This window comes from Sarcophilus harrisii, chromosome 6 (genome assembly GCF_902635505.1).
Source record: "Sarcophilus harrisii chromosome 6, mSarHar1.11, whole genome shotgun sequence".
NCBI lineage: Eukaryota > Metazoa > Chordata > Mammalia > Dasyuromorphia > Dasyuridae > Sarcophilus > Sarcophilus harrisii.
This window is the reverse complement of record NC_045431.1, coordinates 144,970,439-145,042,527: the sequence shown is the minus strand read 5'-3', so window position 1 is coordinate 145,042,527 and position 72,089 is coordinate 144,970,439. Positions and strand designations below refer to the sequence as shown.

Here is a 72,089-nt window from a genome sequence, read left to right as displayed (position 1 = left end):
TCTCTGTCTTTGTGTCCCTGTTTTTTTCTTTCTCCTTCAAGGGAAGGATTTGTAATCCTTGCTTTTTGGATGGATTTCATGAGCCAAAAGAAAACATTGATCAAGAGTAGAAGGAATACAGGCATTCTGAAGGCCAGGGAGATGATAGTCATTCACTCAGTCTCTTCATAGTCAGTACTGACTCCCTTGTCCCCAGCGGTATTGGGGGAAGTGAAAACTTCTGCGGGTGTCATCTTTCAGAGCAACCACAAAAATCGGATCCTGACCACTTGTGGTGATTCAGGTTTCCATGTGGCTCTCCATCTGAGTAGGGGGTGCTAAACCTCAGGATCTGGCAACATTTCAACTCTGCCAATCACATCCTCCCTCCCTACAATTCCTTCGTGGTTTCAATTGGAGCTCATGTTACTGATTTCCTGTCTTCAACTGCTGTAGGTTTACACACAACTGACTTTATTCCTATTTTTCAAAGTGGGTAGGGGAAATTCTCAGATAAGGTGGTGAACACAGAAGTAAGAAATAATCATTCTTTCTGAGATGCAAAGGGAACAAGAGTGATTTGTTTTCACTCAACTATGTTTATTTGTTGCAAGGTTTTCGTTTTCTTTTCTAATTGGTAGGGTTAGGAGAAAAGGGAATAGAAATACTGATTTTAAAGAGAGGATTATTGAAATAGTTTGTAAAATTCAGAGATCAGAAGAAATGAAAGAAGGAAGCATAGATAAGCAGTATAATTTTGAAAAAAATGTACATATATCAAAAGCAAGGGGTGGAGATTCACATACAATTTCTTTTTGTGTTCTACTGTGTTTATAGAAATGTTCCTCTGGAGAATGTTTAAATTCAAAATAAAAAATAATAATAATAAATTTAAAAACAAAGAAAGGGATACTCAAAGGAAGATTATATGCTTTTTTTTTTTTTTTTTTGACCATTTAGAATCATCACTTGAAGGATGCAATCAACTATAAGGAACTAAAGTTTTGATGGGGACAAAGTGAACTTCAATCACCAGTTTCAGAAAGCAAAAAATTAGAAACAAGAAAAGTCTTCAGAAACCAATACCACAGATAGGTGTGGTCCTTCTCAGCAAAGATTCTTTCCTAGGAATTTCCTAGGAACTAGATCTAAAAGACATTTTTCCAAATACATTTAGTGGCTCTATTCTCTTTCTATTTTTTTTCTTTCTTTCTTTCTTTCTTTCTTTCTTTCTTTTTCTTTCTTTCTTTCTTTTTCTTTCTTTCTTTCTTTCTTTCTTTCTTTCTCTCTTTCTTTCTTTCTTTCTTTCTGTCTCTCTCTCTCTTTCTCTCTCTTTTCCTTCCTTCCTTCATCTCATTTATTTAAGTTGCCCTGATTCTGAGGGCCCCTCCAGAGAATTTTATCCGGAGAGCTAGATAGTGTCTGACTAGGTAACAGCTTAAAAAAATGTCAACTAACTAATAGGATAGTTGCATTTTTTTAAGTATATAAATTATAGTTAGGAATCCATGTGTCCAAGTGCTATAAAGAAGATAAGATACAAGTCAAAAGTAAAAAGTAAATTAAAAGTATTATATAAACGTGAATTATATATATATATATGTGAGCGTATATGTATATGTGTGTGTACTTACACATATGTACATACATGTATATATTTATATGTACACTCATAATACCCAGCAGGCAACTTGCAAATAACTCACAATGGTGTTTATTGCACTGCTCTATATATAGAAAAGCCAAGTCTGATAGAGGCTTTACTCTGAGAGCTGTTTGATCCTTCCTTTCATCACTATGTGGTGGAAAGCACTTTGGCTGGCCCTAAGCTCAGGGTAAGGGAGAAATAAGCACTGGACTTTCACTTCACAGACTTCAGCTCTTGTGCCCAAACATAGATACTTCTGCTACAGGAAGGTTTGCCTAAGAAGGGGATTGATTTTCATTTGGTCCTGCAAATAGACTCAATGAACTTAGCCAGTAGAAAGAAGGCTAGAAAGAGCAATAAAGGGAGAAAGAGGGAGAAGACTGAAGAAAGGAAGGAGAGGAAGATAGAAAGAAAGGGGGAGAAAGAAATGGCGGGGAGGGACAAAGGAAGAGAGAGAGAGAGAGAGAGAGAGAGAGAGAGAGAGAGAGAGAGAGAGAGAGAGAGTCCTAGTACAGATAGTACTTTCCAAAAGATAGCAATTCCATGTTTTAAGTTCACAACTTGAACTAATCTAACTTTTGACTTGGGTGTTGGAAATTTGCTTACTCTTTCATGATTAAACCAAGATATTGATTTTTAAAAATATACAATTCAGAACTCTTTAAACATATAGCCACACTGATTGACCACTATTTACAAATTCATTGAGCCTCACCATGGGAAAAAAGATATCCTTTTCTTATTTAAAAAAATGTGCAAGCACACATACATAAATACACACATATATGCATACACATCCAAATATATATGTGTGTATACACACACACACACACACACACACACACACATATGACACACACCTTCTCGGGACAAGATATCTGAGTTTCCATTTCTACATTTTTTTGATTAGAACAGTATCTAAAACCAAAAATGGCCCTCTTTCATTGGCCTGCATTAGCTTTAGAAGGCCATTGACTAATTCATCCTGGTGGTCCGTTCCTTCTTTGTAACACGGAGCTTACCCTAGGCTCTCAAAAGCTGCTTGACAAAAGTCTAAGTCTGGCCCAAATTTTGCTAGAGTGGAAAGGATTTGAATATGTGGTCTCAGTAAAATGCTATGTATGCTTTCTGAAAACTAGCTTACCAAATTGGCCTGATTGATTGGGCACTCAACGTCATATTCTTTGGATATAGTAATCAATGACAGAATGAAAGATGTAAAATGGGCCTCACTTCTTAGGATCCTTTTCTGCTTTTGCAAAGACAGCAGAAGAAAGGACAGGGAAGGGAACAAAGGGTGCTAAGAACCACACTGTTTTTAGGCTGTCCAAAAATATTAACTTAATCGTTAGCCCTCTTAAGTGTGAAATTCTTGTCTAATCACTACCAAGTGGATGTATTACTAGAGTAAGTAAACTGTAGCAATCTTGACATTCTCATTCTAAAGGAAACTAAAAAAAGAGAATGAAGATAACTTGAAAGTTCTCCTTCAGGAGGCAAATAGGGGAATTGGAAGAATTGGTTTTTACTGATCAAACTACTAATGAAACAAGCAATATTTTTTTATGAGACAACTTGTCATCACATATTGAAGTACTGATCATAAGTATTTGCAAAAAGATTAGTATGAAAATAATTACAACATATGTGCTGCTATCTCTCTGTTACTAGGGAAAAGAGCTAAGAAATTCTATGAAGACCTAAATAAAATTCTCCAAATTAAAGCAATGTACACTTTAATTAAAAATATGTTGAAAAATATGGCTCAGGTATAAGAAATGAAAGAAGATAATGATGTACTATAGCAACCTTTCCTTCAAGAAAAGAATCAAGAAGGTGTACATAAAGATAGGCGTACATAAAAAATCAATTATATTTTAATGGGCAGGATATCACTCACTGCTAATAGGGGAGTCAGTCAATCAGTTCTGTAAACATCAGACCACTGACTTATTAAGATTGAATATAAAACTAGAAGGAAAAACAACAAATAAGAAAAAAATGTAACTTTGTATTTAAAACTATTTCGACCTGACATATTTAAATGAGCTGTTAAACCAAAAAATGAGAAATAGATGGAAAAGAAATGATTATGACAATTTCAGACTGAAGTTTAATAGACAACAAACAATTGCCAAAATGAGATAAAAGGGTCTTACAATTGCCCCAGCCTGCAAATGCTTGATTTTCTTGTCAAACAGAGAGGTATAGTAGCCATGCACAACATTTTTAGAATATAAAATCGTTTATAAAATCTCATGGAGAAGGATAGTGGAAGACTGAGCAATATTGCTTCATAAAATACTAATAAACGGACAAGAGAAAAATGGGGTTAAAGAAAGTTCGGCAAAAGTCCCAACAAGATAAAGAAAAATGAAGACATTTAAGAATGAAATTGGAAGGAGGATAACAGATTAAAAAGGAATGAAATGCCCCCTATAATATTGTTTCATTTACTGTTATGTTTTTTATAGAAACAACAGCCTCAGGAAGAGTATGCTTGAACTGTATTAATTAAATAAATGAAAAGACAAAGAGGAAGCAAAATCATAATCATCACACAAACAACAAACATTTATTGCACATTTGTTAGGCTCTGAGCAATATGCTAGGCAGTTCAAATAGATACTAAGATGTCACCCAAAGAAGTTTATTCCATTGTAATGATGTATTCAAGAAAGGAGATGAGGACAAGTATCGGTATTATTATTTTTTGTCCTTATTGATAGATGATACACAAATAATTTAAATTTTTTCAGATTTCAAAATTTACAAAATGTCTTCTTCACCATAACTATATGAAGCAGGTAGTAAAAATATTTGTCCTAGTGTTATCAAAGAGAAACCGAAACCTCCAAAAGTTGTCAGTGAGTTGATAAGCAGTAAGAGATAGGACTCCAACCCAAATTCTTTATTATATTGTCTTTCCTCTCACTATATGAAATTTTACAAGATGACATAATAGTACCTATCTATGCCTAGTTAAGGTTCACAGTGACTGTGATATATGGATGTGTGAACCTCAACAAATCATTTTCTTTCACTGGGTCTCAGTTTCCTCATCTGTCTAATAAAAGGGATGGATTATATGAACTCAAAGATCTGTTTTAATTCTAAACCATATGTTTTCAAGTCATTGGCTATTTTCCCCATTGCTTTGTGGATTAATTCGTCACCTTTACAATTAAATCAAGAAAGGTTTCATGTAAAAGGCAATGTTTGAGCTTCATGTTAGGGGAAAAGTGGGTTTTCTGAAGAAGTGAGCAGGGAGTTTCTAGGCAAAGAAAATGGCATGGAGATTGCAGATGATGTGACCTGTGTTAGGAACAGGAGAAGGTCAGTCTGGCAGAATTCTAGAGGGTGAGAGAGAGAGGATATACAGTAAGAGTAGAAAAAATAGTTCAGAGTCAAGTTGTGAAGGATTTTAGGACTTAAAAAGAGAAGGGTCCATTTGATCCTAGACAATAAGGAGTTCTGGGACCTTACTAAAATAGAAAGGTGACATGGTTTTTGAACAGTTTGATGTGGATCAATGTACTGCACCATTGTGGTCTGTCACCCAAGAGGTTTTGTAATGCTGTCAAGCTACCACACACCCATGCATTGTGACTGTGCCCCTGACCTTTTCTGCTTTTGTCACATCCATTACAGCAGAAAGAATAAAAAGGAATCATGTGGAATTTCCAAATGTCAGGACTGGGAAAAGAAAGGGGCATGAAATCACCACCATGCTATGGACTCCACATTTAGTCACTGCCTTGAGGATTCAAACAAATAGGTAATATTCAGATATATCAGAAATAATTTGTAGATGACATTAAATCAACTCTGACTGTTTCTTCCTCTTTTCCAGGCGAGTTTCTGCCCTAGAGACCTCATCTTTGATTGGTGACTACCTCTCCTGGATCAGATTTTTGTTTCAGGAAAAGTTCAAACCATACTTCATTTAATTTTCAATTTTCTGGCCTTCTCTTCATTATATGCTGCTTTATCCTCATTAGCCCTTTAGTTATCACTCCCACCCTTAGTCTTTCATTAATAGCAAATTAACACTGCCACTGTTCCTTGGAGGGATTGTAACAACTTTCACCCACCATTTCTCTTCAAATTTCAGGACCAAGAAGTCTCTCTCTGGCTATCACTACCATTTATGTGTTATCTCTTTCACTAAAATATATTTCTAGAGTTCAGGCATTTCCTTTTTTGTATTTATATCTCCAGTACTTACATATAGTAAGCATGATGCTTTTCATCCTTTTATGATGGCTTTTCATCCATTTATTTATTCAGCTGGCAGGTTGGAGGCTCACTATCAGAAAGCCAGCCCAGGTTGTAATCCCAGCACCTGGCACAGAACCTAGAACATAGTGTTTTTCCTTTTTGTATTTATATCCCCAGCACTTAGCATAATGTTTGGCATACAGTAAGCATGTAATAAATGCTTTTCATTCATTCATTCATCCAAATGGAAGGCTGGAGGATCACTATCAAAAATCCCAGCTAGGGATTCCTAGTACAGAACCTAGCACATAGTAAAGTTTAATAAATATTTATCAGTTGATTAATGATTGTTTTATTAAGATGAATATTGCCTTGCTTTGGAGATGTTCCAATTAGTCCTAGTCCATGTTAATATGCTCATCAATGAGATGGATAATGAAAAAATAGTATGCTACTAAATTGAAAGTTTCAGGGCATTCATAATGACCTAGAAAAAATTGTAGAAGTAATTGAACCAAAGAGAATTTTTTTTTGGTTAAGGACAACTAATGGTGATTATCCTTGTAAACAAAATCAGAATAGATTTGTGCAAATACGGGATGGATAGGCTAGTCCTCACCATTGTGGGGCCATAGCTGAAAAAAATAAACCAAATTTAAAAGAACAAGGTAGCCCTCTTAATTTTTTTTTTTACTTTGGTCATGCTCTTCCTTTTACAAGACACTAACAAGCTCAGAACATCTTTGTCCTAAATCAGTTTCTACAAAAGCTTAAAGGATCAACTGGATCTTCTTTTATTTCTAAATTAATAAAATTTTATTGAAGACAAACTTTGTTCAGCATTTATATCTGCTCAACTTCACTTGAAATGGGAATTGGCTTCTCTGGATGAATTCAAGACTTTCTCAGTAATGTTATTCACCATCACTTCAGACCAGCTATACTAATTAATGATTCATAAGACAGTGCTAAAAAGCATTAAAGTATTATTTGTGCCCCTGCAACCATAAGCTAGTATATGCTTACTTGATAAACAAAAAGAACATGCTAATTTGCAGAAGGTATCTATTCCTAGAGAACACGGTAAATGGAGAGAGATCTGACCCCAATTGGGATGAGAGGCTGTAGGCTCAATTTCTGCCTTTGTATTTTTCTAATTATGTTTTCCTAAATTTCAGAAAATCTTTTTCCTTTTCTATAAAATGGGGGAGTTGGACTAGATGATTTCTGCTGTCCCCTCTAAAGCTATGTATATGATCTTGTAGCAAGAGTGTAACTGTATCCCCCAGCTAGAGTATGGCACAAAATTATCTCTAAATAGTGAGATTGGTTCAGGTACATTAGTCAGAGGTAGCTAGTAAGTGTCTGCAGTTAGATTTGAGCTTGAGTCTTCCTGACTGCAGTTCCAGTGCTCTATCCAGGGTGCCACATATATATGGGATAAATTTGAGGTGATCCACACAGAGAAGGCACTAGGTTTAAGGGAAACTGGGAAAGGTTTCTCAGAGAAGATGGATCTTAATTGGGATTTGGCAGAAGCCAGAAAAGATAGGAGATAGAGATGTAAAGGGAGAAAGTACCCTGAATGAGAAATAGCCGGTCAAAATTCCCAGAATTCGGAGATTGTTTGAAGATCAGTAACATGGCCAGTGTCATTGCATTACAGAGTAAATGGGGGGAATTGTGCAGAAGAAGACCAGAAAAGCAGGAAGGGAACAGATTATAAAAAGCTTTGAACACCAAACAGAGAATTTGATATTTGATTCTGGAAGTAACATAGAGTCATTGGAGTTTATTGAATGGGGTTATATGGTCTGACCTGGGATTTAGGAAGATCAATTTGACAGCTGAGTGGTAGGATAGATTGGAGAGGGTGAGGAAGGGAGACCAACCTCGAGGCATCATCATAAAGAAGAAAACTGCGTCCAACATGGAGACTCACTTTCCAAAATGAGACTAAAAAGCAAAAAAAGAGATCTCACCTCACGGAGAGGTGAGTAGGGAAGGAGAAAAATTTGGAACACAAGGTTTTGAAAGGGTGAATGTTGAAAACTATCTTTACATATATTTTGAAAAATAAGAACTATTATCATAAAAGAAAGAGACACACAGAGAGAAAAGAGAGATAGAGAGACAGAAAGAGACAGAGAGAGAAAAGAGAAAGACAGAGACAGACAGAGAGAGAGAGAGAGAGAGAGAAAAGAGAAAGACAGAGACAGACAGAGAGAGAGTGACAGAGAGAGAGAGAGAGAGAGAGAGAGAGAGAGAGAGAGAGAGAGAGAGAGATCTCAACTCATAAAGATATTACCTCTTAAAATACACAAATCTGGATGCCACATGGCAGAAGGATTTTCTACTCCACAAAGGAAGATCATTGAATGAAATGCCATCTTGCTTTGTGCAATAGTCACAGGACCACAAAGTTATGGATTTAGAACTGAAGGATACCTTAGAACTGAAGGAGTAGATGGAGAAGCCATCTACTCCAACCTCTACCTTTTATAAAGTACACAGAATCAGATACACTTGTCTGGGATCACGAAGCTAGTAAGTGTTTAAGGCAGGATTTCCACTTGAATCTCTATGACTCCAAGTCCAGTATGCTCTTCACTGACCCACCCAGCCACCTCTCAAGTTGTATTCTGACTAGAACTGAGACCTAAAGGTGAAATATTTCAGATTTCATCTCCTGGGACCAGAAAAGTTAATGTGAGCAATGGAGGCAATAGTACTAATAGAAGAAGCATCAATAGTAATGACAGTTGTGTTGTTCAGGTTCTGAGAGTGTTGAGACAGAATGTCATCAAAGACAAGGATGGGTTGGAAGGACTGAGCATGCTTTGCTTGGTGATGAGGAAGATTAAGGGGGTTTTAATATCTACTAGATTATTTTAAGGGATGTCAAACAGAAGAGGGATTTGATTTATTCTGGGATTTGATCTGAGCAAAATGAGAAATTATATGGGGCAAAGTTACAGAGACAGAGATAGACACAGAGAAAGACAAAGACTCAGAAATAGACACACAGAAACAGAGAAAGAGAAAGAGATAGAGTCTATCTAGATCTAAGAGAAAAAGTCCTAAAATTTAGGGTTGTCCAAAAATGAAATGAGCTCCCTTAGGAAGCAGTGAATGCTAAGTCACTAACTTTCTCCAAATGGAAGTCATCTGAATTGGAAACCTAATAGATTCTTCAATTTAGAACTGGGAGGGACCTTTTTATGGATAAGAAAGTTGACGCCTGAAGAGGATTTGTTTAAAAAGATGATTTGTTTTTATTTTGGCTTTAACACTAAATAGCATTATATTTCCATGTGTGTCTGTATGTGTGTCTGTGTGTGTGTTTCTATGTGTGTATGTGTATGAACAAATAAAATTCCACACCAAACTGTGAACTTCTATTATGTATAAATTGCTTTTCTTTTTATTACATTAATTCACATTTCTATATTTAATAATGATATTACATCTACATAGCACTTTTTAGGCTAATGAATCAGGATTCAAATTCAGATTTTCCTGATTGGACTAATGACAATAATTGGCATTTTATAGCACTTTGAGGTTTGAAAAGCGCTTTACAATTATTATCTCATTTGAACATCACAACTCTGGGAGGTGGATGCCATTATTATTCTCATGTAACAGATAAGAAAACTGAGACAGAAAGAGTTTAAGTGATTTGGACTGGGTCATATTGCTAGTAAATGCCTGAAGTTAGATTTTGACTTGCATCTTCATTATCCAGTCTACCTGTTCACTAGTCATAAAGCTACCTCTGATCTAATCATTCTTGCTACTTAGTTTCTATCCTTCTTAAAGAATGAAAATATTGTTAAAATATCCATGTAACAAAATTGCTTAATCTTTTAAAATTATTATTTGAATTTTTGTACCCTTTACATTTTAGTAGCCTCGGGCAAAAGTCCAGCCATTTTATCCTAGTGATGACTTGGATCTTCCAATGATTTTTATATTCACCCTGAGAGGATGAGGGAAAGGCACAGCAGGGAGTAATCTTCAAAGCTGGATGATCATATTTCTAAAGTGAGTGGCAAAGTGTTTTACGATTGTCCCCTCCTTACTGTGGAAAGTCTGTAGGCTATTCCCGTAAAAATGTGGATATAGTTAGATTACAAATGGCTTCCTTGTCCTAGACCTGCTTCCCTAGTTGTTAGGAATATAGAGACAGTCACTGAAGTGAGCCAGAAAATCCTCAGCACCTATTTCTATTCATAGATCAGTGTATGTGAAAATATGCAGATACTAACTCAAGCATTATGGAAAGAGTATATGCTTACAGGGACCAAAATAGTGTGGACATTAAAGTCAGGCAGCATTTGTCTCAGTGCAAACCTTTTCCCTCACTAGAGTTTATTAGTTTTAAATGTTTTAAACAAAATATTTCTCAACTAAAAAATTGTTAGAAAATAAGTGTCTACAGGCTACAATGTATCAAGAGAATATTTTTTCCTCCTTTTTCATTTTACTTAGATATGGAGTGAAAGTTGGTACAGTGCTACACTTACAATGAGAGGATCTGAATTCAAATTTTAAACAGCTATCTTTGCAACCTTGGACTTGTCATAGCAGATCCAGAGTGAACATGACTTGATTTCAAATTCTCAGACAGTTCCTGGCTGTGTGACCTTGGGCAATCACTTCCCAGCTATCTGCCTCTTTTCCTCAACTCTGAAAATAGGCATAATAATACCTACCTCTCAGGGTTGTTGTGAGGATCGAATGAGAGAATAAAGAATTAGCATAATACATGACACAATATAGGCACTTAATAAATACTTGTTTTTTCTTCCAGGCAGTATTTATTGTAAGCTTCATAAGGGCAAGGCTGTCTTTTACCTTTTTTTGTATCTCTAGCTCCTAATTTAGTGTCTGGAACATAGTAATAAATATTTATTAATTGACTTGAAGACACAAAGAAAGGAAAAAATCCAATCAATCCCTTTTCAGGGTTGCTCATCTACTTTTTTCACTACACTTTCACCTGTGGCTCTAAGAAGCATGTAGCATGTACAACTGCTACACCCAGTACACCACTGGGGCAGATGGGCTAAACCAAGTGGAGGGGAATGATGGGCTTCAAGTCTATTGGTGAGTTGGGCAGGAGGAGGAAGGAGGATCTACCCCAAGTATGGGAAGCTGATGAAAACAATTTGTCCTAAGGGCCATGAAGTAACTGAAGTAATCGCTATGGAGCACTTAGAGGTAGGTCAGGTTTTGAAGATAGAAAGTCAACTACTGCATCCTGGGTCATCAGCAGCGATCTTGACTTTTGTTTGCCACTGGACTTGATGACTCGGTCAGAGTGAGGCTGATGACTGTGTGACTCTACCTCACTTAAATCCCAGTTCATCCAGGAGTCAAGACATCAACCTGTGATATCATCATTCCTTTTCAAAACAAAAAAATAAAGGACAAACTACAATTGAATGAACAGAGTCTAAAAGTCCAACAGAGAGCAAGGACTTTTGGGGGGCAATGACTAAAATAACTTATATTTGCTTGTATTTATTTGATTATTACTAATCTCAGAGAAGGCAGGGATAGACATTTATTTAAACTTTATATCTTTCCCAGAGCTTGACAATAGAAATTTAATGTTTGCTGAATCTAATTTAGATTATTTAAATCACCAATGGCCTCCTGTTTATTTATTTATTTTAGGTTTTCAATGGTATTTTGTTTTCCAAATACATGTAAAGATGGTTTTTAACATTCATTTTTGTAAGACTTTGCATTCCAAATTGTTCTCCCTCCCTCCCTTGATCACCCCATCTCCAAGACAGCAAGTAATCTGATATTGGTTAAATATGTCCAATTATTTTAAACATATTTCCATATTTGTCATGTTGTGCAAGAAAAATCAGACCAAAAGAGAAAAACCTGTAAGAAAAAAACAAACAAAAAGTGAAACTATTATACGTTGTTCCATATTCAGTGTCCATAGTTCTTTCTCTGGAGACAGATAGCATTAAATCAACTTTTCTAGACTTCTGTCTCTAGTTAGATCAGAAGATGAGATGGAGCACAGTCAAACCTCATTCATTTGGGGTTTACCAATTCAAATATGTAATAATTTAGAAATTTTAAGTTTTTAAAAGATTTTGAAGATTTTGGAAGCAAATTAATAAGGTGTACAAGATTGGAAAGGAATATTTCACAACATAATGGAGCCCAGTATTTTTAAAGCATTCCTGCCTGTGCATCTTAAATGCAAAGCATAGGTGGTTAGTTTGAGGGGATTTTTTCTGGTATGAGTCATTAAAAATTTATGAGCAAGATATTCATATGATGATTCGCATGAATTATCTTCACAGGAAGATTAATATTGAAAGGGTGTGATGGATGTCAGAAGAAAAACCAAAGGCTGAAAATTGACAAGTAGTGTGTGGTAAGAGATATGGATAGCATTTAAAAATATATATTGTATAATTCAATCATTTTGATCAGCTTTGTCCCAAATTAGACGATACTGCTCTAATTTCACATAATATCCTCTCTAGGGCATATATCTAGGCTGATTATCTCCTCAGACATTCAAAACAATACAAGGAAGGCTGGGCTGTTGAGGAATCTGTAGCTGTTTGCCCTAATCTTGCAAAGGCAGATATTTGTAATGGCCTTGATGCATGACCTTAAAAGGAGGATGTTAGGTTCAAATCTGGCCTCTGACACAAATGGGTTATATGAGTTTAGGCAAATTACTTAATCTTACAATTTTTGAAGCAACTCTCCAAAAAGCAGTTCTTAAACTTTGTCAACCTTTTCACAGAGTTCGATGTAAGAAAGACAAACCAAAAAAGGTCACTTTATTCTCAAGAAAAATGGCATGCATTTGGATCTCCAGTTAGAACTGACTTATGGAAGGTTTGAGTGAGGAGGATTATAAAGCCATAAAGCAAGGAAGTACCCCTAACTTAGGATATCTGACCTATTATCAGCCAACATCAGACTTTGCATAAAGCAAGGAAGTGCCTTTGAGTCATGATGTCTGTGCAAGTTTAACAGACACAGCAAGAAGATTCACTCAAAGAGCAGAGGATTGTTGATATGTCAATCCAAAAAGGCTTGAATCATCTTCTCTGATTGGCCAGTTCAGATTTTCAGCCTTCTTTGGGTGATGAAGGGACTCAAGGGACTCTCACAACTTGTTTGGTTTAGAAAATTTTTACATTCTTAATGGTTGTTGCCCTTTATTCTCAAAGGGGACCGAAATGACCTTTCTACTTTAGAATCAGTTTACAATGACTGATGACAGTTACTGTGACTGATCAGACCAATATAAGCTCAGAATGCGCTACCATAGGTCAGGCACAAATAGTTGTGAACATCTGAGGTAGATTCTCTAAATTTGTACATTTTCCATTTCTTATGAGATGATGAAATTCTGCTTTTGCTGATAGAACACAGTATCTTCTCTGATGAGGGCATGAAATGCTGGGCAGTCCTGTGCCATTGTGTCACATTTCATGCAATCAATTCCAAATTCTTAAGGAAGACCTTGAAAGTGTCCTTGTACAGGATACAAAATAAGCCCACATAACTAATCAGCATTCTTATATACCACTAACAAAACCCAACAGTCAGAGTTACAAAGAGAAATTCCATTTAAAGTAACTACTGATTGTATAAAATATTTAGGACTCTATCTGCCAAGGGAAAATCAGAAACTTTATGAGCAAAACTACGAAACACTTTCCACACAAATTAAGTCTGATCTAACCAACTGGAAAAATATTAAATGCTCTTGGATTGGGCAAGCAAATATAATAAAGATGACAATACTACCTAAATTAATCTATTTATTTAGCGCTATACCAATCAGACTCCCAAAAAACTATTTTGATGACCTAGAAAAAATAACAACAAAGTTCATATGGGAAAACAAAAGATCAAGAATTACAAGGGAATTAATGAAAAAAAAAAATCAAATGAAGGTGGCCTAGCTGTACCAGATCTAAAATTATATTATAAGGCAGCGGTTACTAAAACTATCTGGTATTGGCTAAGAAATGGACTAGTTGATCAATGGAATAGGTTAGGTTCAAAAGACAAAACAGCCAATAACTTTAATTATCTAGTGTTTGACAAACCCAAAGACCCCAGCTTTTGGGATAAGAACTTACTGTTTGACAAAAATTGCTGGGAAAATTGGAAATTAGTATGGCAGAAATTAGGCATTGACCCACACTTAACACCGTACACCAAGATAAGGTCAAAATGCGTTCATGACCTAGTCATAAAGAATGAGATTATAAATAAATTGAAAGAGCATAGGATAGTTTACCTCTCAGACTAGTGGAAGAGGAAAGAATTTATGACCAAAGAAGAACTAGAGATCACTATTGACTACAAAATAGAAAATTTTGATTATATAAAATTGAAAAGTTTTTGTACAAACAAAACTAATGCAGGCAAGATTAGAAGGGAAACAATAAACTAGGAAAACATTTTTACAGTCAAAGGTTCTGATAAAGGCCTCATTTCCAAAATATATAGAGAATTGACTCTAAATTATAAGAAATCAAGCCATTCTCCAATTGATAAATGGTCAAAGGATATGAACAGACAATTCTCAAATGAAGAAATTAAAACTATTTCTAACCATATGAAAATATGCTCCAAATCATTATTAATCAGAGAAATGCAAATTAAGACAACTCTGAGATACCACTACACACCTGTCAGATTGGCTAGAATGACAGGGAAAGATAATGTGGAATGTTGGAGGGGATGTGGGAAAACAGGGACACATACATTGTTGGTGGAATTGTGAACACATCCAGCCATTCTGGAGAGCAATTTGGAACTATGCTCAAAAAGTTATCAAACTGTGCATACCCTTTGATACAGCAGCTTTTCTACTGGGGTTATATCCCAAAAAGATACTAAAGAAGGAAAAGGGACTTGTATGTGCCAAAATGTTTGTGGCAGCCCTGTTTGTAGTGGCTAGAAACTGGAAACTGAATGGATGCCCATCAATTAGAGAATGGTTGGGTAAATTGTGGTATATGAATGTTATGGAATATTATTGTTCTGTAAGAAATGACCAGCAGGATGAAGACAGAGAGGCTTGGAGAGACTTACATGAATTGATGCTAAGTGAAATGAGCAGAACCAGGAGATCATTATATACCTCAACAACGATACTGTATGAGGATGTATTCTGATAGAAGTGGATTTCTTCGACAAAGAGAAAATATAACTCAGTTTCAATTGATCAAGGATGTACAGAAGCAGCTACACCCAAAGAAAGAACACTGGGAAATGAATGTAAACTGTTTGCATTTTGATTTTTCTTCCCGGGGTATTTTTACCTTCTGAATCCAATTCTTCCTGTGCAACAAGAGAACTGTTTGGTTCTGCACACATATATTGTATCTAAGACATACTGTAACCTATTTAACATGTACAGGACTGCTTACCATCTGGGGGAGGGGGTGGAAGGAGGGAGGGGAAAAATCGGAACAGAAATGAGTGCAAGGGATAATGTTGTAAAAAAAAAAAAATTACCCTGGCATGTGTTCTGTCAATAAAAAGTTATTTTAAAAAAAAAGAAAGAAAGAAAGTGTCCTTATATCACTTTTTTCTGACCACCATGTAAACATTTGCCTTCTGTGAATTCTTTATAAAATAGGTTTTTTTTTTTCAAACAACACAGCCAAAGAATTCCCCAAAGGGCTCTTGTTTTATAGGTTGCATCTATCAAAATTTGCTATATTAGGTACTGGGACTTTTGAGGCATGCTCAATTCACAATGTTGGCATGGTGGGTGTCCTGAGTGGACATGCCTGGATCCTATTTTCCTCACAGCCTGGGCACCAGGAACTGAGCTAATAAAAGGGGAAGGCATTTCCTTCTCTGGCTCCCTCTTTCATCCTGGCTATAAGACATTAACTGAGGGTATTTGTCTTGTGATTTCTTTCGTCTTTAGTTTCAGGTGCCAGTGATGGTATTCACCAGTGAGTAGTGATGACCTAAGAGCCAGGTTTTAAGGTAGAATAGTGCAAGAAAGAATGAAGACCATTACTCTAAGGCAACTTGCTGAAAACCATTGATATAAAGAGTTTATTCCTCTGGGAGTTCCCCATGCTGATGAAATCACAAATCCAGACCCTACTACTATTTTTCTGAAACAAGAAATATCTTGATTTCTCTTTTCCCTCCTGTTATCTTTCAAGCCCTCAAATATTGTATGTTCTGTGAGGAAATGCTTTTCATTCCTACTGGATATTTCTGTGACCAGATCTTTTCCTTCTATCCGCATGGTCCATATTCAATGGAATCTCCTTTATCCTAACTCCATTCATGTTTTCATGTTGTGGTATGTAATTTGAGTTCTATGATCTTCTTATCATTTCTGAGGTCATAAAATCCCTTCTCATCTACAAAAATTGCTCCAAACTAATGACTGCCTTTATCATGCACATTTACTAATGAATCCCTATAACATGAAAAGTGCTAATTCTGAATATATATACACAATATTAAAACAAATAGTTAAGAAATACAAAATTCAACCTATGACTTCAAAAAACTGGCTGTACAATTTATTCCTTTACTTGATTTTTTTTTTTTGGTTGAAAGATTTGATCTGAAGCATCAGATGAATCTCCAGTTATATATTCCATTGTCTATATAGTCAACCTGACTCATTTTCTAGAAAGAAGACTGGCATTAATATATACTAAAATAAAAGACATTTCATTAAGTGGTGCATATGTGCATTGGAAGGTTTGGGCTGGTGAGGAAGATGATGTGTCTGTCTTCCTTTCACAGTCACAGTAGAAAATGACCCAGAATTTCTCATAGAAGGCAGGTAATGAAGCACAGCTTATCAAAACACTATTGATCTGCTGCTGGATTTCTTGAGAATTTTAGGTAAATTTCTCTCCCCTGCCAATAGCAATAAGTTGCTAATTATCAGCCGAAGCTTGTGTGTATGTGAGATGGAGCTCTCTTTTCAGAGAAAAAATATTTTAAACTCTGCACAGACATAAAAAAGTTATTTGATCATCCACCTCCAAAACTGCAAAAATTCTCTATTAAGATACTAGGCTGGGTGGTAGAGAGGAGTGGGCTTTTTCTGGAATGATTTCCTAGAAGAAATGAATTTTGAGTAATAATACCAGGAATCTCTGAGGGTCACATTTTAAGAGTGAGGAGAGACTTCTAATTCAATTTGGCCTCAAATAGTAACTTGCAGCTTCAGTTTCATCATTTATAAAATGGGAATAATAATAGTACCTATTATCCAAAGTCATTCTGAGGATAAAGTGAGATGGCACAGATAAAGCATTTATAACCTTTAAACTATATGCACTTTAGCTACTCACACTATTTTGGAAATAAGGAACCTAAGAGCCAGGGAGATGAAGTGAAAACAAAGGAGCTGAGATTAATTTGCATGCTTTTTTTTTCAGACTGATATTTTAAAAATTAATTTCAAAGCTAATAATTGAATAGTTCCATTAGACACATAGTGGCTATGAAACCATTAGCAAATCATTTAAACTCAGTACCTCCAGGTTACTCTTTATAATCATACATTACCAGCCTCTTGTGCATCCCTACAAGTGGGAAGAGTTTCCATACTGGGAGGGCCCCACAGAGATGATTTCATAGGTTTGACCTATGATCAAAAAAAAAGAGAGAGAGAGAGAGAAAATGTTTTTAAAATAACACTTTAAACAACAACAAAAACACTAAGTAGAAATTACTGATCTCAAAGGGGAAAAAAAAGGAGATAGCTAGCATTTAGAAAGTCAAATACACAATCCTTTGTGCAACGCTACAATTTGAGTGGCCTTCTAATTCAGTTATCTGAATTCTGTTCCAGTGAAGGCATTGGAGAGCAAATAATACTCAGTATTTCTTATGATGTGTTTGGCACAGCCTTTCCATTTTATGAAGATGGTACAACTTACTCACCCTCAGTGCTGTACATGCTGTGAACTGTTTTTCCAACTGTGGGGATAGTGATAGTTTTACAGTAATCTTTCCACCCTCACACTTGGAGACCCTTGTGACCAATGGCATATGTTTTGCAAGACAACTGGACTGCACAAAGGGGCCAGCATGTTTCTGTGTGGTACTGGTTGATGACCAGTCATTGCAAGAACTGAAGCCATGACTTAACACAGGGTATGACCAGTCACTCTTATATCAATCAGAGAGTGACAGGTCAGTGTCTGCTGGGGAGCAAGGACATGCAGAAGGAAAACTTTCACCTCTATTTTGCCTGTATTGGGAAAGTCTAATCCAGAGGCTTCTATATTTTAGGAAACAGGAAATCAGAGGTTGTGTCTTGCTCAAAGATCACACAGCTGAGGTCCGATTCAAATGAGATCTTTCTGACTCCAGAGTACATGGTACCCCAATCCTCAGTTTCCAGCCAGAACTTGGTTGGAAAAAGGAGTCACTTTGGCATGCAGAAGAATTGGGAAAGGATGAGCATTGGTGTTGTCCCTTTTCTAGGAATAGTTTTTTGCTTTCCAAGTTCCAGTTGATAGGGTATGTGACCTTGAGCATATTACTCTATTATTATCACTGTAGTTCTTAACTTCCCACTGGTGTAATTCCTATGAGTTGTCACCCTGTAGATCAATTAGCTCTATCAACCATTTTGAACTTTACTTTCCTTATCTATAAAAATGATGGGGTTGAACTCAGTGGTCTCTCAGGTGCTTCTCAGCTTTGCTACTAGATCCTATGATCCATGTTCCACCTGAAGTGCTTCACATGAGGTCTCACCCAGACAGAGTTATAGAGTTGAGCGTTCTACCATCTTCCTCCTTCTCCATCTTGTGTTTCTTTTTAAGGTAGCCCAAAAGAGAATCAGCTGTTTTGGCTGTTGGTGCACCACATACTTGACTCAATCTGAGCTTGCCCAATACTAATATTTCCATCACTTTTTCCATCACTGGAACTGCTACCTCATACTTGTGAAATCCATTTTTTTGAATCCATCCGTAAAAATTTTGATATGTCCCTATTATAAAAGTGAATCATAGAATCTCAGATTTGGAGTGTATCTCAAAAGCTTTCTATTCCAATTCATAAGTGAACAAGAATTTTCTTTACCATACAGTGATCAATCTCAAAGATCTTCAGTGAGAGGGTCCTATTCCATTTTGAGGTAGCTATCATTTTTAGGAAGCTTTTCCTCATTCAGTACCCTCTCTGAACTACTCATCCAACTGGCAGGTTGGGTTTTCAGAAGATAGTTACTACCTAGGATTTTAGGAATAACCCTGTGGGTGGCTACTCCTATTATTGTGCTTAGCTCCAGTTTGGAGTCAGAATGATCTAGTTTGAATCTGGCTTTAGCTATGTGATCTTTGGGCAAGACATTTAACCTCTGATTTTCTCAGTTTCCTCAAATATAAAATGGGAATAATAATAGCACCTACTTTCCAGGGTTATTGTGAGTATCAATTAAGGTAATAATTTTAAATCACTTTGCAAACTTTTAAGTGCACTATAAAAGCCAGCAACAATAGGGCCATCTGGAGTTTATTGAGTATGTGCCTAACATTAACACACCTGAGCTTTAGTAAAATCCCTTTGGCAGCAGTGTATGGGATGGATTGAAGGTTGTGTGGGAATATTGCTATCAGAAATGATCAAAGGATTCAAAGAATTAGCTCTATATCCAGGTCACGCTTTTTCTCCTGCTTAATTCTGGATAATCAATCAATAAAGTATGAAACAATCTCAACTCTTATCCACACAATTTATTATCCATCTGGAATATCTGTGATGGTGTCTTATTTCTTGATATGGTTTTGTGATGTGATAGCAATGGTCATGTACAAGTGTTTCTATTAATACTAAAGTCTGACTTTGATCAAACAAAAGTAGATTAAGCTGATTTCCCTCATTTAGCTAATTACTTCCTTTACTTAGTTCCATTAGATTATAAATTCCTTGAGCATAAGGACTATTCTTTGCTTTTTTTTGTATCCCCTTCCTTTGCCCAAGAAATCATCCTATAATTTCATTAAGAAACTCCTTCTACCAACACAAATTGGCATCTTTTGCATAATTTATAGTCTTGGAGAGTCTCTTAGAATTTTGAAAGCTTAAATGATTTTCCTAGGGTCCCACATGGCATATATGTACACAGCTGAGAAAGGACTTGAAACCCTAGATTTGGAGCTCTGCGGTTTTTAAAGAAAGAAAATCACTCTAAGAAACCATGAAAATGTTTAATTATTAAAGAGCAGGGTTCAGGGACTATTGGAGATATTGCAATGGTTGTTGGTATGGGAAAGCTAAGCATTTCAAGGATCATTCTAGCCTACAATGAAACAGGATCTCTTTTCCCCAAACTCTAAAAATAGTGCAGCAGATACTGAAAAATAAGATCAAGATCAAAATAAGTCAAACTCTCATGACAAAATGGCCAAATTGATGCTCAGAAAACAATTAGAGATCCTCAGAAGGATGTGTCATATGGAAGGTTGTTATTGGTTCTTTTACAATATAGCATAGTCATCTTAAAGTTGAAAAAACAAGATCAGTTTTTTAAAAATTAACTACTTAGCACTGCAATACAGGAAAAAAGTTTGTTGTGACAAAAACAATACTAAAGGCACTTAAGATTGGGGGAAAAAGGTTGTTTTTACTAACAAAATTCACTTTATCAATAAAGGCTATATTAAAACAATGTCAGAAGTCCAGGCAGGTATGTAAGATCTAGGGATCATTAGGTTATAAAACATTGACCCCAAAGATATGAGGTTTGAGGGGTTTTTTTGTTTTGTTTTGTTTTGTTTTTCTTAACCAAACCTGGAAGTCTTGTGCCCTTTGAGGAAATGACAGACTGATAAATATATTTCTATAATGAGAAGCAGAATGGTTCTAGAATGATAGAAATTCTCAAATGGAAATAAGACTATTGCAACACAAAGTATACCGTGCCACCTGCCATGAAAAGTTAAGAAAGTAGTCCAAGAAACAAGAGATACATACATACATACATATATATATATATATATATATATATATATTTATAAATATTTCAGTGACCTGGGAACTTGCTTGATTTAAACCCCACTGAAAACTTAGAAACTATAAATTAAGGACAGCCTTGGGAAAATGGACTGTTCATAAAAAAAAAAAATACTAATGTGATAAATATGGTTTCAGGTTGCTAAAACTGAAGATTATTTAAAATGAGAGTATGTAAATTTTTGTAAAGTTAATACCAAGTCATGTAAAATATGTGAATGCAACAAAGGGACATCTTACAAATTAAGTTTTTTAAAGCTATGAACAGCTGTAAGATTTATTGCATGCCAATAATAATTTGTATTTTCAATTAATGTGCATATGACTATATTCACACATATCTGTCATAATCCTTACAACTGGCATTTTTCATCGTCTTGGTTTTTAATATATGGATGGTTAAGTCTAAGTTTTTTGGGTAACTGTGGATATAGTATAGGTGATGCAACCAGCCCAATGTCACTTATGAATAGGAACATTTGGACAACCTTACCATATCCAGAGAATTTGCTTTTTACCTTGGACTCTGACTTGAATCTCTTCTATGATTGTAACGAACATCTTAGTGAGTATCTATCTCCCTCTTTTCTACCTCTCTTGATCTGGTAACTAGAGGATTGTAGAACAGAATTGTCTCTATTGTTAAGACTTTTTGTTGCTTCTTACTATAATGTCCACTGACTTGTACCATATATTTTCACTCAAGTAAAAGCTGTTCTCCATATTTCACCCAACCACCGTTCAACTGTTCCTTTCCTACTCTCTGGCATCCTTCATTGCCAAAATGATGGTTAAAACAGCTGCTCCTCATTTCAGCTGTTCTCTGAGGTAGCAAGAATGTCATATACATCATCTATGTTCTTTTCCCTCTTATGTTCCTGAAGCAGTTTGATCTGATACCATGAAAGGAGTGATTTTCCAAGAGTAAGAGGTTATCATCCAGGTCATATCTTACTGAGAAGTCAAAAAAAAAAAAGAAGAAAAAAGATAAGAAATAAAAAACAAGCAAACAAACAAACCCAAAACACTGGATTTGACCATTAGAGAGTTACTTAAGAGCATTTTTTTTCATAAATTCAAAGCCAGGTTGTGTAGGATTGAGAAGGAAAGCTCCTTAATTTTTCCACCTTGTGGGAAGCAGCTGCCAACAGCTTAATCTAATTATCTAAAAGTGAAATGGACTTCGTAGGATATAATTATCTAGAGGCCCCATAAAACAAAACCTACATGACCATTTTGTCAGGTTACCAAGGATTTTCTATTTAGATATTGCTTGAATTTGATGACCTTTGAAGCTGCCTTTTAAAAATCTGACATTGTGTATGATTTTATAATTTTATGAGGAGAAACTATGTAAAGAAAACTTTAAGTGTGACAATTTTATCTACAAGTTTGGCAGTGACTTGAGAGATAAGGATGGGAGAGAAGGCTTTTTTAGGTTACAGGAATCAACCTGTTAGTAAATCAATGAGAATGAATCTCTAGTGAGGTAGAGAAGTTCAGCAGTAGTACAAATGAATGAATGGAAAAGGATGCACCATATGCCAAGCAAGGTGCTTAGTTATTGAGATAAGAAATACAAAGCAAAATCAATCTCTACCCTTAAGGACTTCATATTCTAATTGGGGAAGAGGGGAAGGTCCCTGTAAGTGGGAAGAGTTTCCATACTTGGAGAAGCCACCCACAGATGATAGCATAGATCTGGCCTGGAAGAAGTATTGTAGTTCAAAAAATTACCAGGATGGTGAATGAAGACATCAGGGAGAAGATTATTAACACATCCCTTCCAGGATCAATGCCAATGGTGGTATTCAGAAGAAAGGTGTGTGTGTGTGTGTGTGTGTGTGTGTGTGTGTGTGTGAGAGAGAGAGAGAGAGAGAGAAAGAGAGACAGAGACAGAGACAGACAGACAGACAGAGAGAGACAGAGAGAGAGAGACAGAGAGAGAGACAGAGACAGAGAGACAGAGAGATACAAAGAGGGCCCAGAAGATGCCAAGGAATGGGGAGTGACTAGGAGCTGCTGGAAATAATGGGGCAGGAGAGGCAATTGTCATTTAGGATAATGAGGTCCAAGAGTGGAATCCCAGTTATGAAATGGTTAAAACCTCTAGGGCATGAGAATAGTAGCAACATCAGAGACAATTGTACTAAAGATAATTTCACTTTTCCCTAAGCTCTACATCCAGTGAGTTAAGGTTGGTTGATTTTTCACTCCATAAACATACTTGTAATCTGCTCCTTTGTCTCCCCTCACATGTTAGTGCTGTTTAATAAATGCATTTTCATTCATTCATTCATACTGATGAATATTATCTTTCCCTCTCTTGGGACTTCTTTCCTGAAAAAGTAAATTCTATCTTAAAAAAAAAAATCCCTTCTTTCCCATATGTTGACTATCCTACCTTAGTCTACCTCTTTCACTGCCAAACTTTTGGATAAAGTTATTTACATTAATGTACATTTAATATCTTAAAATCACAGAATATCAGAATTTGAAGATCACTTTGGAGATCACCTACTCCAAGCAATACTTACATGGGAATATTCTAATTGTCATTTATTCCCCTCCCTTAGCAAGCCTTAGGGATGATTTCACCGAGCTATTGCAGTAGTTCCCTAATTTGTCTCCCTGCATCTAAGTCCTCTCTTCTTTGATTCATCCTCAAGAGAGCTCCAAAATTGATATTCCTACAAGTATAAGGTGACCGTGTCTATTTCCTACTTGAAAAGCTTCAGTGGTTGTCTTTTACCTTTAGGAAAAAAAAATGCACACGGTTTGTTTTGGTCTGTTGACAGGAAAATTTTTCATTTGGACTTTCACTCTGATTAATGAGGCAAAACTCAGGACAGAGAGAATTTAAAAGATTTTATTATCAGTAAGTCAGGGTAGCAGCATGTTGATCAATTGATCACTGAGTATTAGCAATAGCTTCAAGATGGAGTCAGGTTTTATAGGTAACTTTAAGGCAATTCAGATAGTCCACTTCAGTAAGAGAAGCTGAACCCTTGCATCTCAGTTCCTCTCCAAGGTTAACAAGAACAGGTGACAAAGGTGACAAAAAGCAGCTAATACAGAAGGCTACAGACTTGATATTATATCTTTCCCCACCATGACCTCCCCAAATACTGCCTGATAATCCCATTCTAGGAAGAATGGGATTCTGAATAAGCATAATTTTCAACAGTTCTTTTAAGTCTACTACATCTGGCTGCAACCAATATTTACAGACTTATTTTACACTCTCAATGGAACCGATATTCCAGCCAGCTGATTTCATGACTGCTCCTATCTCCTATCTCTGTACTTTTGCCTGCAATACTCTCACTCCCCACTTCCAATATTGGGACTCTTCGTTTTCTTTCAAAATGTAACTCAAAAATGCCACTTCTGATACCAGACCTTTCCTGATTCTCCATAGTTGTCCCTTAACTTCCAATGACTGTATATTTACTTTGCATGCATCTGATATTGACTTAACTCTATAAATCCACATAGAATAAAATGTAAGCTCCTTGAGGCACCAGAACAAACTCTTCTCAATGGATTATAAGATTCTTGAGGACGGAGACTAGTTTTGTTTAACTTTGTATTCCCTAGCCCTTATAACTGTGCCTGGCAACCCAGTAGGTATTTAAGGAAACCTTGATAAGTTGTTGACTAACTGGCATTTTGAGAGGGAAAGGATGACAGCTGGAGCACAGTCCTGGGGAGAGCAGGAAGGGGATCCAGGGTACAGGCAGAAAGAATGAGACTGATACTTCTTCCCTTGTGGACTTGAGGGTCAAAGTAGGCACTGTTGCTGAGAAGTATTAAGGAGAGCAGTTGAAGGAGATCCTGTCACCTGGACTCATGTTTTTGGGGTTTTTTTTTGGTCAAAAAAAGTCAAAACTTCTCTGTATGTTTGTTTGGAAACCCAGGCTATTATTAGAGTTCTTTTACCATGTTACTTTAATGCCTTGTATGTTTCCCTATAATATTTAATAATAAAGCTCTTTATACTTTCATGTGTGCTACTTTCAGGGAGTTTGAGGTATAAAAGAAGATTGAATTTGGGGCTCCAGGTACAAAGTGGTGCCCCACCTCCACATCCAAAAGGGTTGACCAATAAGCTAAGGTCTAAGGCTTGCTATTGGAGAAAATAAATGGGAGCTATGGGATCCAACATGCCTTTGACATTTCAGTACTTTTTTTTGGTGGGCTAGAATAATTTCTGGATTTAGAATCAGAGAAAATGGATTTCAAATCCTACTTCTACTGGCGCAATGGAAAAATTCTCTGGAGTCAGTGGAACACAGAGATACAAAATCAAATTATGCCCCCAATGATTATTGCCTATGAGGCAATGGACAGGTCATTTAAGCTCCTTGAGTCTAAATTTTTCTTCATATGTGCAGAGGGAACTGAACTAGATGATCTCTGAGATCCCTTAGTTTTATGATTCTACTTGCTAATTATATATGATCTTGAGCAATAATAATAATAGTAATAACTAGCCTTTATAGAGCATTTTAAGGTTTGTAAAGTCCTTGCAAATATCATCTCATTCTAGCCTCACAACAACTTTGGGCTATTACAATTCCCATTTTACAAATGAGGAAACTGAGGCAAAAAGAGAGGGTCTCTAGTGAATAGGAGTTAGTCAGATCTTTCTTACTCCAGGTCTTGCATTCTATTTTGATACCTACTTGCCCTTCTTTGTACCTCAGTTTCCCCATCAGTAAAAATGTAAAGGATGATTGCTAAGATTCTTTCAAACTCTAAATTCTAAATTATGGACATACTCATCATCTTTTATTAGATGATGGCCCAGCTATCATTCTTAATTTCTTTAATCATTTCACTGTTTACACATTCTGATGTGTCATACAAGGGTAACAGGTAATACCACAGAATATTCCATGTGCAGTTAAAAATAATATATCTGAATCATTCCCTTTGTTACCCTCTTTCAGTTCCCATATAGAGCTATCCAAGAAGTCAATTTTGCTTCGTTCATGAAGTGATTTTACTCAACATTAGTTAACACTAGTGGCATTTGTCACTACTAATTGCTCAAGAGTTGAGATCAGGTAAGCAATCTTTAAGCTCATCTGTCAAAAATGACCATAGGACTGTCAAAGAAGAGAGTGTTCTCACTGCCCTGAGTGACTGTGAATTATGCCAGAAATATCAACAAAGTAATTGAAATGGTCACTGACTTCTAAAATGGATGGGAATTGAGTAGCATATAATCCTGTTCTCTGGGCAATTTCATTCAATTTTATTATTATTTGTTGATTGACCAGTTTTGTTTGTTGTTATTTTTAATAGATTTCATGTTTTTATTTAAAATTGTCACTGGAATTTGCTTTCATTCACAACAACATTACCATTCAAGATTTGTTTTCATTTTCTGTTAATATATTTAGACTAGAATACGAAAGAAAGAGCAGGATAGGGTTATGGACCCTAGTCAGGAAGACCTGAGTTCAAAGCTGACCTCAAACACTTAATGACCTGGGCAAGTCACTTAGCCCTGTTTGTCTTAATCCACAGGAAAAGGAAATGGTTAACCCTCTCCAGTATCATGCCCAAGAAAACTCCCTAGACAATATTGGTATGCTGTTATTGGGTCACAAATAATCAAACACAATTGAACAACAGCAAGAAAGGAGCTACTCAGAGATGTGGAGGTAAAAATCTATTGAAGGCAAGTTATCTCTTCCTTTTCCCATGACATCCATCTATTCCATGAGAGGACCTTGGGTAGAGCTGAGAACAAGAGCTCTGTACCAGCTTTGTGGAGCTCAAAGATGAAGCTCAAGATGCATCTTAAACTACAGACCAGTCAATCTGATATATTTGTCATATAATTTACTAGTAAAATATGTTGAAAAATTGGGAAGTAACATGGAAAGAACTAGAAGACCTAAGATCAAAGCTTAATTGCTTTTGTGACTTCAGGCAGGTCATTTAATCTATCTGAGCTTCATTTTCATCATCTATAAAATGAAGAAAGTGGGCCAAATGATTTTATGGTCCTTTCCAAATTATATTTCACTGATATCATGCTAGGCCACAGAAGTGAAAAGTGAGAAGAAAAATTTCTCTTTGAACACTGAAGAGCACAATTCCTAGTTTTTAGGAAAGAACAAGAAAACTCAGTATGTCTAATGCAAGTAAGGAAGGGAGAAGGGTAAAGAAGAAAAACAAGAAATGTACATGATAATTTTGTTGTGCATTATTTATTTATTATGTTTTGTTTTTTTAAATTTTTTGGTTATATTTAAAAAGAATAGCATATAGTATGTAGTAGATTTGCAGTTTCAAGTACAATTTTTAAAATTGTACTATGTTATAGAAATGCTTGTTTTAGACCATAAATTAAAAATAACATTTTAAAATTTTCATTTAAAAAAAGTCATATGCCCCTCAGAGCCCAAGTATAATCATATCTTTGGATAAGGAGAAGGGGAACTTTAAAAAGGGAAACCAAACAATACCCATTGACCCTAAGAAGTTTCCCTAAATTCTTCCATTGTTTCTTCATGGCACTTAAGCAAATGATTGATTTGATCAATTAAGTAAAAAAAAAAAAAAAACCAACCCAATTAGTTGTTTATTTTGGGGGGTTTTGTTGTCAAATAAATTAACTGACTAAAATGTTCATTGTTAATCAATTGTTTTGGTGTTAGTTGGATGTGTGTAGTATTCCAATGTGGGGCTCAGATTTGTAAAGAGGCATTTTGGCAAAAGTACAAGTCATATATATATATATATATATATACTCAAAATCTAAAGGGAGAGCCTAGAACACCAGCTCCCACGTGGGAAAAATTTTGGAGGCAACCTGATAAAAGTCATACAGAAATCCAACAAAACTAGCCAATATAGGGAAAGACCCTGGAATGTGAAAAGGCTGAAAAGGGAAAGCTTCCAACTGGGGAGAAGCCGGGCTCAGTTAGAGATTTTAAATAATTCTCCTTGTTAACTAGTTTCTGTGATGCTGAAGCAGTGAAAATACTGTTAATCCATGGCTATAATAATTGTTTTAATTGCCCAATTCAAAAATCATTATTTTATTTTGCTCCTTCTAAATTGTGGTACCCTGTGAAAGTATCTTTCCATTTTAGTTCCAATCCTGGTGGAAGACTACACTTCAATAAATATTAATGTCTGTACACAAGAGGTTGAAAAATGGAAGTAGGGATTTGGAAGAAGCAACTTTAATAGCTTTGTATCACACTGGCATTGTTTATTTTCTTGATTTCTCATTATGTTTTTGGCAAAAAGCCAGTGTGGGAGAGACCATTAAGGTTGTTCTTTTAGACACCTACTTTGGAAGGTATATCCTTCAGGTGGTATTTAGGCACCCCACTCTCTGTCTGCCTACGCCTGGATCCAGGGGAAAGAACATTTTTGTGTGTGGGGGTGACATTCTTGTTTCATGGGAATGGTTGATGGTGTTATTTTTGCTTCCCACAAATGGGGATGTTTAAAATAGGGCTTTATTACATCGGCATAAGTGACACATAGCCTATGTATAGTGGGGAAGTAAGGTCCTGGCAGATGAAGAGGATTTGATCTCAACAAAATACAAGGGCTGTGGATTTCTACAGATCACAACCAGGGGAGCTGCTTCAGGGATCACCAGCAAAGAGCCCAAATCTCCGATTGACCCATCCTTCTTCCCAGACCACTGGATGGACTGAATGGATGAATCTCAAATCCAGTGAGCTGGGGTTTGGCCTTTACTTCCGGAGGGTATGACACTGGGTTGTGTTTCCTTTTTGAACCTCCCTCCAAACAGCATGGTACTGGTGAAGGGTAAACTTCTTTGCTCTTGAGTGTCTTTTGACTCAGTGCCCTGAAGCTCTGGAGGAAGGCCAGTGTAATCTAATCAGGGGACTGCAGCTGAGGCTATATTTAATTAAGGGCTTATTGTCTGGCCATGGTTTCACAAATTTGGAGACCTTTGGAAACTTTTGTTGGAAGGATGGGGGTGGGTTGCTCATTTCTGCCCTCAATTCCTTCCAATTTCCCCATTTCAATGAATATATTTGAAAAATTTCACAAAACCTCACTTGCTGGTTCTGTGAAAAACACATTTTTGTCCTTTTTTGCTGGCTTTAAGAAGATTTTAAATGAGGTCTTCCAGAAAACATTGAGAGGAGGGTTAGAGAGGGTGATTCTCGGGTATGTGAAAAAGGATCCTTTCCCCTATTAACAATTTTATTGCCAGAACCCATCCTCTTAAATTGCTCCTAAAAGGAATAGGATGACTTTCCAAAAGAAACTTAAGTCACTTCTCAGCACAAGAAAAATCTGGAAACTTTTCCAGAATTTCTGTGCACATAGAATTTGACTTTAAAGAGATATAATGAAAAGTTAGGAGAGAGAAAGAGGAAAAAAAACCCATTAATTTGAGGCTTTGAAGGGTGAAAGAGGTGGGAAAGTTGAAGGATAATTTGCTATTTCCTTAGTCCATCTAAAGTAGAGGTTATAGTCTGTTCTGATAATTTTGGGGGGAAAAAGGCATATGATTCCCCTCTACCACACCTCCTCACTCCCCAACTTCTTTTATCTCTCTTTCTCTGTCTCTCTCTTTGTCTCTCTCTGTCTCTGTCTCTCTCTTTTTATCTCTCTTTCAAAATTCTCCTGGAGCCTCTCTTCTCCATCCAGAAGTTTGGTTTCAATATGCCCCGGAGACTGGACACTAAAAATATTTCTGGAATGACGTGAACCTCTCTTACCCCATTCAGGACCTGGACAAGGCTCCACAAGAACCAACACATGCTTTCCCTTCATTTCTGGGTGTCTCCGAGTAGAGCTACAGATGCTGCTCCTTCTGTTACCAATGGCATTCAGTCTCATAACTGCAGACAGTGCCAAGGCAACAACTGTACGGGAAAGCTCAGCTACAAGACCCTGGCAGCTATCACGGCAGGAGCAGCAGCCCCCCCAGCACGGACCACTGCAGCCACCTCCGCCACCCCATACAGGGGCCTTCCCATCTCCCTTGGGTTGGCCCAGGCCCCGCCACAAGGGCTGAAGAAGTTGAAGCTGGTATCAGTGGCAGAAGCGTCCCCAGCCGGGGGTTCAGTCCAGGCACGTGGGCCCCTTCTCCAAGCAACTCTTCGTCCCAGAGGGGGCCAGAGTAGGATCCAAGATACCTTCAACTCTCACTGCTGTCTCCTCCTGTCACTGCGGCCTGAGGAAGGGATCAGTATGGAAGTGACTGCTCCTGACCTGGTGAAAGAGCCCAAACTGAGTGAGATCGGAGATGGGGAGGGCAGTAGAGGAGGCAGCCAAGACCTCAAGCAACAGCAGCAGCTGACACTTCCAAAGACATCGGGGGAAGTAAAATATGTGGAGATCTGTGGCCCCGCTGGAGCAGCTAGAGAAAGCTCTGGGACTTTGAACTTCACTTTAGTGGGTGACAACCCCCAGAGCAGAGCTAGCAGCCCCCCGGAAGAGTCCACTGCCCCCACACCCCAGACTCTTACCTCCTCGGATCTTGCTGGCTTCCAGCTCTCCTGCAGCCATGGGAGTCCCGAGTCCTTTTCTTCTTTCTCCTCCTTCTCTGCCTCCTCCTCCCCAACGGACAAGGTAAGGGAAGCCTGTTCCCCCAACTTGGACGACACGACCACGTCCGTTGGTGGTCCAGCCACATCGTCTTCTTCCTTGGGTTTCGAGAGTGAGAGCGGTGAGGGTAGTGACCGCGAGCCCAGCTGCCCTGAGGATTACAATCCAGCCCACCCGCCCAGAGTGGGAGAAGGGGGAAAAGCGAGAGGAGGAGCAGGAAGAGGAGGACCAGCAGCAGGGTTCAGGGCCAACCCTGCCAAGTCCCAGGGCTGCGGCCACCCCCCACCGAATGAGGAGGCTCACTACATCACCACCCATGAGATCCAGCTGAGTGAAGTCGAACAGGACACAGACTTTGACCTCGGATTGGCCTCCCGCTGGGACTTCGAGGACAACAACGTGATCTACTCGTTCGTTGACTACGCTTCCTTTGGTGGTAGCGATGAGACCCCCGGGGACACCGCCACCCCGACCGAAGACAGCTGCTACCTGAGCACTGGCCCGAGCACCAGCGCCACCAGGTCTCCCACCCCCATCAGTAGCGAGCCAGGGCACGCATCCATGGCCAGCGACGGCCGCGACACCAGCAGCACCGAAGTGGGCAGCACCCTCTCTGAAAGTGACACCGATACGGCTGCTGCTGCCACCCCCCCTTGTGAGCCCCCAGGCGAGCCCCAGAAGGCAGTTCCAGCAGCTCCAGCAGCAGCAGCAGAAGCAGCAGCAGCAGCAGCAGCCACAAGCAGCTGTGGGAATGCTCCAGGCCAGATCCGCCTATCAATCAAACCAACTTCCCGGGCTATAAATGAGCCTAGCAACGTGCGGGCAAAGCAAAACATTATTCACGCTGCCAAGCATGAAGGCGAAATGAGCCTCCGAGTCTCTTCAGCTGCTGAACACAATTCAAGTTTGCCCAAGCCGCACCCAGCTGCAGCAACAGCTCAAGACCATGCAAAGAAATTTATTGCCGTACCTGCCCGCCTGCAGACCAGGTGTGGGGCCATCCGGGCGAAGGAGCTGGTGGATTACTCGAGTGGGGCGTCCAGTGCCGTCAGTGAGCTGGACGATGCGGATAAAGAGGTGCGTAACCTGACATCCCGAGCCTTCCGGAGCCTAGCTTACCCTTACTTTGAGGCCCTTAACATTAGCTCCAGAGCTTCCTCCACAGCCCTTTCCGACGTGGGCTTTGGCCGCTGGTCGACCTTCTTGGATTTAAAATGTGCCGGTCTGGGGGCCAGGGTGGAGCAGAGCCTGCTGAAGAACAGCGCGGCGTCCGTGGCTGCTGGGCTGAGGAAAGGTGCTGGGGTCAGGCCCTCTGCAGACCAACTCTACATCCAGTCCAAGAAGTCTCAGACCAAGGCCCTGGAATTTGTGGTCAGCAAGGTGGATGGGGAGATCACCCACGTGGAGACACCCTTGTGCTTCCAGAAAAAGGTCCAAGGCGGCTCCCGAGTAGTCACCCTTTTGGAGACACTAAATTTACGCAGCGAGAGCAAAGCAAGTTCTGTTGCTGGGTCTGTGAAAAAAGGTGCCAACAAGGCCTCGGGGTCAGTTTACACAGACGATGGCTCTGAGACCTCGGAAAGCAGTAAGCCTTCCTCTAGGGCCGAAGGCACACAGAAAAAATCCAAATTTGCTTCCAGTCTTCTCAAAAATGTCATCTCTAAGAAGATGCAGCGGGAGCAGGAATTCAAAATGGAAAGGGGGGAAGTCTCCGACACATCTCACAAGAAACCCCCTGGCTCTTCCAGGGAGCCCGAGGACTCCTCAGGTTGGGAGAAGCCCCCTGAGAAGAGTCTGCAAAGACAGAGTTCCCACTACTCGGAGGCCAGTTCCGAGTACACAGTGGTCAGTGTCTCAGATGCCGGCGGGGACACTCCAGTTTCCGAAGACAAATCTCCAGTTTTTCAAGCAAGTGCTCCCCGGGAAAGCAGTGCCGGATCCAACAGAACCTTCACTGCCCCCCGCTCAGAAGAGGTGTGTGGAATTAAGAAGAGCGCCTCTGAAACTGTCAAGGGCATCTTCCTTCGCAGCCAGAACAGTGCCTTCAGGTCGTGGAAGGAGAAGGAGGCTGAAAAACTGGAGGAGAAGGCCCCGATCCGGAAACTGAAGCTCTCCAAAGGTGGGGACTGGAAGGCTGACCTTGGGGAGATATCTGCCAGCAAGTCAACAATCATGTCCCGACTCTTCGTCCCCAACATCCAGCACACTCCCAAAGACAAGCAGCCCAGAAAACAGGCCACTAAATATCCGACAACCCAGGCTGCCTCCACGGCTGTGATCAAACCCAAAGTCCCTGAAATCAAGATCCGCCTGGGCAGCGTGCAGGAGCCCAGTGCTGACTTTAACATAGCCAAGTTACTCACCCCGAAGCTGGCAGGTAGCAGCTCTTCAACCATTTTCAAGACCATCGAGGACAATAGCAGAGCGCAGCAGAAACTTTTCAGGGGCGACAGCTTGGAAAAGGTGCCCCAGTTCCAGGTGCGGGATGTGAGGGACAAAACCAAAACTCAAGCGCCACTCCACCAGGTGAGAGACGTCAGGAAATTGATCAAAGGATCTGGGGAAAGCAGTGATAAAGGAAGTGTGACCCCTGAACAGGCAACTTCGGGACCGAAACCCAGGCAGCTCTCTGCAGGGGGTGGTGCTTCTAAGTCCCTGTCCCCGATGGTAATCACGTGCCAAGCAGTAGCGAACCCCAGAGAAGAAGGACTGGACCGAGATCTAAGGGATGGCATGGGGAAAGCTTCCACTAGGACCCTTCCCTCTTCTTCTCCAGAAGGTACAGTCTTAGTTCACAGGGCATCTGGTAGGTTACCTGTGGCCACCATTGCTCCCAATAAGACTGAACAGGGGTCCCACCTGCCTGTATTAAAGATTGTCTCTAAGACGTCTGCACAGAAGACACCGGAAAAACCTAAAGAAGAAGAGGCCAAGGAGGAAGTCAAAGTTCCAAAGCCCACGCGCAATGCGCTGGAGAAGCTCACAGCAGCCGTGAGATCGATGGAGGAGCTGTATAGCTTCAATCGGTATGAATGGAAACGCAAGAGTGATCCCCTGCCCATGATGGCTGACAGTCACGTGCTGTCCCTCATCGAGAGTGAAGAACGCGAAGGCAATGGGGGGGAAGCAGGCAAGCCAGCCAAAAGATTGGTCGAGGTAGAAGAACGAGGGCCAGGGGGGAAGAGCGGGGTGGTTATGAGGGGGGTGGTCCCAGAACGCCTTCAGCGGAGAAACTCCAACCCCAACGCCGAGAGCGTGTCCGCCAGGGCTGCAGCCTTTGAGAACATGGCTAGGGAAAGGCCCCGATCTCTCTACATTCCCCCCACCCACAAAGATGTGGAGAGGACCCAACCTCTGCAGCCCTTACCTCCCTTACCTAGCAACCGGAATACCTTCACAGTAGGTACCCAGAAAACAGCTGTAGTGGCAGGTGGTATCGCAGGCAAGTTCCCTCAAGGGCCTGCCCAGGAAAGTTCTTCCTTGGCAAAAGGGATCAAATCCCAGGGACTCCGGTCCCTAAAGATCTCTCCAGCCACTCGAGCACTGCCCACTGAAACCACTAGCAAGAAAAACGGCATTGATGGGGAGAAGGGCTTGGACTCAGCCAGCAGTGACAGTGGGAACTACCAGACCAGCCCTCTTAAAGGGAACGTGGGGAGTGCCGAAGTACCTGGAAGAGCAGGAGCAGTGGCTTCCTCTGCTGCCACTCTGTGTAGCCTGCCACCCCTAAGTGCCCGCAGCCAGGTCCCCAACAATGCCAAGGGGGCCCAGAGCAGTGGGGTCAGTCGACCCAGTTGGCGCAATAAAACAGACAGTGCCCAGGACCCAGCCACCACAGCCCCAGCAGTACCCCAGAGTCCTGATCACCCCCCCACGGCTGTCTATCACCAGCAGTCACTGCCTTTCACCTTTCATGGGGCCCAACCACAAGTACTGTGCTTCTCCCCTCCCGGCATTTCTGCCCCAGCCCCTGCAACAGCAGCTCCAGGCCCAGCAGACCCCTTCCAGCAGCCACAGCCTCAGCAGACCCAGAGAAAGATGCTGCTAGATCTGACCACTGGCCAGTACTATCTGGTAGACACACCGGTTCAACCCATGACAAGGCGGCTATTTGATCCAGAGACTGGGCAGTATGTAGATGTTCCCATGACCTCCCAGCAGCAGGCGATGACTCCCATGTCCATCCCTGTTCCTCCTTTAGCTTTGAGCCCTGGTGCCTATGGCCCCACCTATATGATCTATCCTGGGTTCTTGCCCCCAATGCTGCCCCCCAGTGCCCTGCCGCCAACAACCCTCACCCATCCGCCTGGAGGAAGCGAGCTCTCTCCCATGACTAGAGATCCCTCTGGCAAAGAAGCAGTAGCCCCCAGAGATATGGCTTTTGCTGAGACCCCATACTTTATTGCCATGGGCCAGCCTCCCTCCTCTACTTCCTCCTCTGGCCCCACTGCAACCTCCCAGCTTGTGGGCGCCAAGGGGTTTGCCCAGGTGCATGGCAAGCCTGTCATCAGCATCACCTCACAACCACTGGGGCCAAGGATCATCACGCCCCCATCCTTTGATGGTACCACCATGAGCTTCGTGGTGGAACACAGATGATGAACAAATACATTTATGGGAAAACAAATGGAAGCAGCTCTTGGTAAGTTTTGAATTTCATTTGTTTGAAGTTCATAAATTGTAAAGTAGGGATTCTCAGCTTCTTATTATGTGTCACAACCCTCTTAGGGAGTTTGAAAAAGCCCTTCCCAGAATCATATTTTTAAATGTATGAAATAAAACACAAAAAATTTACAAAGAAAGCCGATGATATTGAAATACATAAGTATATACATATAAGGAAAAGATGTGAGTATACATAAATAAGCATATGCACAATTCATTGCTGGGACACAAGAGTTCACAGAGTGGACGGAGAGAGAAATGCCATGTGCACATTTCAGGGAGGTTATATTTCATCCCATTCTAATTACTCAGGAGCTAAATTTCTAGTGGCCACCTCTCCAGAGCTGAAGGGGCCAATCTGCACTAGCAGATGGAGTTTTCTTACTGGGAGTTATATATATTTACACTTAGGAAATCCCAGGTTCTTCCCCTTCCCTCTTTCTGCTACATTGCCCTCCAAAGTGATGCTGTCCTCTCCTCCCCCTCTCCTGACTTCAATCATTTTACTTTTCCTTAGAACTAAGTGCAAGAGACAGGAGAGGTAATGCGACTTTATGCTTTAGAGAATTGCTAAAGCTCTGAAAAACGGTGAACTTGGAGAAGAAATGAAAATGAGGTTTGGGGTTTGGCTGTGATTTTATTTATCCACACTCTATAGGCATCTCTTCTGGCTTTTTTGACCCCCACCCCCACTCCCAACCTTTTCTCTCTGTCCCCTCCCCTTCCCAAACTCCTACTATGGTCAAATAACATAAATAATAAAGTAGTTGGCGTATGTGTGTATGTGTCAATTTGACATTTGATGAGCTCCTAATCATCTTTTTTATCCTCAGCATCTAGCACTGCTCTCAGAACCAAGTACGTATTTGTTGACAGCCAAATTTAAGAATACAAGTTTGATTGCTTTTCGGTGGGTACCAAAGGCAATTTTTTTTCTTTTTAAAGGTGATTATCAGAAACCACATAGTTTATGCTCCCTCTATCTCATCTTTCTTTTCTATTTAATTCTGGCAGTTTGAAATATTCTAAATTGAAGTTCCATTTCTTAAGCTCTTGGTCTTTAGCTCTGATGTTTGATTGTAAGTTCCCATTTATGTTTTCATTGGCTATTACTAGAGGTATCTGTTACATACACACGCAAGTGTATTCTCTCTCACTCACATAATTTGACCTTTCTGAAATCTGAAGACACCAATGTTGCAATATACGGCCTCTTGCTGGCTGGGTCGCCACCTTTTGACTGTGCATGAAGAGACCCAGGATGGCTATTCTATGTTCCTAACCTGAGATTTTATGTACACTGGGATACTAACTTCTCTTTTCAGGACTGCACCCTGTGGATTTCAGTGGGGGGGAGGGGGGGAAATGCTGTCTTTCATTAGAAAAAGCAATCAAATCAAATAAAAAATACTTACTATCTCCTTGATTTATCCTCTTAGACACAAGGCATATCCCATGAGTTTGCTAGCAAACAGTGCTTCTTGTTCAACCTCTCACTTAGGAGAGCATCCAGGACTCTGTAGGGAGCAAAGGGATCATTACACACAAATTATTCTTTTCTTTGAATCTAAGACATCTTTACCCAAACCCCAATCTTCAAACTTCATTTTAAGGGGAGAGGGGAGGAAGTGTGTGCATGTGGAGGGGATTGGGGGAAAGAGGAAAGGCTGTCTTTGCCTTGTGGGCATTTGGGAGAAAATAGAATTCCTTTTCCTCCCTTCTTATCTCCATTATTGTGTGATATATGTAATAGATATAGATATATGTACAAGATTATATATGTACAATTATAGGAGACTTTCATTGACTCAGATCTGAAGCTTTTTCTCACTCCTGGTGACCAAGGAAGGATATTGTTGGGCAGCTAGTTGGTGCAGTGGATAGAGCATCATGAAGTCAGAAGAAGCTGAATTCAAATCTGGCCTCAGACACTTAACACTTACTAGCTGTGTGACCCTGGACAAGTCACTTAACCCCAATTGCCTCAGCAAAAAAAAAAAAAATTAATGAATAAATAAATAAAATGTAGATTTAGATTGGATGTTCTCTGAGATTCTTGACATTCTATCTCATTCTATGATTCTCTGATCCTAAGAGGATCACATTTAGGGTTTAGAGTTATAGTCTGTGGTTGAATATGGGCAAGTATTTAGATTTTTTAAAATAAAAATGTATTAATGTCTTTTGTTTCTAAATCACCTTTTTTTCCCCAAATATATTCCCAACTCTTTCACCTGCCTTATGGCTGACAACAAATAAGTGCACGACCATGGACAAACACCTGGACTATGGAATTTTTTTCTGAATATCCATCTACCAGCAACTTCACAGAAGAATTGGGAGGAAACCTTAAAACCTTAAAGAGCTATATTGATTTAATTTTATTTGTATTTATTATTGAGAAAGGTAGTGATAGAGATGTCATTATCTCTGTAGAATGTACAGATTTCCCATATTTGAATAGCATTTCTGGCACTGCCTAGATGGGTGATCCCAGGGGCAGGTTCTAGAAGCTCTCAGCTGCAGTTTTCTTATAATGTTGTGAGGACCAAATGAGATAATTAATATAATTAATATGCACTGTGTTATTGATTATTAATAATTAATGTATAAAACACTATATTTTATATCACATATCACATCTAATTTACTATATTATATTATTATAATCACATTAGTATGTCATCTATTATAACATATTATATTAATATCATCTTTTTATAATGATTAATATCATTATAATATACTAATATATTAAACAGTATATTTTATTATTTTCATATTAATAATTATTTTATTTTTATAATATATTACATTACTATACAATATGATATGCTAGATTAATATGATATATCAGATAGAATACATAGTTCTATAAATATTGACGTTTTAAATCTAAATAAAATTATTATCATTATTATCAATTTCTTTGTATACCTAGGTTCTAATAGAATGCTTAACACACAACGCACCTTGAACAAATGTTTGTTGATTGATACATGTGAGTTCTTACCTCCTGTAAATTGAGAAAAAGGGAAAGGTACCAAAGAACAGGAATGTTTGTCTGTTCAGTGTGAGAAACCCTCTGGATTAGTAATCAGAAGATTTGTGAATTAGAGACCATGTGTTGTATAATAGACATATGATATTGCGCAAGGCTCTTGTTAGTTTCTCTGGACTTCAAGTTTCTTATTCATAAAATAAGGACATTCATACCTATCCAATCCACCTTTGTTTTTTTGTGAGAAGAAAATGAGATGATGGCCATTAGTCAATCAATTAGCATTTATAAAGTACCTGCTAAAGCACAGGTTAATTCTTAGGGATACAGAGCCAAAAGTGAAACAATCCCTGCCCTCAAGTAGTTTACTTTCCAGTAGGGGAGGACAACAAGTACTCATGGAGTAGAGCAGGCTTTCCAGAGCTTTACCTGCAGAGATCCATTTCAAAAATCCTGTTATGATGTCTATGACAAGAAGACCTTTGTCTTCCAAGATCTGCTACATAAGTATAGGCAAAGTACTGATACAAAATGGTGTTTGAGGAGGCAGGGCACAGCACCTAATGGCATTATTTTGAAGATGGCATTTGAACTGAGATTTGAAGGGAAAGTAGGGATTCCAAAAGGTGAGCAAGGAGAGCATTCACAGCAAAGGCCCAGGATAGATGTTTACATCACGGAAATAGTTCATGGAGAGGAAAAATGTATAAGAAGGCCAGAAAAGTAGGAGAGGCCAGGTCATCAAAAGCTCAAAAGATCAAACAAAGGAGTTGATATCCTACTATGTCCTAACAGAAGGGAGCCATTAGGCTTGGGAGAGGAAGAAGGGAATGGAATGACAAGGTCAGACCTATGTTGTAGAAAAGTCACTTTAGTAGTAGTTCTGTGGAGGATGAATTGGTGTAGGGAGAGACCTGAGACTGAGATAACAAATGAGAGGCTATTGCAGTGGTGCATAGAACTGGATGAGGGTCCAATCCTAATTCTGAGTACTTGGTTTGGAATTTAGGATCTTAAGGCTTTGTTTGGGATCTCAGAAGCCATCAGGTACAAGTTCTTCATTTTTCAGAAAACTGAGACACAGAGAAATTTAATTGACAAGTCCAGAATCACATAACTTGGCCCTGCGTCCAGATCTTTTTGTTTCCAATTCTAGTTACCTTTTAATACTCTATGCTGCCTCTTTTTTTTAGGTCTTAGAATGTTGCCCAAGCTACAGAGAACTTAAGGGACCCCTCAAGATTGCACAGTTATTAAGTGAACTCTGATCTTTCAGACTTTGAGGCAGGCTCTCGATATAGTCTACCTTGTTAGCTTTCAGGTATTTAATACTTATGATAAATAAAGAGAGGAACTTTCATTTGAGTTTTAGTTAATTTGGGGCAATTGAATTCATAGTCTTCAAAAGAACAGCTATGTAAAGGATATATATTCAGAATAAGCCAGTGGATAGTACTTGGGTTTATAATATTATGAATCCAACAATTTCCACTTAACAATTATTATATGTTTACTGTGTGCAAAGATCTTGTCCTAGGTTCTTGAAATCTAAAGTCCAAATTGGGGTAGTCCTTGCCCTCTAGGAATTTACATTTTTTTGGCAGTTGGGGCGGGGGGAATTGGGAGCTATGATGGATACTCTATGGTCCAGTAGCACTAGCTCCAACACTACTGTCCATTTACCAGTCCTGTGCCTTTTCACCAGCTGTTCCCCATTCCTGAAATGCTCTCCCACCTTATCTCCTAGCTTCTTTTAGATTTCAGCTCAAATCTTACCATCTTCAAAAGATCTTTGTCAGTACTAATAATACTATAGTGAAGTACATTAGCAAATATTAATGTCTTTTCTCTGGGATCATCTTCAATCAATTCTGTTGGTATCTTGTGTGCATACAACTCTTCTCTTATCACTTCCCCCATTAGACAGTGAGCTCCTTGAGAGCAGGGGCTGGTTTTGCATTTTCGAGTGTGTTTTCCCAGCACTAATTACAGTGCCTGGAACATAGTTTTTATTTAGTCATTTTCAATCATTTTCAGTCAGGTCTGTTCACAATCCCATTTTTTTGTTTTGTTTTGTTTTTTTGACAAAGATGCTAGAATGGTTTGCCATTTCCTTCTCCAGCTCATTTTATAGATGAGGAAATTGAGGCAAATAGGGAAGTTGATTTGTCCAGCTATTAAGTGTCTGAGGCCACCTTTGAACTCTAGTCTTCCTGATTCCAGATCCAATACTCTATCCATTGAGTCACCAGCAGCCTGTATGTAAATGTTCACCATTATTATAATAATTATTTTCCTTTTTGGTTTCTATAGTTAGAAACATGCAGTGATTTAGGGTTATGATTAATACCACCTTTTTGTTTGTTGTTCAGTCATTTTAGTCATGTCTGACTCTGTGACCCTTTTTGGAGTTTTCTTAGTAAAGATACTGCCATTTCCTTCTCTAACTCATGTTTGAAATGAAGAAACTGAGGCAAGCAGGAATCAAGTATCTTGCTTATTGCACAGCTCTTAAGTATCTGAAGTCACATTTGAACTCTGATTTTCCTTTACTCAAGGCCTGGATCTCTGTCCACTGTGCCATCTAGTTGCCTGGTATGCACTAGGAGCTTTAATAAATGCTTGTTGATTTGGAACTCAAAATCTTACAAAAATGAATGTTGAAAAGTCTCTTTCCATGCAATAAGTTTTTATAAAAGAACTTCTGGCCTAAAACTCTAATCAATGTGTTCCTGAGTACTAATAACTGAAACAAGATTGCTTGACTCCTGAAGTAAGAAGGCAACCTGTCAGGAGCCATTTTCAATGTATTCCCTGCAATTGTTTTCGTCTATTCTTTTCTCTTAGTTTCAGCTACTTTTGTGCTTAATTATCCTTATCTTCTACTATCCTGCCTCCTCTCTCACTCTATTGTGCTTCCTTTCTTCCCTGGCAATTTTTCCTACATCATGATATCAGCAGTAAAGAGTTGGTATCAATGTTGGGACGAACTAATTCTAGTCCTTCCCCAGGCTCTTATGAGCTGTGTGATTCTGGGCAAAATGTTTAATATCTTTGGACCACTGGCAACTTGCCAAGCTTCTCATTTGCTCTGAACAGGTACAGATCTGAATCAGTAAGAAAGTTCCTTATTGGGAGTTTCCCACCCTGAGAAAATCATAGATCCAATAAAAGAAAGAAAAAAAACCTTATTTTTTACTCTAATTGATTTATATTTATTGTGACCCTCTCTCTTGAGCAAGAGAGAGAGACAGATGGTCAGAGGATGCTTTAGGAACGTCTTCTTGGCAGCTGTGTGGAGGATAGATTGGAGAGAGAAGAGATGAGGCTATATGATTCTGTAGCCCATGAGTTAGTCTGTAATTTGCATTCTCTCTTATTTCCCCTTTCCCCTAAACTTATTACAATTTAGGAGCCAACCCCTCTATCATCCAACTAAATCTCCACATCACCTTGCTCTGGGGCTGGGCCAAGGAATGTCCAAAACTTAGGGCCATGATGCCATATAAAATCCTTCCAAGTAGTTTTGCACTGGGAAACTCACTTGTGGGCTATTGGCTGGACTTTTGTACATAAAATCATTAGTCAGTCACGGTGGATCTAATCTTCTTGAGGCATAACCATACAAGAAATGCCTGAATGTTTAGGTTAGATTCCTCCGAACCTTCCTTGAAGGGATTAATTAAAAACAACAACAACAACTCTGAAATCAACCACAGATGGAATTTCCTAGGAGGAAGATTTTCATTCAGGATAAAAAAGTACTTCCTAGTAATTGGAGCTGATAATGATAAATGGAGGCCTTGTAAAGTAGGGAGTTCCCTGTCATTGCAGGAGTTCAAGGAAAGGCTGGGAGATGCCGTAGAGAAGATGTATGCTTCAGGTAGGGATTCAGCTATTTATAGTTTGCCAATGAGCCTTTCTAGATCACCAGAGTCAATCTATCCCTAGAACAGAACTTCAGGGGAAGCACCAAATTATGTGAACCCAACCTAACCCTGGGGTTGCCCTGGTGTGGAGTAAGACCTAAACCTACCAGGAATAGTTACAGTGCCATTCTAGATGACCAGTTTCGTCACTGTGTCTAATTGGTTGAATGCCAGGATATTCTGATATCCCTTGGGGACTTTAAAAATATCTTATAACCCAAAGCATGAACTGTTAGCTACACATGACAATTCTCCCCTCTACTTGGGTATAATTCTAAGCAAAGAGAGGTAGGAAATGATTTTTTAAAACTAGATCGATGTATAAGAAACTCTCAAAGAGGAAATTCTTTGTAACCAGTGCAAATTAACTCTGCAAATTTTTATCTTGGAGAATTGCCAAGGTCCTTGAGAAGATAAAGAACTTCTCTGGAGTCATACAACCCATATGTTTCAGCAGTGGGACTCCAAGGCCAATTCTCTGTGCAGTACATCACCACACCTCTCAAACAGGAGAATATCTGAATCAATCAACAAACATTTATTAAATACTTCACTCTGCATGAGACATTAGAGATGGGAAAAAAAATGAAACAGTCTCTGCCTTCAAGGAGCTTATGTTCTTTTACTAAAGCAAGGTGACACAACATGTACCTATAGAATGATGAAAAGTCATGTTGGAAAACTCCAAGAATTGGGAGGGGTGAGGGAGTTTTTCCCATAGAAGGAGATATGTGAGTTAAGGTTTGAATGAAGACAAGACTTCTGAAAAGCAGATATGAGGAAAAAACATTCCGGATGAGTACTTTACATAAGGCAATTAGTCTGTACTAGGGTATTGATGTTATGAGTAGAGGGAAAGGAAGAGATATCAGAGATGTTCTGGGAATGGAATAAAAAGATTTGACAAATTCCTGAATGTGGGAGGATGAGAAGAGGGAAGAGTTGAGAATACCTTAGAGGTAATAACCTTAGGTGACTGAGAGAATGAGGATATCCTTAGTAGAAATTACTCCAACTCGTCACCTGAAATAATGATCAATAAGATAATAATAAGCATAACACTTGTTCCTATCTACTTCACAGATTGCTTTGAGGAAAGTATGCTGTGAAGTGACAGGTGCTAGATAAAGACAAATTATTGTTGTTACTATCATTGATTTTGATGTTCTTTTTAAGTGAAACGAAACCTTCTATAAAAATAAAACTGGATAAGAATGACCAGGAAGGTATATGCAGCAATTGGGCATAGTGAGAGAGAATTCTTGGATTCGGGAAGACCAGATTCCAGCTCAATTTCGGACATGTCCTGGCTATGCAACTCTGGGCAAGTCACTTAAACTCAATACCCCCTGGAAACTTTCTAAGGTAGAGACAATGGTAATCTACTATAAGGGAATTAATTACTTATAACAGTGAAAGCAAGGATCTACTTGACAAAACCACCACTAAATCTAAAAAAAATGACTGGAAGTTGTAATAAGAAATATTAAGAATCTGAACTTGGAACTTCCAGAACAGATATTCTTAACAATATTTGTTATTAGTATTAATAAAAATATTCTTATGCTCTCTTCAATGGAAGGGAGAAAAATACCTAACACCTACAGTGACTTCTTACTGGACAAAAGGAAGGGACAGGGAAGGAGAGCTCTTTCTGAATCTTAAAAAATTTACTTCCTTGGGAAAAATCCTTATTTCACTTAGTTCTATTATATTTTGTCTACAATTTCCTCTTGTATTTTTGCAACCATAGTTTTAGATGAGGGGAATACCAATAATCTACCAATTTTCTTCCAAATTTGGAAGAGACCTTCATGTTATTTAATTCAACTTTCTCATTTTAAATATAGCTTTACTGAGGCACTCAGTTAAATGAGTTAAGTGAATCTGTGAGTCTAATAAGTGTGAAAATAGAAGTAGTTCATTAATGGTGAAGTCAGCCATTGATTCCAAGCTTCTGATATCCCAGGCAAATATTTTTTTCCCACCACAATAAACTGGCTATTAATACAAAGATACAGTGAATTGAATGGCATATAACACATGAGTTGCCAAAGTATTTGATCCTTAAGATAAGAAAACTGAAAAGAGAGAAATTGGGAATAATTTGGGTATCCTTTGGAATCTTCATCCATATAACTCATCTTTTCTGTTCAGTTTATTTCAGCAAGTATTTATTAAGTTCTTACTAAGAAGCAGGCACTGAAGAGAAGGTACAAGGAATGAAACAATCCCTATATTCCAGGAGCATACATTCTCATGGAGGAGATATGTACATATGGAAATAAATACAGCATAATTATAAAGTGAATAAATAGAAAAATATACAAGTTAATTAGTTGGGGGCACTAGTAATTAAGGGCGATCAGGACAGGCTTCCTAAAAAAAAGATGGTGCTTGAACTATATTTTAAAGGAGACAGGAATTCTATGAGGCATGAGAAAAGGGAATGAATTTTAGGCATGTGAGATGAAAGTGGGAAATAAAACATTATGTGAAAAAAGAAAGAGAAGGCTCATTTGGCCAGAATGCCGAGAACAAGAGGTAGAGTTATGCTCAATGAGGCTAGAAAGACAGCCTAAAACTAAGTTGGGTGGGGTTTTAAGTGGTAGAGGAGTTTATATATTATTCTAAAAGCAAAAGAAAGTCCTTGAAATGAATTGAGTCCCTGGAGTTAATTAACCAGGGGAACAGGGAAGTAGGGGAGCAGAGGAGTGGCAAGGTCAGATCTGCACTTACAGAATTTCACTTTGGCAATGTGGAGACGCGATTGCAATGGAGATAAAAGGAGGGGGGTTACTTAGACTGGGTACCAATTAGAAAGATGTTATTATAATCTAGATGAAAGGTGAAGGGGGCTGAAATGAAGGGGTATGAGTCAGAGAGGAGGTCATGTAGTGAAGGTATAAAAAGCGAGATTTGGCAACTGGTTAGATTTGTGGGATGAGGGAGAGTGAGCAGTCATGCAAAATGCCAAGGTTATGAGTCTGGAAGACTGGAAGGATGGTGATGCCTTAGACAGAAATAGAGAAGTTCAGAAGAGGGAAGAGTTTAAGGAGAAATAAATGAGTTCACTTTTTGAACTGGAAATGACTACAGGACTATTGAAATGACCAATAGATAGTTGGTAATGTGGGATGGAGGCTCAGGGGAAATTATGGGGTTAGATGGATCTGCATAGAGATGATTTTTAAGCCCATGGGAGAGAACCTTGGGGAGCATTCAGCTAGTGAGATGAGAGTTGCTACATGATTCAGTGAAGAAGACTGAGAAACTTCAGTCAGATAGAAAGACTATTATGAGAGAGTAGTTTCATGAAAATTTAGAGGCGAGAGTAGTCAAATGCAGCAGCTAGATGCAGAAGGATTAAGATTGAGAAAAGATCATCAGTGTTGGCAGTTGTGATAATTGAAAAAGCAATTTCAGCTGAGTGACAAGATTGGGACCCAGACAAGATTGGGAATCAGCAAAGATTTGAAGAGTGAGTGAGGAGAGAAACTGAAGGCAATGAATGTATGTATCTTTTCCATGAAATTTGACTGAGAAAGGAAGTAGACATATGGGATAATAGCTCAAAATGATTGCAAAGTCTATTGAAGGATTTTCAAGGATTGGGAAATCTTGAGAATGTTTGAAAGAAGTTGGTAGAGAGAGGTCGAACATCATAAGGAAAGGGAGAATTAGGATTTGATCTGTTGGAGAAGATAGGAGGAGAAGGGATCAAGTGCCTATATAGAAGGGTTGATTTTTGGAAGGGAAAAGGCTACCTTATTGTAAGAAACTGAGGGAAAGGAGGACAGAAAAGGAGTCAAAAGATTTTGGGAAAAGAATGAGAATGTCCTTTTCCAAAAAAAAAACAAAAGAAAAAGAATTTCCACTTTCTTGGAAATAGCTGATGAAATGGTTGGACTGATTTTGGTATCAAAAAAGCCCTATATACACACAGAAAAGGAGAAATGAAATAATTAGAAATGTATTCATTTTCTGACACATACAATTTATGAGATAGATGCCATATAAAATTTGGAAAATGATCTGTCCTTAAATCAAGCAATTTTTTGTTTTAAAAAAGCCACACAATATATGTATAGAAGTATTGCATGTGTTTAACAGATACTGGATTACTTGCTGTCTAAGGAAGGAAGTGGGGGGAAGGGAGGGAGAAAAAAATTAGGCACAAAATTTTGCAAGGGTGAATGTTGAAAACTATCTATTTATTTTGACAATAAAAAGCTAAAAAAAAAGCCACACACACAAAATTGAATTTAAGGTACAATGACAGCTCTCTGCAATACAGAATGGCTCCTCTGAATTTCACAGGAGTAAGGTTTGGCATATAATTTGAAATGCTATTATTACCCCACTCTAAATCAAAGAATTAAAATGTACAAAAATACAAACACAAACTATGAAGCTATAGACATTTTCACAGTCATTTCACTTGCACTTTTCAGTTCTTAAATAGCTGTTCTAATACAGAGAAAAACTAGTGTCATGATTAGTATTGCCAAAGAGCTGCTATTACAGTATGGTTTGTATGTGAAATGGGATTATATCTACCAAGGTAGCTAGTAGGCTTCTCTGTTTCTTCATAGTTTTATAAAAATACATATATATCACACACTGAGAATTGAAAGGAAGGGACTTTGGAGGCCATTCAATCTGACTCTCTCAATTTATGATTAAGAAAACTGAGGCGAACAAGGTCACATAGCTTGTAAGTGCCTGAGATAGGGTTTGAATTCAGGTCTTTCTGACTCCACACTCATTGCTCTGTCTACGCCACCACCTAGATGCCTAGAATGGGCAGGTATACATTTGGTCTCTTCAAATCAGAAAAACTTTCCTTTTTATGGAAAAGTACAGGTACATAGACGCAGTTTATTTTTAGTTGCTAGAAATAGTTTCAAGTTATGCTTTGCCATGTCCATGACTCTCTTGGAATGGATTCGGAAGCATTGCTCACTGTTACTAGTATGTGCCTCATTTTGAAGCATACAGAAATCCAGGTTTGTAAAAAGCAAATGCTTACTCAAAGTAATTTATAAGAACACTACCTCCAGAGTTCTATTAAATATCTAACTCCACAGCATTCAATCTAGAAAAATTCAATTCAACTTTTCAGGTATATCACCTGGTGTGTAACTTTGAACAAGCAACTTTCTTTAATTTCTTCATCTGCAAAATTGTGTGGGGAGGAGGTAGTGGATTAAGTAATCTCTAAGGTCATTCTGGTTCCCCATGGTTGGAATGACCTCTTAGAATCCCTGTTTTTTTTTTTCCCCAAAGCTCAGCTCAAATGTTACCCCCTACAGAAAGTTTTTTTTAATTTCTCCAATTATTCTGTATTTTACTTTACACGTATTTTGCATTTACACACACAAGTGTCCCCAAAGTCCTAGTGTTTTAAGTTTCAAGTTTTCATATATTAGTTGGCTATGTGATTGTGTTAAAAATGAAGTAAGCCTCTACTCTGAATAATCGCAATAATTATTTTTAAATTTTAAAATACAAGGAGTTTTAGGATATTCTGAATATATATATATATATTCCTTGATAGAATTAAAGCTACTTGAATGGTGGACTATTTCAGCTTTAGGTTTCTATCCTTAGTATCTAGCATGATACCTGGAATACTGTAGGCATTTAATAAATACTTCTGATCAACATTTTCTGATTCTGTGATGTAAAGTAAAATACCTCTGTTATCTTTAGTATGTGCCTCTAATATGAATTATTTTAATCTATTAAAATGTTTTATTTTTAGTGTTATCCTTGAATTATTTGTGTGATTATGGTAAGGATGAAGTATGCCTTTGGTCCTAAATAAATAAAAGATGATGATGATGGTAATAATAACAATAATAATTAGCAATCGTATATAATTTAAAGATTTACAAAATACTTTACAAACTTTATCTCATTTTATCCTCACAACTACCCTAAGTGGTAAGTGCTACAATAATTCCTATTTTTACAGATAAGGAAATTGAGGCAGGCAAAGATTAAGTGATTTAGTAAAATTTATATAGCTAGTAAGTGTGTAAGGCTGGATTTAAATTCATATCTTTCTGACTCCAGGCTTAATGGAATATTGGAATAGTCCAGTATGGCCCATTAAATATACACATACACACCTGACAACCCCTAAGCCTCCATTCCACTCTTAAATGTAAGATCTAACCTCACAAAACTTTAAATTGTTGTGATACTAAAAAATAGTTCACATTTATATAAAACATTATGGTTTGCATATTTCTTTCAAAAACTTGGTAAGGGAGTTTAAGTGTATATATATATATATATATATATATATATATATATATATTAGTTACGTTACTGAGGCTCAGAGACATAGCTAGTAAGCATCCAAACTGGTTCTGGAAACCAAGACTTCTGACTAAGACCATTGCTTTTTCCACCACACCATGTTTATTGACTTGATTTGAACCCAAGATACACAATAGATGCTTGATAAATGCTTGTTGATTGATTGAGAAGTTAGCCTTTGCTCAACATTTTACTGAACAGAGTATGGGTTCTTATATTGAACTGGAAGGAAGGCCATTTAGTCCACTCTCATTTCACACCCGAGCAAACTTTGGCCCAAAGTGACAGAGGTAATGAATAGGTAGGACTTGAATCCATATTTTCCAAAACACTAATCTTTCTTTTCTAATGCTATTTGTGTCAAAGTAAATGGTTAAAATGTTGAACTTTACTACAATAACCATCAGAATCAACCTTTTAAGGAAGATTTTTTAAAATCAGTATTTAGGGGGTATTTTGTAATTTTAACGAAATAAGATGTATTTTAAAATTAATGTTTTCTTTGGATATGTTTTTATAGGAACAAGGTGGAAGGACTCTCCTCATTTAATCTGGAAATCACCTTGCAGCAGCATTAAGAATTCATGTGTAAAACAGCTAACTTTTTTTCTTATTTTTTGCTCCATACAAACCAAGTGTGTAAGTTTCTTGTTTTCCAAGCAATATACATCATTGTAGTTTTACACAGCAAGTGAAATAACACTATTTTTTTTCTCTGTAAAATTGCTTCTTTTTATATTGAATGCAGAATGTAAGCTTCATATATTTGTCCCCAAGGTAAAAATGCTTGAATTGTTCACAGGGTTCAATTAAAACTTGTAAATGAAAGGTGCTAGTCCTCCTATGGGGCTTATGAAATAATTTGGCCAATAAGAAAAATTATCTTTTTTTGGATCAGAGGAGCATTTTATTGATACTTGGAATCTTATGGGATTCTTGGGTGGAGTCAGAACACATCTGGATTTTAGATGGGATAAGGAAGTATTTTGGATAGCCCTACTAGAATGCATGGTTATTCTCCAGTTTTTGTTTCATGAGTTATTTTTAAAGGATTTGGTATGATCTCAAAAGTGATTATGAAAGGAAATAAGGGTTTTATTTTTCTCCTTTGTACTGTGCTATGTCACTTGAAAATGTTGAAAATATGACAGGTTGATCGTATTAGAAAGTCAATGAGTGAATTTGAAATTAAGTTTTTTGTCCCATGAGGGAGCATTTTTCTTTCAGAATGCAGGCTTTTGATACAAGTTTGTGATGTCTGGGTTGTTGTTTGTTTTTTTTCCCCTTTCCCATTTTCATGATTCCCTTTGATAGCTGCTTGCTTTTTCGGTACAATGAACAATGAAGAAAGTTTGGGGGAATGGAACGAGATGTTACTTGAAGTTCAGGTGAATCTGATTCGCTGTGGCCAATCTGTGGCCTGCAAAAATGGCAGAAGATTCTCTTCCTGATATTTGCAAGACTGCTTTTCCAACAGCATTATTAGACCTGCAGACTCTTTCCATTATGTCTGATTATGCCTTGATTGTACAGACACTGATTTAATCTTGTTATTATTTTGAGGGAAATTTAAGGAAGGCTATCCTACAAATCTTGAACAGTCATAAATGACAAGAGAATATGGATTGCTTGCCCTGAAATAGTATTAAATATCTTATTGAGAAAAAACTGAATTTAAATGCTTCCTAATCTGATTTTTGAGATACCAGAACCAATATTGCTATGTATTTCTCTTAAAGAATTTATTTTCCTTTTCTGGTTTGTTCAAAATGAAAACAAAACAAAACAAAACCTGGTGATTTAAAGTATTACCCTTGGCTTGAAAATATGACCCAGCAATATTTTCTCTTTAAAATTTCTTCTTTTTTGCCATAGAGAGTGAGATTGTGTGGCTCATGGAGATTATAATCACACCTCTTATCTATTAGCTCTGCTAATCATTACTAAAAAGGATCCCACTGTGTAAATGTGGGGCTCCCTTGAGAGATCCTAATCTAGAAATAAGTATGAGCATGGAAGGAATAGGAGCCAACTCTCCATGGCTGAGAATATGACTATCAGAGAAATAAGATTTAGAATGTGGTCATGGCATGCTCTCAAGAATCCTCTGGAAATAATGTTGTAATATGTTAGAATCTAAATGCCACTGGATCTTTATTTGCCTTTTGCTTTTAAATCCTGTCTGAAAGCATCATTTAATTCTGATGTGCTCTTACACAACTTATACCTCTTGCTGATGGCAGTGACTAACACTGAGGTCATAAGTAGTTTGCCCAAGGTTCCTCAGTGAGTCACTTTGCTATATCTGGACCCCTTCATCTCATGAAATATTAGTGGGGAAGCAAAACCTGGACTCCAATTGCTGGCAGCACTTATGTGACTGTCCATGCTAAAGAATCAGAACTTGCCCAGTGAAACTCCTTATTGTTTGCCAGAGACGGATGCTGACCTAACAGGAGAAAAACTGATAAGATCAGTGAAAAGCCACAAAGATAGCTTTGGAGAATGTAGCTATTGTGTTAAAGAGATCATAGGATCATAGATTTAATATAATAAGGGATATCTAGTCCATCTCCTGTCTTTTACAGATAAAGAAATTGAAGCTCACCTAGAATGACTTACTCACATAGGATCACACAGAAAGCAAGTGTCACAGGTAGAATATTAACTTGGTCTACCAAACCCTGAGTTCCATTCTCTATCTTCCTAAGAACACAGAAGAACATAAAAGAATGTTCAACCTAGATGGGGCCCATGAAGTCTTATATAACCCAATTCAATCCACTGAAGTGGAAACTGAGGCCAAAGAGTTCATGAAAAGATTTGCTCAACATTGCTTAAATCATTGGTAAAGAATCTTAACCCAGGGGAAGAGAGTTGTAGCCTTCAGTGCAATTAACAACCTCAGAAACTCTTCATGGCACATTTAAGCCTTGATTTCTTATGTTGGGAAAGATTTGAATTCTGTAGAAAATGAGCATGTAAGAAATATTGCTTCTTTGTTTTTGTTCCAGACAGATATTAGGTACTGGAGCTATTCCTCTTTATTGAATTCTATAGGATATAGAATGAGATGGATAATAAGAGACAAAGTTATAAATCCGCTGATTTCCAAAATTAATTTTACACTAGCTATTACCAATTCCAATGCTCTGATTTGACTATAAATAAATGCCTTATACCAGAATTGCAACTCAATTCTCTACCTCAAGTCAGAGGGTAGGAAAAAAGTTTTTTAAAAATTTAATATAAACCTATTCTTGATGTTGTATTGTTTTGTCATTTCTTGCAGTTGCATTAAATAGTAATGAAGAAGAAGCTCTATCAATTATTGGAGTTTAATTGCAACTGTCTTTCCTTTCTTTATCTTAAATAAAATAAGATTGTGTGAGAGCTTCTGACATCAAACCCAGTTAACACCAGGGCATCTCTTAAGACAGCCATCTACCATTGTATAAATTTTCTTTAATTCTCAGTCTTTTCAGAAGAATGGCAAAGTCTTTGTTATTCAGTTAGAAGAGACTTTAAAGATTACCTAATTCAGTTCTTTCCTGTTTTAGATGAGAAAACTAAGTCACAGAGAGACCACACAGGTATAAGGTATAGATCTGGTATCAGAACCAGGTCATTTGACTTGAGACCTATTTCCATTTAGTCTGTGTCTGCAAGTAACTTGTGTGTACCAGCCTATGCTTTCTTTACTTTAATATGCTTTCTTTTCCTATTGATAAAATGGTCAGGCTTCAATCAGCCCCATATTAAGGAGTTCTGGATGGCCTAGCTCATTTGATAACAGTACTTCCAAAGGTGATTCATTTCTTCACAATACCATAGTAGAACCAATTTGTAGAAGGCTTCATTAATTGCTGTGACCCAAACGAAAAATCACGCTCTTGTCATCTCTTTGGTGAGAAATGCATTCATCCTTAGCTAGGCTGGTTTCTAGATAACAGTTTATCAAAGGAACTACTTATTACTTGTTATTAATACTTGTTAGGATTTATTGATAGAATGGAAGCTCCTTGAGAGCAAGAAACAATTTCATTTTTAAATTTGTTTCCTAAATCTCCTAACACAGTGCTTGGCATCCAATAGCCATTTACCAAATGATTGTTAATTAAGAGATTGAATGATGATTGATTGGCTTTCCAGAGCTTGCTTTCTGCTGACCTACCCTTTGAGAACCAAGGGTCACCACCCCACCAAGATGTACCCATTCTAGAGTAAGACTTTAGTCATGATCATTGTCAATATAAAATTTTAATTCACCAGAATGTATTCCCCTTCCCCCAGGCACAAACCTCAGGATGAAATATATTAGGACATTTGTGGGCATGACTGTGTAGATAGGGGAAAAGAACAAACTATATACTGATGTATTTATCCTAACTCAGATTTCCAAGTTAGCTTTCATGAAAAGTTCACTCCTCTATGTCCAGAAATTGGCATTCTGGATTTTCTTTTTCTTACACTTAGATTTTGCTTTCTTTCACCAATGCCTTATAGAGCAAGGAATTTATTTTAGGTGTCTTCAGATTTAATAGCGATAAAAAGTTTGGGGAAAGTTTTTGGTACCAGAAATTATTTTTGGATTGTAGGAGAATACTGATATCTAAGTAGCCTAATAGTGATAATCTCAGAAAGCAAATACATTAGGATACTCGCATCTGCATTTGCAAATACCAATGGCATACTTTCTTCTATGTGGTGCTCAAGGAGGAGTCTCATATTACAGTTTACAAAATAGAGGTATGCACCAAACATGCTCAGGGTTTGCAGTTTGGCTAAATATACTTGAAAAACAAACAAAGAAACAAACCAAACCCTATTTGAGGTGCCCTGAATCTCAACAGCACTGCTGAGAAAAACTATATATATATATATATATATATATATATGTCACTTGTTGTTGTTTGTAAAACTTTCTATAAACATAAAGTGACTAAAATAAGACTACTTGATAACTTCATTTCTTAAGAGAAGTAGATCTGATAGTGTCCCAAATGTATGCTGAGTTTAGTTTCTGGTATTATTAAGCAGATTTTAGACTAGTGGTACAAATATTTATTGACTATGAGTCAGTGCCTTATATTTGAGTCTACTATGAAAGATTTGAGTAGTAGGGGTTCTTCCCACCCTTGATTGTGTGGTTTAGGACAGGTTTTGAGACTGAACAATTTCATTTGTCTCAGGAATACCAACAGTCACAGGAAAAAAAGAGATAATATCACATCCATGGAAACTTACCAGACCTTGTGCCATTACGGGGCACCTCTCATATTTACACCATGGCTGGGGTTTATTTTTTCCCTATATCTGCTTTGGCAAGTGGATGACCAAAATGTCCTGAGAATACCTTCAATGTTTATATCCATACTATGATGGATGATTCATTGTCTCTTCCCTCCTCTGAGGAGGTTGGTGCCAATATTTCTTTGGTTCTACTTGTGAACAATAACGTTAAAACAGAATGTGAGTATTATGGAAGTTATATACAATGAGAGGAACATGGATGGTGTGACAAAAAGGACTAAGGCATTGACTATTGATCCACGAGTGGCTCCCCTGGTGATGGGGGAAAATGAGGAAAATGGAAAGAATGTGAATATGTAACTTGCTTTCAGCACAGACATGGTGGAGAACTCCTTCCTCACTGAAAGCTGGTGAAATCAGATCTCAGTCTGCAATAAGCCTGGAACAAGAGAACTTCAGGTCCAGTCTGAGAATTGCACTAATGGTGTGTTGCACATGGAAGAAACTACTTTAGAAAGGATTGTGTGGGAATGGACTATTTACCTTTAATTACCAACACTTGAGATTGGTTGTGATAGCATTTGTACTGTGTTGTTTTGTGAATGTTCTTAATGAATTTTAAAAAATGTATTTTTCAATAAAAGAAACTGCAAAGAAATGTATACTTGATTTTTATTTCAATCCCCAATGTACATCTGTTGCAATTTCATTTATTTACTTTGGAAAATAAATCTAAACATTTCATCCCTTGGAAGCATTGTTTACTAATAGTGAGCTCACTAGTCTTTCCAAAGAATAGTTCCTAGAATAGCCAACATAGGAAAAATATATTGCTTTAAGGTTTGCAAAGCACTGTATATATGTTATCTCATTTCATCCTTACACCAACCCTATGAAGTAGGCACTATTATTAACCCTATTTTTCAGATGAGGACACTGAGGCAAGCTGAGGTGAAATGACTTGCCTAGGGTGATATAGTTAGTAAAAGTCTGGGACCAAATTTCAACTAAGATCTTCTGACTCCAAGTCCAATGCTTTATTCATGGTACCATTTAGCTGTCTTTCATTCTTAGTAATACTGGATTAAGTACTCACCCTGACCTATTACTATTAATTAATATAACGATGGTGATGATGACAATGATGTGGTTCAGTAGAAAGTGAATTGGATTTAGAAGCAAAAGATCTGAGTTTAAATTCTTGTCCTGCTACTTGCTGGCTTTGGGCAACAACTCTCTCCTAATTACATTTTCCTCATCTGAAAGAAGGGCTGTATAGATGGCCTTTAGGGTCCTTTCCAGCTCTAGATCTGGGACCTTGACTCTCCCTGATTTTGTACTTGGTTGTTTAGAATGTACTTTTCACATATTATTTTAATTAATTTTCTCATTATTAATTACTTAATTTTCTCAATCATCTTGTGAGGTAGTAACTGAAGAAGGATTATTCCCACTTTACAGATAAGGAAATTGAGATACAGAATTAAAGTGACTTGTGCAAATTAAAGTGAAATTGCAAAATTAAAATGACTTGTGCGATAATGTGATCAAAAATAATCTAACATGGAGCCTTTGCCATAAAAAGAGAGAGAGAGAGCTGCTGGTCAGAAAAAAGAAAACTTGGACTATAGTTAGAAGAGGACAAAGCAATACATTTCACATACACATAACACATACACAACTTCTATGACCAATGGAGTAATGGATTGTTCTAAAGACAAACAGACATACCCACCTTTCCTTTGTGTTAAGTGGCTCACAAGCTTTTTTCAGTTTTGGGCTGATTGAATTCATAATTGGGAGAGTTCTCAAAATCTACCTAATGCAACTGTTTCACCTTACAGATGAGGAAATTGAGACACAGGGAGGACTGTGTGACTGGCCCAAGATCACTCAGGAAGTATGCAACAAAGACAAGATTTGAACCATGATTTTGGGACTTGAAATCCACTTTACCTCTGGAAAACTCATTTCAAGGGGCTATTTATTATGGGGCAGCTAAGTGGTACAGGGGATAGAATGCCTGGCCTGGAAGCAGGAACACCTGAGTTTAAGTGAGGTCTTAGACTTCCTAGCTGTGTGACCCTGAGCAAGTCACTTAACTCTGTCTGCCTCCATTTCCTCATCTGTAAAATGAGCTGGGGAAAGAAATGGCAAAACACTCCAGAATCTGCCAAGAAAACCCCAAATGGGGTCATGTAAAATCAGACATGACTGAAATGACTGAACAAGAAATCTATATATGAAAGATCATTTTCTTCACTTTTCCTAAATCTCTAACTTGCCTATCCACTTATAATAAATAACATCCTTTTGTGAAGCTTTAATAGGCAAACATCCCGAGGAAGGCATGACCCTCCAGCAGGGCTGAGCTTCCCTTGCCTGGCATTGTTCTGTTCTGGCTAAAGTGGTGCCACCCTTTCTTCCTTCTATGGGGGTCCACTGGACTAAGGAAGCGGCAAAGAAATCCTAGGCCAGAGAAGCATTTAAACTTCCATAACATACAGGCTTATGTTCCTCTCAGAGCCTGGAGTTCCTAAAGTCCTCCTTGTAGACTTAAAGAGCAATCCATCACTCATGGTTTTCTTTCTTCGTTCCTTCCATCTGTGCATCTTTCCTTTCATCTTTTCATGTTTCATCTTTTCATTTCTTTCCTTCCATCTTTTCTTCTTTCCTTCCTTCATTCCAACTTTCCATCTTTTCATCTTTCCTTCCTTCCTTCCAAATTTCCATACATCTTTCTTTCCTTTCTTCCACTTTTCCTTCCTTTCATCTGTCCATATTTCCCTTCATCTTTTCATTTCTTCCATCTTTCCTTCTTTTCTTTCTTCCTTCCTTCCACACTCCCTTCTTCTCTTCCTTTCTCTCTTTTCTTCACTTCTTAGCTTTTAATTTCTCTTTCACTCACCTTCCCCACCACACTTTCAATGCATGAATTATATGCAAGATTCATGCTGACTCCTTTCCATGGTTCTTCTTCAGAGGACATGGCTCTTCAAGATCTTTCACCTTCAAGGTCAATTTCCTCTCTACTCTCAGCATTCCATTCAGATCACCCTATTTCTGCTTTTGAATCTGACATTATAAAATCACTTCCCTTCAATACAGATATCCATGGCCCAAGATTACTTATTATTTTCCATGAATTACTTTTTCAAATGTTTGAATAAGCTTGGTGATAAAGTGGAAAGAACATTGGTTCTGGTGTTAGAGGATGTGGAATTGAATCCTGTCTCTGACACTTACTACCTGTGGGAAACTGTGTGAATTAATCATTCTGGAACTTGGTTTTTCTTCTTCCAAAATGAAAGATTTTTCCTAGTGGTCTCTGAAGTCTTTTCCAGTTCTGGATCTATGACCCACAATCCAAAACTCAGAAATATTTCTATCTGATGTAAATTTTTCTAACCTATTCTTCCATCTTTCTCTCTGCCCCAGCTGATATATATTTTAATATGAACCTATATTTTAGGTATTTTTTGTGTCTCAAATAAATATTTTTTTATTCAGAAATCTAAGTCAAAAGTTAATTGACTGAGACACCATAATTGCTGAAAGGTACTTGCTCTAGAGTATCCAAAAGTGACTGATGGTCACTAGTAGAAATCAGATACTATGGCTGAAGACAGCTACTTCTACTTCAGCTCAGTTAAAAAAAATTTTTAAATAAATATTAAGCACCTGCTCTGTGCCAGGCACTGTGCTAAGTGCTGGGGATACAGGAAGAGGCAAAAGACAGTTTCTGCCTTTAAGGAACTTACCATTTAATGGGGGAGATAAAATATAAACAGACATTGACAAAGCAAGCTAGATACAGGAAAAATAGGAATATTAACAGAGGGAAGATATTGGAATTAAGAGGATTGGAGAAGGCTTCTTAAAAGACAAGATTTTAGGTGGGACTTCAAGGTGGCCAGAGAGATCAGTGTGGAGAAGAGAGAACATTCCAGGAGTGGGAGACAGTCACAAAGAATATCCAGGACTGAGAGATGGAGTGTTTTGTCTGTGTAATAGCCAAAAGGCCAGTGTCATTGGATGAAAGAGCACTTGCTGGAAGTAAAAGAAGATTGGAAAAGTAGGAGGACATTAGATTATGAAGAGGTTTGAACATCAAAAAGAGAATTTTGTTTCTGCTCTTAGAGGCCATAGGGAGCCATAGGAATGTATTGAGTAGGAGCCTGAGTCACCTAGAAGGGAACCTTCACTGCTTACTTAACATTTGAGGAAACCTACCCTGTATTTTCTCCATGAAGTCACTCTAGCCTCTTCAGGACTCACCTCAATTATGGCTCTGCTGTCAAGCAAATCTTTCTTACTCTCATATAACCTGATTCCCTAAAGGCAACACACCCTAATATTAATGGCATTTAAAAGTTTTAAATTGAGGGAGGACAGAAGGAAAGAGTGGTAATAGCTGTCAGCTGAGAATCTTGCCATTGCTTTATACTACTCCTAAATCATTGTCTACTACTACCATTCATGGAAAACCCCTTTACAATAATTATTTATTGTATTGTCAACTACAGCAGATGCATAGTTCCCAAAGGGACCATATGCTAAACCTCAGCCAGTATGTCAATCAGCCCTTGCAACTCTTTATTCATATCGCCCTCTTCATGGAAGTTCACAGGAGCTTTCATGCAAAGTTATAATTAGGACTTGAAAACCACATAGGCAAAACTGAAAACAGAATTGCAGAAAGGCAAAATTATAATGCAGACTCATTAAAGGTCCATTTAGAAGGAAAAAAAGAGTATGATAGGCTTACAATAAAAAACAAAACAAATAAAAAAGCAGTATCAAAATGGTTTATTGTCTATAAATTGACTTGCCTATATATTCTAGAAACAACTGAGGTACAGAAAATTGGGATTAGGGATTTCTGGTTTTGAGCCTTTTATTTCTGATTTCAAGGGTTGTCAGTTCAGTCTTAGACTGTCTTATTATGTACATCCTCCATATGTGAGCAAACAACATTAGTCTAAAGTAGTGGGAGAACTGTGAAATTTAAAGGGTGTTGGTGAATGCCTTTGAGGAACTGAGGGGGCAAAACTTACTCTGTAGGGATGAGTTCTGTATGATTCATAGTCATCAACGTTCAGTGAAATTCTTCTATGTGTAGAACCTTGTGCTAGGCAGAAGGAGACAGTGAAAATGCATTTATCCATCAAGTCACTCGAGAGATTTAAAAAAAAAAAGCTCTGGATTTGGAATGAGAACCTAAGTTCAAAGCCTGTCTCTGACTTCTTGATAACTTTGGCTTCCTTAGCACCTCTGGGTCTCAGTTTCCTCATTTGTAAAAATGGGGTGAGATTGGATTATAATGACCTCTACTTTTCTTTCCAGTTCTCAGTTTATGATCTTATTAATATCTGCTTTAGAAGACTTTACAATCTACTCAGACAAACAGACATGGGGTCTAAGAGACCCCAGAAAATAAACATAAAGATTCATTTGCCTATTTTGGATAAGGGAACCACCATTCTTCTGTCTAGCTTCCCAGCCTGGGAGTCATCCTTACCTCCTTATTCTCACATGATCAATCAGTTCCCATATTTTGTTGTCTATTTAACATCTCTCGCCTTTCCTTCTCTTTACCCACATGGGCTATCATTCTAGTGTAGAACTTCACCACTGCTATGGCCTAAATTGATCTCCCCATCTTAAGTCTCTCCCTTCTTTAATCAAGCCTTCCCCAGCTGCAAAATTGATATTCCTGATGATGTTTAATGACCTACTCCATTGACTACTCATTGTCTCTAGGGTCAAATCCACATCTGGCAATGGAACCCATTATGCTCTGACTCTAGTCTACTTGTCCAGACTTACTATACATTGCTCTTGTTCACATACTCTACAATGCATAGAGACTGGCCTTCCTATTGATCCCTTTACACAACATTCCATCTCTTATTGTTTTATTGGCCACTACTCATGCCTGAAGGTAGTTTTTTAGCACTTCCACTTCTTATAAACTCTCAGCCCCCCAAAACTCAGTTCAAGCCTCCATCTCCTGCATGAAGCCTTTTCTGATAAACCCCAGATGCTAGTGTGCCTCTTCTCACCCTCTTTGCCTCAATACCTTGTATTTATATTGTTTCTATTCTGTTATGTGACCTATACAAAATTCAAGAAACATAGTTTCTGGGTAATTAACCATTTTGTTCATCATACTAGCAATAATTAATAAAAGTGTTCTGCTCATACCTGGCTGAGTGGAACATATTGGGCCAGAATTCATTTAGATTAAATTTATTTTGTAAAGGGGCAGCTAGATGGCTCAGTGGATAGAGAACTGGCTCTTGAAGTCAGGAAGATCTGAGTTCAAAGTCAGCCTCAGGCACTTAGTAGTTAGTAGCTGTGTTACCCTGGGTAGGTCACTTAATCCTAATTGCCTCAGCAAAAAAAAAAAAAAAAAAAAGTAAGGTTCTCTAATTGGGTGGTTCTCCTACCCAGGATCAAAAGGCTTTTACCTTGAGGATTTAAGCAATTTCATCCATCAACAATATCCTTCAGTTCAATGTAATTCAATAATTGATTGTTAATATAAATGAGAGAAATAATTTCTTAATAAATACTTCTATGTGAGCATTCCATTTTCCCTAATATACATTAAGTTCTTTGAGGTCAAGGGATGATTAATTTTTGCTTTTGCATCCTTAACATAGTGCTTGGTACATAGCAGAACTTAACAGATAATTGCTGGTTGATGGACTGTGATGGAAATACAACTTGGGCCCAGCTGAAACAATACTGTTTAATTTACCAACAAAATGCATAAGTGGAAAACTATTCATTTAGACAAAGTTTTAGAGTATAAGCAGAGATTATAGGCTAACATAGGAGCCAGTTAAGCCTCCCCTGATTTTTCAGCCGCAGTCATATGTAGTAGAAACAGATTTCAAATTAAGTTTGTCAGGAAGAATACAAGAGTTCTTGCTGGGTCATTTATGGACTGGCTCCTTTTTTAAGGGAGAAATGCTTACCCAGCATCTGGCTGCAGAGACACCTTATCTGGGCTGAGTTCTGTTCTGCAACATCATGATAAAGTGGGAAGAACACTAGGATTTGTAGTCACAAGGTCTGACTTTGAATTCCAGCCTTGATACTCAATTTCAGTAATGACTGACATTTTCACAGTAATCTATGCAATAAAATAAAGACAATGGACAGAGCAGTTTACATATTACCTCATTCAAAAGTCAGTGGAACCCTTGGTAAATCAACTAAAATCTTGGGTCTCATTTTTGGCAATTATTAAAGCTATAATGGCATTTGTACTAATGATTTCATGTGATTAATATGAGGAAAATGCTTTCTACCAGCTCTTAGGACTGCCTGATAAAGGTGATGAGGTGCAAATGATGAGGCTAGTGGTAGTGAAGAGATGTGAGAATTGGGGTGAGGAATCCCCTCTGGTCAGCACAGGTCCAATGCAAAAGAATTTGAAAACTCAGAAAGTCTGTATGGCAAAAGGAAATTTTTTTGTTCACTAAGAAGCCAGCCTGTTAAGAAAATAGACTTCTTAGTGGGTAAGGTTCTGTCAAGGAAATAATAAGAGTTAACACTGAAAAGAGAATATCTTCACAGTGGGCAAGAGTCCTGGCAGGCAGCTTTGCCAAGAAGAGAGCTTCCTTGGCAAGGCAAATTCCTGTTTTGGACTTCTGCAGAGATTTGGAGTTCAGAATTGTCTTTTATTATCAGTCTGAGGCTTGGGGCTTCAATGTTGTCAATGACCCAGGTTTAGATCTCCAAGTGAAAAGAGATCACTTATCTTGGAGTTTCAAGCCACTCAATAGGAATATCAGGCCAAGATCTCCAACTGAATGAGACCACTTAAGAGGGCACTGTCTGGGAAGGTATGCTTTTCCCAGGGGAGAGCTTGAGACCCCAATCAGGTAGGGCCTTCTTATTTCATTTTTGTTTTCCCTATAGCAGTGCATGCAGTAGTAATCAATGTTTGCTGGAAATAAATTGAATTGCCCTGACTGGGATCCACAGCTGTTACAAAAGGCAGCAACCTGACCATTCTTAGAAGTTTGATTCATTCCTAAACAGTAACTTGGTGGGGGAGAGGGGAAAAATACGCTGATCCTGAATGAATGAGAAAGTATTTATCAAGTACTTATATATAGTGTGCTAAGATTCTGGAACAAGCTATGTGGAGAAAGGTGAAAAACAGTTTTTGCCTTTAAGACAAGAATACAATACTCCTACAAGAATGGGCCCAGGAAAGGGAATTTTAGTCGGGGGATTCTCATTGAAGAGTGGAGTTGAAGCAGGTCAGTAAATTGTTTGCCTTCATGAGAAGTTTCTCCCAATAAAGGAAAACCAACATTTTACATCTTTAGCACCCTCAAGCCTCTATTTAAAAAATGAACAAGAATTCATTTTCTCTTCTTCCCACTCTCTACCCCAATTTAAAAAAAGAAAATTTTATAATATTCTAAGTCAAATAAAAAAAATTTCCTCAAAAGCCATATGCAAAAATGTTTCATTTTGCACTCTAAATCTGTTCCATTTCTACAATGAATAGCACTTTTATAATTAGTCCTATATTATTAATAGGACTTATTAGTCCTATCAATATTCCTATCAATTATCCTATCAATTATCAATAATATTGATATTACCAAAAAATGAACAATTTTGAAGACGTTTATATATTAAGAATGAAATGAGTAAAACTAGGAGAATAATTCATATAATAACAATACACTATAAAAAACAAACAATTTTAAGAGCTGTAAGAGCTATGATCAATACATTCATAACTTTTCCTGTAGCAATGGTAATATTGAGTTGATTACTATTCCCAGAGCAAGAGTGAAAATCTGGGGAGAGGCCATAGGGCAAATGGAGTTTTAATCATGGCCTGTGCCCATTTAGATAATAGTGTAATAGGTGACTTCACTCACCTATGAGGACTTTTGGCATTTAATTAAGAACTGAGTGGATTAATTCCTTCTGAATAGTGGTAGTAAAGGGTTTAGTCTTTGGAGGTTCACATTAAAGTCTGAAGATCTGAGGTTGAGACCTAGCTTTGAAATGTACTAATTATATGACCATGATTGGGCCATTTAACCTTTCTAAAATAGGTTTTTATGTATGAAAAAAGTATACCTTGCCTCACTTGGAGGAAAGTTATGAACAGAGCCATAGCTGTACTTTTCTATACTTGTTAAGGGCCGCAACAAATGCCTAGAAAAATGTGGTCCAGAGGCATCTTCTTTGGGAGTTTGGGAGTTTGCCTTCTCTTCCATTTCTGGCCCATGCTGGACTCAGAATCAGTTCAAATCTCACTTCAGAATCTATGTATGAAACCTTGGACATATATACCACTCAATGAGTTTCTTGCCTCAGTTTCCTTATTTTTACAATAAGATGGCCTCTAAGTTACCTCCAAATTTTAAATCTGTGATCCTATATGTTAATTATTCATGACTACTAAGGGCTAAGGTGAATTGTTTCTTTACACTTGGCATCTAGAATCCTGACTTTTGGAAATACTGGTGGAGCTGTCTCTCTTACATAAACAGATGCTTTGAGGATAAGGTCTGAAAGACTTCTTGAAACAATGCTTCTAACCATGGGAATCATCAAATCAATTGTCTTTATTTTTAAAGTGGGAAACTGAGACCCTTAAAAAGGGAAGAAACTTGGCCCAGTTATCAGAAGATGGCAAATTAAAAGTTAATTGAAATTGATATAACTTGGAGTCCAATAGAGATCAAATTTCATACTCTTATAGAACTTAGAGATGCAGACTCTAAATGCAGATTCAAAATGCAGATTGAGACATAATTTTTTTTAGATGTGGTCCATGTAAATATTTGGTTTTTGTGTCTATACATATTTTTATCAAGAGAGTTTGTATTTCTTGTTTTCTCAATGGGGATAGGAGGAAAGGAAGGAAAATTTTTGTTTGAAAATGAAATAAAATTTAATTATAAACAACAACAACAAAAAAGCCAAAGTTTCAGCCATGGTAGAAACCCTGCCTCTAGTTCACATTGAATCTCATTGCTTCCCAAGACTTAAAAGAACACAAATCCCTGGATCCTGAGTGACTTTATCCTGCTGGAGAAGTAGCCAATTCAAGAGTCACTTATTTAGAGAGCATTTGGGGAAAATGGGAAAACTTGGTTAATTCTCCTCTTCATTTACCACCACAGTCTTAAGAATAACCCGATGCAAAATAACAATTGTTGAATAATAATAACAGTTGAATAACTGTTTGCAAAGTGTTTTCCCTACAACAAGCACCCTGTTTTGAGTTAAGATGTTTAAGGAGCACAATTGAGTCTTTCTTGAAGCCCCTCATTAGGGAGTTTTTCTATACAACAAACCAAAATGTACCTCTTTGCTTTTTTTCTGCTCTTTGGGGGATAGCAGAACAAATCAATCCCCTTTCATTTTACAGTCTTTCAAGAGTTTTGAGACAGCTGTGACATCTCTGAAGTGTTCTTTATCGTCCAAACATCCCCATTTCTTGATGATGAAACCTTAGTAGAGACAACTATGAATGTGTAATATGCGTTATTTGATAGGGTTGCTGAGTCTACTGGTTTTACATAAATGCTTTTCTTTGTTATATGAGTATTTAATGGAGAGAGGGACCAGGAAGGAAGGATGGAGAAATGACTGTGGCGGGGAAAAAAGTCATTAACAAAATTTTTTTAAAAATCCAAAACATCCCAAGTTCTTTCAATGAATCCTTATATGGCATGCTGAAGGCTCTTTCCCATCCTTTCTCTCTCCTCTGGACATCCTCCAGTTTATTATTGTACTTCCTAAAATGTCATGCCCAGAGCTGAATATAGTATACCAAATGTGGTTTGACCTGAATAGGGAATAGTGGGACTATCACTTCTTCAGTCCTGGACTTCTGCCTCTCTTTTAATACAGTTAAAGATCAAATTAGCTTTTTTGGCTGCCCTATTGTACTGTCAATTCATACTAAGCTTGCAGTCTACTAAACTCTCTGATTTTTTTTCTCCATACAACTGTTGTCTAACCTTGTCTTTCCCATCTTATACCTTTGAAGTTGATTTTTTTTAGAGCTAAATATAAGTATCTCTATAAAATTTTCTTCTTAAGCAATTCAGCTTAATGTTCTAGTGTATCAGAGTCTTTTTGGATCCTGATTCGGTAATTCAAAGTGATAGCTCTCCTTTCCAGTTTGGTGTCCTCTGCCAATATGATAAGCATTCTACATATTCATGATATCTATATATTCATCCAAGCTATTGATAAAAATATTAAACTGCACAGAATCAAGCACAGATCCACAGAGATATCCACTGCTGATCATCTTCTATAAAGACACTGTCACTGTCAATAAACCCTTTGTTTGTCAATCAACCAGTTTTGAATTTACCTAACTGTATACAATCACCTAACTATAAAGTTTAATCCACATCTTTCCTACTTTTCCATAAAGATAATATGAGAGATTTTGTCAAATGTTTTGTTTAAAATAGATAAAATAAAACTATATTATTCTTCTGATCTGCTAATCTATGGAGGTTTAGGGAAATTATATGGTTTCATATTCAAGTTCACAGTTAATAGATATCAGTGTTGGGTTTAAATCTTGTCTCTAAGTCTAGTGCTTTTTCCTTCATAGTATTATATCTTTTGAAGACTTTCAGGGCAGAGAAGTATATCAGAAGTTATCTTTAGAGGTGGGTAGGAGGCAACTAGGAGCTTTTAGCACAATTGCATTCCCTTGATTTCCAGTGAGAATGGAAATGGAAAAGGGAAACCACATATGCATACCTAAGAATGGTAACTAGAATAAGAGACTTGTAGATGTCCAGTTAGAAGGAATCCCAGGGATATCTAACAAAATTCCTTCATTTTATACATAATAAATCTGTAGCCTAGAGAAAGAAGTGATTTGCCTAAAAACACAGAGGCAGTAAATGATGTACAAAATCCTCTTTCTGGAATTAGTCACTAGAGGTCATTGAGATCTTTCAACTGTGCTTGCAATTGACCTCCCTATTCCTTTACCTCCCTTTAGGATAGTCCTTAAACCATCTTATATAGTGGCAGACCTGTTGAATTATTGTGCCTCTGTTTTCTCTCCAAAAAAATAAAAGAAAGCTCTGGGAATTATACCATGAGTCCTTAAATATTTGCATGGATTTCATGTGGAAGAAATTTCTATTAGATGGAGAAGATGGTAGTTGGAATAATGATTGCTAGTTTCCAAGAAGAATATTTGGTTTTTTTAATTAAATTTTTTTATTATAATAACTTTTTATTGACAGAACCCATGCCAGGATAATTTTTTACAACATTATCCCTTGCACTCACTTCTGTTCCGATTTTCCCCCTCTCTCCCTCCACGCCCTCCCCTAGATGGCAAGCAGTCCTATATATGTTGACTATGTCACAGTATCCTAGATACAATATATGTGTGCAGAACCAAACAGTTCTCTTGTTGCACAGGGAGAATTGGATTCAGAAGGTAAAAATAACCTGGGAAGAAAAACAAAAAATGCAAACAGTTTACATTCGTTTCCTAGTGTTCTTTCTTTGGGTGTAGCTGCTTCTGTCTATCATTGATCAATTGAAACTGAATTAGGTCTCTTTGTCAAAGAAATCCACTTCCATCAGAGTACATCTTCATACAGTATCATTGTTGACATATATAATGATCTCCTGGTTCTGCTCATTTCATTTAGCATCAGTTCATTTAGTCTCTCCAAGTCTCTCTGTATTCATTCTGCTGGTCATTTCTTATAGAACAATAATATTCCATAACATTCATGTACCACAATTTACCCAACCATTCTCCAATTGATGGACATCCACTCAGTTTCCACTTCTAGCCACTACAAAGAGGGCTGCCACAAACATTTTGGCACATACAGGTCCCTTTCCCTTCTTTAGTATCTCCTTAGGGTATAAGCCCAGTAGTACCACTGCTGGGTCAAAGGGTATGCACAGTTTGATAACTTTTTGGGCATAATTCCAGATTGCTCTCCAGAATGGTTGGATTTGTTCACAACTCCACCAACAATGCATTAGTGTCCCAGTTTTCCTGCATCTCCTCCAACATTCGTCATTTTTTCCTGTCATCTTAGCCAATCTGATAGGTGTGTAGTGGTATCTCAGAGTTGTCTTAATTTGCATTTCTCTGATTAATAATGATTTGGAACATTCTTTCATATGAGTGGTAATAGTTTCAATTTCATCATCTGAAAATAGTCTGTTCATATCCTTTTACCATTTATCAACTGGAGAATGGCTTAATTTCTTATGAATTAGAGTCAATTCTCTATATATTTTGGAAATGAGGCCTTTATCAGAACCTTTAACTGTGAAGATGTTTTCCCAGTTTGTTGCTTCCCTTCCAATCTTGTTTGCATTAGTTTTGTTTGTACAAAAGCTTTTTAATTTGATGTAATCAAAATTTTCTATTTTGTGATCAATAATGGTCTCTAGTTCATCTTTGGTCACAAATTTCTTCCTCCTCCACAGGTCTGAGAGATAAAACTATCCTATGTTCTTCTAATTTATTTATAATCTTGTTCTTTATGCCTAAATCATGGACTCATTTTGATCTTATCTTGGTATACGGTGTTTAGTGTGGGTCCATGATTAATTTCTGCCATATTAGTTTTCAGTTATCCCAGCAGTTTTTGTCAAATAATGAATTCTTATCCCAAAAGTTGGGATCTTTGGGTTTGTCAAACACTAGATTGCTATAGTTGACTATTCTGTCTTGTGAACTGATCAACCAATCTATTTCTTAGCCAATACCAAATGGTTTTGGTGACTGCTGCTTTATAATATAGTTTTAGATCAAGTATAGCTAGGCCACCTTCATTTGATTTTTTTTTCATTAGTTTCCTTGAGATTCTTGACCTTTTATTATTCCATATGAATTTTGTTGTTATTTTTTCTAGATCATTAAAATATTTTCTTGGAAGTCTGATTGGTATAGCACTAAATAAATAGATTAGTTTAGGGAGTATTGTCATCTTTATTATATTTGCTCAGCCTATCCAAGAGCACTTAATATTTTTCCAATTATTTAAGTCTGACTTTATTTGTGTGGAAAGTTTTTTGTAATTTTGTTCATATAATTCCTGACTTTCCTTTGGTAGATAGATTCTCAAATATTTTATGCTGTCGACAGTTATTTTGAATGGAATTTCTCTTTGTATCTCTTGCTGTTGGATTTTGTTGGTGATGTATAAAAATGCTGAGGATTTATGGGGATTTATTTTATACCCTGCAACTTTGCTAAAGTTATGGATTATTTCTAATAGCTTTTTAGTAGAATCTCTGGGGTTCTCTAAGTATACCATCATATCATCTACAAAGAGCGATAGTTTGATTTCCTCATTGCCTACTTTAATTCCTTTAATTTTTCTCGACTCTATTGCTAAGGCTAGTGTTTCTAATACAATATTGAATAATAATGGTGATAGTGGGCAACCTTGCTTCACTCTAGATCTTACTGGGAAAGGTTCCAATTTTTCCCCATTGTATATGATGCTTACTGATAGTTTTAAATATATGCTCCTGACTATTTTAAGAAAAAGTCCATTTATTCCTATACTCTCAAGTGTTTTTATTAGGAATGGATGTTGGATTTTATCAAATGCTTTTTCTGCATCTATTGAGATGATCATATGGTTTTTGTTAGTTTGGTTATTGATATAGTCAATTATGCTAATAGTTTTCCTAATATTGAACCAGTCCTGCATTCCTGGTATAAATCCTACTTGGTCATAGTGTATTATCCTGGGGATGATTTTTTGTAATCTTTTTGATAATATTTTGTTTAAGATTTTAGCATCAATATTCATTAGGGAGATAGGGAGATTGGTCTATAATTTTCTTTCTCTGTTTTCAGCCTAACTGGTTTAGGTATTAGTACCATGTCTGTGTCATTAAAGGAGTTTGGTAGGACTCCTTCAATCCCTATTTTTTCAAATAGTTTATATAGCATTGGAGCTAGTTGTTCTTTAAATGTTTGGTAGAATTCACATGTAAATCTATCTGGTCCTGGGGATTTTTTCTTAGGGAGTTGGTTAATAGCTTGTTCTATTTCTTTTTCTAAGATGGGACTGTTTAGGATATTTACTTCTTCCTCTGTTAATCTGGGCAAGCTATATTTTTGAAGGTATTCTTCCATTTCATTTAAGTTGTTGAATTTATTGCCATAAAGTTGGGCAAAGTAATTCCTAATCATTACTCTAATTTCCTCTTTGTTAGTGGCGAGTTCTCCCTTTTCATTTTTAAGTCTAACAATTTGATTTCCCTCTTTCCTTTTTTTAATCAGATTTACTAAGGGTTTGTCTATTTTGTTGGTTTTTTCATAGAACCAACTCTTAGTTTTATTAATTAATTCAATAGTTTTTTTACTTTCAATTTTATTGATCTCTCCTTTTATTTTTAGAATTTCAAGTTTAGTGTTTGACTGGGGGTTTTTAATGTGTTTCTTTTCTAGCATTTTTAGTTGCAAGCCCAATTCGTTGACCTTCTCTTTCTCTATTTTATGCAAGTAGCCCTCTAGAGATATGAAATTTCCCTTTATTACTGCTTTGGTTGCATCCCACACATTTTGGTATGATGTCTCATTATTGTCGTTTTCTTGGGTGAAGTTATTAATTATGTCTATGATTTGCTGTTTCACCCAATCATTTTTTAGTATGAAATTATTTAGTTTCCAATCATTTTTTGGTCTACTTTCCCCTGGATTTTTGTTGAATGTAATTTTTATTGCATCGTGGTCTGAAAAGGATGCATTTACTATTTCTGCCTTACTGCATTTGAGTTTGAGGTTTTTAATGTCCTAATATATGGTCTGTTTTTGTATAGGTTCCATGAACTGCTGAAAAGAAAGTGTACTCCTTTTGGTCTCCATTTTGTTTTCTCCAGAGATCTATCATATCTAACTTTTCTAGTATTCTATTTACCTCTTTGACGTCTTTCTTATTTATTTTGTGGTTTGATTTATCTAATTCTGAGAGTGCAAGGTTGAGATCTCCCACTATTATATTTTTTGCTGTCAACATTTGGGTTTGATGTTAAAGGTGAAAATTCAACTTTCTATCATTGAGAGTTATCCAGGGGTATAAAAGGCTGCCTTCAGAAGAGAACGGGCTCCCCCTCACTGGAGCTCTCCTAGCAAGGAAAAGATGACCTTTTACTCTATGTTGTTGATCTCAAATCTATCTCTAATCTTGCATCTTCAAACATCTTTCAGACATCTCAAACTTGATGTCCAATAGATATCTTAAACTCAACATACTCATAATGGAATTCATTATCTTTCTCCCTTAAATCCTCCCTGCCTCCTATGTTCCCTATTAAAGGCAACACCATCTTCTCAGTTGCTCAGTTTTACAATCTAGACTCCTCTTGCACTCTTCACTCACATCCAATCTCTTGCCAAAACCTGTTGATTTAGCCTTTAAAAAAATCTGCCTTTTCAATATCTCTCTAGGATACCCTCTTCTTTCCTTTGGTATTGCCACCACTCTACTTTAGGCCCTCATTTTCTCCTCCCTAGGTCTGTCTGCCTCAAGTCTTTCTTCACTCCACTCTATCCTTCATTCATCCCACAAAGTGATATTTCTAAAATATAGGTCTGATCATATAAACTCCAGTGGCTCCCTGTTGTTTCAGGATCAAATACAAAATGTTTTGTTTGTTATTCAAGGCCTTTCATAACCTAGCCTCCTCCCACTTTTCTACTCTTCTTATATCTTACTACCTACCATGTACTCTTCAATCCAGTGATACTGGCCTCTTAGCTGTTCAACAAACAACACATTTCACCTCCTGTCTCCAGGCATTTTCTCTGTCTGTTCCTCCATGATTGGAACATTCTCTTCTCTATTCTGACTACTGACTTTGGCTTCCCAAACAAAATTCCATCTACCAGAAGTTTTCCCCAACTCATCTTAATTCCAGTGCTTTCCTTCTCTTGATTATTTACTTATTTATCCTATACAGTGTTTGCTTGTACATATTTGTCTGCTGGTTGTCCCTCCCAATTAGACAGTAAGTTCCTTGAGGGCAGGGGGCCTATTTTTTGCCTTTTTTTGTACCCCCAGTGCTTAGTGCAATACCTAGTCTATAGTAAGCACTTAAAACATTTTGATTGACTTTTCCTCTTATTGTTGCTATTGTTTCTCTTCATTCTCAGAGGACCATCATAAGAGCTATATCTTGATTTGCATGTGAATTGAATTTAAGTGAAGTGAAGTTGAGGCAAAGCAGTCAGACTCACTCTCTCCTCTAGAGTCATAAAAGTCCAGAGACAAAAACAAAAGTCAAGAAGATTGTTGATGGCTTAAGGTGACCTTGAGCTTTCTAATTCAAGGCCTTTCCCAATCTACTCAATATGATGAAACTGAATTAAGAACATTACACTAAGTCTACATTTTTAACCCTCATCTCTCTTGCTGCCCTCAGACTCCCTTCTCCAACTGCATAAAAGAAATCTCCATTTGGGTTTTCTACCCCATATTAATGTCTCTGTGTTCTAAACAACTTACTCTATTTTCTCCTATTACTCTCTGTTCCTCCTTCTGAATTCATTGTTTTTGCCTCTCCCAGAAATTCCCCACTGGGGAAACACAGTTGATTAATATCCACTTAAAGCTCCTGAACCCTAATCCCATTTGCAATTATCAAATCTCTGAGAAACTTGAGTTTTTGGTGGTTGCAAAAATCAATGGTGAACAACAAATGAAGGTAGACCAGTGTCCAATCCGATTCGAAAATTTAAGAAGTTGGGCAATGCTTAACTGATGCACATTATCCTATTAGTAATTGTGGTTATTTAAGAATGAAATTTTAAAAGTTAATTTTAAAAAATTTATGTGAATTTTTCAAATTGTTATTAAATTGTTAGGACATAATATTTATTTGACCATAACTACTCATTAAACAGAATCATTAGGTATTATTCTGAGATACTAATGGTTCCACGAAATAAGAAATTTTGGGAACCTTTGATAGAACCATCCCCACCATGTTTCTGCCTAGAGCCTATCATGTTGAAACCTTGTCATTATTACTGATTTCCCTTGTATTTAGTTGATTCCCAAGTATATTTAGTTTCCTTTCCACAACATCTCTCAAATCTATCCTTTCCTTTTGGTTCCCATTGCTATCACTGTAATCCAATGATAATTGCAAATGTAATTTTAAGACCTTCATCCCTATCCATTTGGACTATTCCAATAGCATCTTAATAGACCTGCATTTCTCCTCCCTCTGAATCCTTCTTTACACTATTTCCAAAATAACCTTTCTTATTTACAGATCTTATATCTGCATTTTCAGGAATTACTTATTGCCTACTGAACATGAGGAATTCTACATGTTTAAGCCTTATTCTGCAAAAGTAGTAGCAAGTGTCTAACTCAAGTCAGTGGCTTATAATCACAATGTTGGATAAGAAAATAACTTTGTAGCAAAA

The 72,089-nt window shown here is 37.6% G+C and overlaps 1 protein-coding gene across 1 annotated transcript; it reads left to right on the top strand.

Moving 5' to 3' along the window:
* The first annotated feature begins 29,659 nt into the window (after positions 1-29,659).
* On the top strand, positions 29,660-54,347 carry C6H4orf54 (chromosome 6 C4orf54 homolog). Its single transcript, XM_023505758.2, has 2 exons — positions 29,660-35,093; positions 48,897-54,347. Exon 1 carries the CDS (start codon positions 29,660-29,662, stop codon positions 35,048-35,050), a length of 5,391 nt encoding a protein of 1,796 aa, XP_023361526.1. The 3' UTR covers positions 35,051-35,093; positions 48,897-54,347.
* Positions 54,348-72,089: the final 17,742 nt, after the last annotated feature.

Bases quoted from the DNA above. Each gene is read 5' to 3' on its own strand.
- C6H4orf54 (XM_023505758.2), top strand. From the start codon at position 29,660: ATGCTTTCCCTTCATTTCTGGGTGTCTCCGAGTAGAGCTACAGATGCT.